At 50.4% G+C, this 60,948-nt stretch overlaps 1 protein-coding gene and 1 non-coding gene across 2 annotated transcripts; one reads left to right on the forward strand and one right to left on the reverse strand.

Annotated features, from left to right (window-relative positions):
• Positions 1-21,183: 21,183 nt before the first annotated feature.
• Positions 21,184-50,400, reverse strand: TMPRSS13 (transmembrane serine protease 13). The gene is made up of 13 exons (XM_004452916.5): positions 50,256-50,400; positions 39,131-39,383; positions 37,849-37,950; positions 35,322-35,444; positions 34,273-34,402; positions 32,109-32,201; positions 31,192-31,235; positions 29,385-29,547; positions 28,340-28,512; positions 25,102-25,200; positions 23,510-23,652; positions 23,242-23,394; positions 21,184-22,647 (listed from the first exon to the last, which is right to left on the reverse strand). The coding sequence occupies exons 1-13, from the start codon at positions 50,274-50,276 to the stop codon at positions 22,621-22,623; spliced, it is 1,524 nt and encodes a 507-aa protein (XP_004452973.1). The 5' UTR covers positions 50,277-50,400; the 3' UTR covers positions 21,184-22,620.
• A 1,589-nt stretch (positions 50,401-51,989) lies between these two features.
• Positions 51,990-52,122, forward strand: LOC111762847 (small nucleolar RNA SNORA70). The gene has a single exon (XR_002795859.1). It is a non-coding gene; the product is annotated as a small nucleolar RNA SNORA70 (small nucleolar RNA).
• Positions 52,123-60,948: the final 8,826 nt, after the last annotated feature.

Raw genomic sequence — 60,948 nt, forward strand, 5'->3', positions numbered from 1 at the left:
TAAAATCAATTTGGGTACCTTTATTTATTAACTAAGCAATTAAAACAATTTTATTAGTAATAACTTTGTGAAGTTTTCTGTTTTTTCCCCAGCAATTAAATAAATTTCACTTGTGATTTATGCATTAAATTCACTAGCAAGACAGTTTTGACATTTAAAGATTTATTTTTAGGTTACCTTTCACCATAATTCAATTTTTAACAAGTGAGCTCTAAATCTGATTTCCTAGGCATAAGCAAACTGACAAAGTTAAATGCAGATTTTAAAGCTGACCACAGAGTTAAATACAGATGAAAACAGAAGAGAAAATTTTATACCTTTAGCATTTCTAAGAACTCTTTGATTTTAATTGACGCCATATGAGCTCTTTTTATCTTGATCACTATTGACACTTTTTATATGCATAACTTTGTTGACATTAATGGGAGTTTGAGGTTTATTTTCTCTTTTCTTTAAGGAGACACGATATGAGGTTTCTGGGCCTCAGATCTATCTATTCTCTTTTTTACTGTTTTAACTGGAATTCAGGCTTTTATACAGAGGCTGCTTTGTGGCCATGTGGACCAGCAATAGGCAGAATTTCCTGATTCCTGAGAAGAGACTCTTACAGGGAGTTTGCTGGTGTGCCAGAAGCCATGCTTATATTTTAGGAAAAATGAAGAAGCACTTTTTTAGTCGACTGACCTGGCATCCCAGAGTCCCAGCCTGACCAAAGTTCACCATTTTACATAATTTAATATTACCATCCGGAGGTATGAAAATATATACTGGCACTGAACAAACAGACAAACACAAAAAGAGTTACGGCACACAGACAGAAACATAAAGTTCATTAATTTGACTCATAATTCTTACTCCTTTGGTATGGTTGTTTCCAAGCTTTCCATTATTTCATGTTCTTTATTTTTATTGCTTTTTAGCTTTTTGACTGAAGCTAAGGGGACTCACCCAGCATAATTCACAACCTTTGGGGAAATGTTGTGTTTTCAGACACGTAAGCTATGGGAGGGGGCTTATCTTTCTTTCATGCATATTAGGGGGAACTGAGTTACAGCTTGTTAATTATTGCAAACTTAGTGAGGGGGAGCCTCTAACAGGACTCTTTGCCTCCCCTTGCTGTCTACAAAACAAGCTCAATTGCAATCCAGCATTAAAATTTAAAGACCTATTTCTGGCCAAACTTCTCTCTCACTCAATTCATATTCAGACCAAGCTTCACAAAAACCAATCCATTTTTCTGTAACCAAGATCTTCCAAAGTTAGACCAATTCTTCAGGATGCATTTCAGTGGGAAGCACTGGGATACCAATGAGGGAGCGGGACTTTAACCCATGAAACCTCTCTCACTACTGCCAAACCTTTACTGCTTTAGCAAAGCTGAACCAAAAGTTAATTTGCAGTTAGCCAAAGACAAACAGCAGGCCAGTATAAACCCCCAACTCGGAGAAAGCGCCCTGGAGGGTGTCTTCACTGCCCTTGACCAGATGGGGTCACCATGGAACTGTGGATTAGGACCCTGCTCTTGCCCCACAGAAGTATGTCTCTGTGTCTCACTAGGTCTCCATAGTCACATGCACACAGCCACCCACTTTTCTTTTCAGACCTGGAGGAGACGGCTTCCCCCTGAAGTTCCTGGGAGCACTAGGGTCCTCTCGGGAGATGATCAGGCCCCCCTTCTAATGTTTACAGTTAGGGGCTTCCTACACCAGGCCCCCGGGGGTCTTCCTGGTCTGGCATGTGGAGTTCTTCTGTTTCGTACTCAGGGCATCTCTTAAACACTTCGGTGCCACCAGTTTCTTCTGGGAGGGCTCCAGCAGAGTTCACAACTTACTTCTGGATTAAAGGGGTCCAGCGGCACCCTAGGCTGGGGTTTGCCTGGGCCCTCCTAGCTTCCTCAGAGGCATCCAAGATGAGCAACCAAATGTTACCATCTCTGGTCTTCACAGTGATTCCGGACGAGCCCCCAGAAATGTTGTGGCAGCAGAGAGAAGTCAGTGATCATGGTATTGAAGGCCAGGTGCAAGACATCTCTGAGAAGGAAAATTTATTATGATCAGCTGGGCTCTACAGACTTCTGTCCAAAAAACCGAGCCCTGAGCAAGATTTCCAGGTCCTTTTTATACAGAGGACTTAGGAGCAGGGGTCAAGCAGTGCTTTTGGTGTGAAAAAGACTTTATTAGTTTCTTGGGGGTTAGGGGTTTGTTTGGATATCAGATAAACTTGAGTTAACATACCACCCACATTCTGTCTGGATGTAAGCTCGAATACACATTCAGTCTACATCCTTCCTGAATACACAAAGCCTCTAGAGTCCATATCACTTAACTGGCTTTCTAGAAACTAGGCAAACTTGGATACAGAATGAGGTAAGTTTGAATACACGCACATACATGTACAGGCCATATTAACCTTGCACAGTTCCCAGTTTACCAGTGACTCTCCTTACGGTGACCTTATCTCGTAGCAAACCATTATAATGACAGAGACCAGCACAGGGGGATATACCTACTGCTCTGCTCTAGTATCTTTCACAGGTCACAAGGTGTTCCAGAAGGGACAAGAGAGTCATGGCCCCCCCCCCCCCTGTGTCTCAAGGCTCCTGACCAACACAATTTAATTTATTGAGCTGGCTCAGGTTGTGAAGCAAGAGAAGGAAATGTAAGTCTCTGGTCCTGAGAGGCTTCAAGGAAGTAATGCAAATGTGGCAGGCACTTTAGCCTGAGTATTCATGCTAAGCATTAGCACAGTTGGGGGCTGCAGTGACGTGCTAACTGGTTCCCACATGTCATCTCATTTAAAGCCCGGTGATGTGCAAACTATGATTATCCCCATTTTAGAGATAAGGAAACTGCCTGAAAGGACTCAAGCAACTTTCCCAGAGTAGCTCAGTTGATAGTGGCAGGGGCACAACTCGAATCTGGGTGCAAAGCAGGAACTCGCTTGGGATCTTCTTTGGGGAAGACACAGTCTTGGTCTACGGCCTTCAGGCTTTCTGGCTTCTGGACAATTCTTCTAGTGCAAGACCCTGCTCCCTGGGACACCCACAATTCATGATGCTGGTGTTACTGGATTTTATTTAGGTTCTTGGCTACGCTGCAGAAATGAATTGCAAGAACACCCCAGTTGAGTTAGGCCAGTAATTTATTCAGGTAGGGAGGGACAAAAAATGGGAGAAAATAACAGATCAGGGGCCCCAGGTAGGGAGGAAGGGTGTGAAAAGTGATAAGGTGGGCTGATTTACAGACTGCAGTTCCCCATTATAGGTTATAAATCCCCAGGCTTGCTTACGTGGTCACGTGGCAGAGGAAAATGGCAGAGCGCAGAGGGCAGGACCGGGTCCTGAGGCAAGAGAGCAGAGTGCAAGCGTGTGCCTAGGCTCTGTGCCTGGCTTTTAAACTGTTAGTTATTCCACCCCTTTGCTAATGGCAGGGGAGGGGTTCCAGCTGTTTGCTGTTTTGATTGATTACCCCCCCCCATCAATTCCCCATGAGGGCCCAAGGATAAAGTCCTCGGGAATATCCTGGCTTCCAGAAGAAGTCTTTGTTCTGAATAGCAGACTCTTGGGGGAGGGTCTTCCAGCAGCTGTCCTGGGGGTTATTGATGACAATGGACTCTCTGCTGGGTTCCAGATCCATCTATTGATTTCCTGTCTTACTAGCCTGCTTCCCGGGGACACCCGCCCATAGCTGCCAGCCCCCACCAAGCCCTGCCCCACGTACGACTGAGGTCCTGGCTCCCACCAACCCCCCCACCCTGTCTCACACCACACCCTCAGAGCTACAAGCCGGGGAAAGGCAGGAAATTGTTAGCTTTGTCCCAACAATCTGTTTACAGGAAGCACAGAGAAGTGTTTTTCCCGCTCTGAATAGGCCATTTCTCTCCTGTCATCTGCGCTGATGAGATTAGATTTGTTTGTGATAAAAGGGAGATATTTTGTTGTTGCTCTACTCTGGTAAGAAGTAGGGTCTCAGCTGAGACACATCTGGCTACCACCATTATCATTGTGAGGTAACATTTGCCAACTGCCCCTGGACTCCAGTGCTCTGAGAGGACAAGATCACGGCAGAGGGGGTAGGCTTCCTGCTGTTAGGATGCTGGGGTGCAAATGTCCACCTGCCAGTCAAATATGCCCACCCCTCACACCCAGGCATTCAGAGGCATCCTCCAGGCCAGCAGCTCTTGGGCATTAGCACGCCTCGGAATCACCGGCAGGGGGGTTGGGGCCATCAGCCATGCTTCCCCCCATCCCAGGCAGAATGACTGAAGGGTTTCTAACAAGAATTTATCAATGATAAGCTGAGACACTCCAAATTTTGTTAAAGTTTATTTGGACAAATTGGGTGACTCCAGACCAAAAGTGGTAAGAAACTTCTCGAAGGGATGGAAAGGGGAAGCACATGTAGGGCAAAGGCAGAAGCAAGCGAGGATCTGCTCTGATTGGCTGACATTAAGTAACCATTACATGGGGGGAGGGGGGTTAGACAGTGAAGAGCAATTCATTTAGTATGGTATGCTTTTCCCTTCTAACAGGTTGTCTCTACCAGTTTGATTTATCACCAGCTATTGCTTAGCTGTAATTCTGTAGGGTATGTTCCATTGTCCCATTTTCTCAGAAAGCCCCTGCAGGTCAATTGTTTTTCATTTCTAGAAGATCCTTTCTTAGAAAGGGGACCCTTGAGGCAACACCCAATGTAGGAGGCCATTTGATTTTACTTAACAAATTAGAGAACTCTGAATGTGTCACGCCCAGGAAGTTAAGAAAATGCAAATTCCCAATCACTTTTCCTCTCACCCACTGAGCTCTTCATTAAACTGCAATTAAAGTAACATCCTTCTGCAACAAGACCCAGCTGTCACAGCTTAAAGCTGACTAGGCCGAGGCCTCTTCAGACAATAGCATGCTTCCCTTACCTGGAGGGTGGGCAGCTGGGTAAGGTGAAGGTACAGCTCCAACAGAATTTCCAGGAAGTACCCATTTAAAATCAAGATCTGCAGATTTCCCCTTTGGTCTTGTGTGCTCTAATGTGGCAGTCCTCAAAGCGTGGTCTGAGGACCCCTAGGGTGCCTGAAGCGTTTACAGGGAGTGAGCAAAGTCAAAACTATTTTCATAATACTATGCTGTGATTTGCCTCTGCGGCTGTGTTGTCACTGAAACTGATTGATGGCACAAAAGCAATAGTGGGACCCTCTCCTCTCACAGAAAAAGAGCTTGAGGACATGCAGAAATGGCCTGGGGGAAAGCGTTCTAGGGTACAGGACACCAGGGGAAGGCTGACCACCGCCCAGAAGAGGGAAAGGCACAGGAAAGCAACCTGGACGTCAAGACGCTGGGGAGACTGCAGCGATAGGTGCAGCTACGAGCAGAGAGGTCTCTGGCCAGGGGCCTGGTGCTGCGGACAAAGGGGACTGCAGGGATCCACCTCTCCAGGAAACAGGAGTGATAGGGACCTAGCCTAAGGCTGACTCAGCTTCTGACCCGCGCATTTGGTCTGCCGTGTCCCACATGCCCTTCCAGGCCAGGTGGTCTGTACCATTGTTTGCCTTGGGAGCTGGCAAGGGACTGAGGAGATCCCACCCTCTCAAATGCCCTCTCTACTGACCACGACTCTTTGTTGAGGACACAAAGCAGAGTGGAACTATTTCCTCCCTGGAAAAATAGAGGGGGCTGCCAGCAAAGGTTTGAGAACTGTCTCTGAGAAAGTTTGAAGTGCGAGGCTCTGAGTAGCCTCGAGGCAGGATCCTCTGTCACATTGATCTAGCCCTCAGTTGCAACAAACAAAACTCGTACCGACTTTGAACTGAGAAGCCTGTTGAAGAGCACCATCTGCTGACTGATGCAGGAAGTGCACGTAAGGGAATTAAAAGTAAGTGAGGCTTTTTCTTGTCTTTACAGCCTCCTTCCCCAAGGCCCTTGGAAGCAGGTCAGCAACCCATTACTGGGTTCAGGGCCCAGATTTGAGCAATGAACAGGGTCAATCTTGAAGATGTAGAACAAGTTGAACCAAGAATCAAAGAACAGCAATAATACAGTCTCCCATCCCTACAAAAGTGAGAAAAATTGAGTAACAGAGTCCACTCGCCATCATAATCAGCTGCTAGACACCAGCAAAATTTACAAGCCATACTAAGAAAGTGGAAGAAATGGCCTAAGTAAAGGAATGCATCAAGGACCCAGATGAGACACAGGATTTGAGACAACTAATCAATGTGATTCATATAAATATCCAAAATCAAATCAATGAATTGAAAGACCATATAGCTAAAGAGATAAAGAACACCAAGAAGACAATGAACAAGCACAGAGAAGGATTTGAAAACCTGAGTTGAAAAGTAACAGAGCTCATGGTAATGAAAGACACAATAGGTGAGACAAAATCACATTAGAGGCACATAACAGCAGATTCAAAATAATAGAAGAAAGAATAAGTGATACAGAAGAAAGAATAGCTAAAATAGAAGAGAGCAAAGAATGGAAAAAATTGAGCAGGATCTCAGAGAGTTGAATGATAACAATATGTGTATCATGGGAGTTCCAGAGAGAGAAGAGAAGGTAAAAGGGGGCAGAAATATTATTTGATGAAAGAATAGCTGAAAACTTCCCAACACTCAGGAAAGAAATGAACTTATATGTCCAAGAAGCACAGGGTACCCCAATCAGATTAAATCTGAATAGACCTATTCCAAGACACATACTACTCAGCATGTCAAATGTCAAAGATAAAGAGAAAATTCTGAGAGCAGCAAGAGAGAAAAAAAAATCACAAACAAGGGAAACCGAGCAAAACTTAGTGCAGATTTCTCATCAGAACCCTTTGAAGCAAGAAGACATTACGTTACTGAAACAGAAAAATTTCCAGCCAAGAATTCTTTATCTGGAAAAACTGATTTTCAAATATGAAGGTGAGTTTAAAATATTCACGAACAGACAGAAATTAAGAGGCCATAAAAAAGAATCTGCCTTTGCAGGAAATATTAAAGGGAGTTTTACAGTCTGAAGAAAAAAGACAGGAGAGAGAAGCTTGGAGGAGAGTGTAGAAGCCAAGATTAGCAGAAAGGAAAACCAAAAGAGTAAAAAGACAAATGAAAATAAGATATGACAAATGAAAATCAAAGAATAAAATGGTGGAAGTAAATAATGCATTTACAGTAATATCATTGAATGTGAATGGATTAAACTCCCCAATCAAAAGATACAGGCTGACAGAATGGATAAAAAAACATGAGCTACCCACCTGTGCCTACAAGAGATCTAACTTAGACCCAGGGATACAAACTGGCTGAAAGTGAAAGGTACGGAAAAACTACTCCACACAAACAGTAACCAAAAAAGAGCAGAGGTATCTATACTAATATTGGACAAAATAGACTTTAAATGCAGAAGCATTATAAGAGATACAGAAGGCCATTACATATTAAGAAAAGGCACAGTCTCCCAGGAAGATATAACAGTCATAAATATCTATGTACCTAACCAGGGTGCCCCAAAATACACAAGGCAAACTCTGGCAAAACTGAAGGGAGAAACAGGTGTCTCTACAATAATTGTTGGGAGACTTCAACACACCACTCACAGCATTAGATAGAAAAACTAGACAGAAGATCAACAAGGAAACAGAGAACTTAAACAATATGATAAATAAGTTAGACTTAACAGACATATACAGAACGCTGCACCCAAACTCAGAGGGTTATACATTCTTCTCAAGTGCTCATGGATCACAAGGCAGGTCTCAATAAATATAAAAAGATGGAAATTATACAAAGCACCTTCTCAGATCATAGTGTAAAGAAACTGGAAAACAATAATAGACAGGTAAGGGGGAAATTTGCAAATGTGTGGAAGTTGAACAATATACTCCTAAGCAATCAGCAGGCCAAAGAAGAAATTGTAAGTGAAATCAGTAAATATATGGAAACAAATGGAAGCAAGAACTCAACATATCAAAACTTACTGGATACAGTGAAGGCAATGCTGAGAAGGAAATTTATAGCCATAAATGCCTATATTAAAAAAAAAGACAAAACTAAAATCAAAGATCTAACTGAACTGGAAAAACTAGAAAAACATCAAATCATTCCCACAGCAAGCAGAAGGAAAGAAATAATAAAGATTAAAGCAGAAATAAGTGAAATTGAGAACTAAAAAACAATAGAGAAAATCAACAAAATCAAAAGCTGGTTCTTTAGAGGATCAATAAAATTGACAAACCCTTCGCTAGACTAACAAAGATAAAAAGAGAGAAGGTGCAAGTATAGAGAATCAGTAACAAAAGAGGGGAAGTTAACAACTAATCTCACAGAAATAAAAAAGATCAGGATATTGTGAGAAACTGTATGCCAAGTGTATTAGTCAGCCAAAGGGGTGCTGATGCAAAATTCCAGAAACTGGTTGGTTTTTATATAGGGCATTTATTTGGGGTAGGAGCTTACAGATACCAGGCCATAAAGTATAAGTTTACTTCCCTCACCCAAGTCTATTTTCACGTGTTGGAACAAGACGGCTGCCAACGTCTGTGAGGGTTCAGGCTTCCTTGGTCCCTCCCTTCCAGGGTCTTTCTCTCTGGGTTCAGGGTTCCTCTCTTCCCAGGGCTTGCTTCTGCCTGGGCTCAGGTCCTCTCTTCCTGGGGCTGGTTTCTCTTTCCTCTGTGAGCTTACTTCCTGGGCCTCCAGCTTAAGGCTTCAGCATCAAACTCCAATATCAAAACTCCAACATCAAAAAACTCTCAACTCTGTCCTTTGCCATGCCTTTTATCTGTGAGTTCCCACCCACCAAGGGGTAGGGACTCAATGCCCTGATGACGTGGCCCAATCAAAGCCCTAATCATAACTTAATCATGCCCAGGTACAGAGCAAATACCAACATAATCCAATATCTATTTTTGGAATTCATAACCATATCAAACTGCTACACCAAGAAACTAGACAACCTAGATGAAATGCACAAATTCCTAGAAATGCACAACCTACACTGAGGCTACAAGAAATACAAGGACTTTACAAACCAATCACATTTAAAGAGATTGAATCTGTCATCAAAAATCTCCCAACAAAGAAAAATCCTGTACCAGATAGCTTTGCAGGTGAATTCTACCAAGCATTTTGAGAAGAATTAAGACCAATCCTGTAAACTCTTCTAAAACATTGAAGAGTAGGGAAAATTATGCAACACATTTTATGTAGTCAACATCATCCTAACACCAAAGACAGATAAAGACACTACAAGAAAAGAAAATCTCTCTAATGAACATAGATGCAAAAAATCTCAACAAATTACTTACAAATAGAATCCAACAGCACATCAAAAGAATTATACACCATGACCAAGTGGGATTTATTCCTGGTATGCAAGGGTGGTTCAACATAAGAAAGTCAATCAGTGTAATATACCACATTAACAAATTGAAGGGGAAAAACCACATGATCATCTTGATTGATGCAGAAAAGGCATTCAACAAAATCCAGCATCCTTTCTTGATAAAAACACTTAGAAAGATAAGAATAGAAGGAAAATTCCTCAGTATGATAAAGGGTACATATGAAAAACCCACAGCCAACATCATACTCAATTGGGAAAGGTTGAAAGCGTTCTCTCTAAGATCAGGAACAAGACAAGGATGCCTACTGTCACCACGGTTATTCAGCATTGTGCTACAAGTTCTAACTAGAGCAATTAGACAAAAAATAAATACAAGACATCCAAAAAGGAAAAGAGGAAGTAAAACTCTCACTGTTAGCAGAATACATGATCTTATATTTAGAAAATACTGAAATGTCTATGAAAAAACTACTTGAACTAATAAACAAGTTCAGCAAAGTAGCAGGATAAAAGATCAACTTGAAAAAACCAATAATGTTTCTTCACACTAGTATTTAGCAATCTGAAGAGGAAATCGGTGGGAGGAGGAAATCCATTTACAATAGCAACAAAAAGACTCAAATACTCAGGAATCAATTTAAACGAGGAAGTACAAGACCTACTAGAAGCATCTTAAAGGTGTTGGGGTAGGTGGTGGTTTCTTGGACCTTACACCCCAAGCACACATAACAAAAGAAAAGAAAGAAAGATAAATGGGACCTCCTCAAAATTAAATATTTTTGCGGAGTGGATGTGGCTCAAGCAGTTGGGTGCCCGCCTTCCACAAGGAAGGTCCTGGATTCATTTTCTGGTGTCTCCTAAAGAAAATAAAAACAAGCAAAAAGCAATGAGCAGACAATGAGCAAAAACAACAAGCAGACAATAAACAAAGAGACGAGGGAGCCAACTCGGGGGAGCCAATGTGGCTCAGTGGTTGAGCTCCAGTCTCCCACATACAAGGTCCCAGGTTCAATCCCCAGTCCTGGTACCTCAACAATAACAAAAAATTGAACACTTTTGCACCTTGAAGGACTTTTTCAAAGGGTGAAAAAGCAGTCCACTCAACGGGAAAAAATATTTGGAAATCCCATATCCAATAAAGATTTAATATCCATGGTATATAAAGAGATGCTACAACTCAAAACTAAAAATGACCGGATTAAAAAATGGGCAAACACTTGAATAGATACTTATCCAAAGAAGAGAGACAAATGGAAAAAAAAAAAAAAACATGAAAAAATGTTCATTATCATTACAGATTAGAGAAGTGCAAATCAGAGCTACAATGAGATAATTTCACACCTATTTAGAATGGCCACTATTAAAAAGACAGAAAACTACAAGTGTTGGAGAGAATGTGGAGAGACAGGAACTTTTATTCACTGTTGGTGGAAATGTAGAATGGTACGGCTACTATGGAGGACTGCTTGGCAATTCATAAAGAAGTTGAATATAGATTTGCCATGTGACCTGGCAAAACCACTACTAGGTACATACCCAGAAGAACTGAGAGCAGTGACACGACCAGACATCTGCACACCAATGTTCATAGGTGGTTATTCATGACTGCCGAAAGATGGAAACAATCTGTCTTTTGATTAACGGTGTTTTAAGAGGTGATGAATTTGTTGTCAGTTTGTTTGTCAGCTCTCGTTTGCCCAGATGGATAAATAAACTGTGGTGTAAACACACAATGGAATATTATGTATTTGTAAGAAAAAAATGAAGTTGTAAAATATATGACAACATGGATGAACCTGGAGGACATTATGTTGCGTGAAGCAAGCCAGACACAAAAGGACAAACATGGTATAATTGTGCTACTATGAACTAAATGTATTGTGTAATCTCTTAGCGTTAATAACTTGACTATGGGTCCCCAGAAAAAAGAATGAGTTTAGAGAATGGAAAGCTGAGGGCTAACTAGTGCAGAATTGGTAAAAAAGGATATGTGCTAATCTTTGGAAATGAATAGAAAAGGTGAAGGCAAAACACAATGTTTGTGACTAGCAGTGCTATTATGTGGGTATGACAGTGGTTGAAAAGGAATGTCTAAGGTCATGTAAATTACTAAAAGGAAAGCAAAAAATGGAAGATGGGACAGTATAACATAGTAAAGCCTCATGTGAAATATGACTATGGGTAATATTGCATATATAAAATCATTTCTCTTTGAAACTGCACAAATGTATATTAATTTTTAAAAAAATATTTATTTCTCCCCCTCACATACACTAGTTGTTTTGTGCTCTCTGTCTGCTCTCTGTGTCCATTCGCTGTGTGTTCTTCTGTGCCTGCTTATCTTCTCTTTAGGCGGCACTGGGAACCAATCCTGGGACCTTCCAGAGTGGGAGAGAGATGCTCAATCTCTTGCACCACCTCAGCTCCCTGGTCTGCTGCGTCTCTAATTGTCTCTCCTCTGTGTCTCTTTTGGTTGCGTCATCTTGCTGAGCCAGCTCTCCGTGCAGGCCAGTTACTGCATGGGCCAGCTTGCTGCATGGGCCAGCTTGCCTTCACCAGGAGGCCCCGGGAATCTAACCCTGGACCTCCCATATGGTAGATGAGAGCTCAATTGCTTGAGTCACATCCACTTCCCTGTACGTTAATGTTATAAGATGTTAATATCAGACAAAAAAATTATGCTAAGTGAAAGAAATCAGGCACAAAGTACTACATATTGTATGATTCCATTTATACAATACATAAATATAAATCCTTTTTTTAAATTTCTCTCCCCTCCCCCCCCCAGTTGTCTGCTCTGTGTCCACCCACTGTGCGCTCCTCTGTGACCACGTCTATCCTTATCAGCGTCACCGGGAATCTGTGTTTCTTTTTGTTGCATCATCTTGCTGTGTCAGCTCTCCGTGTGTGCGGCACCATTCCTGGGCAGGCTGTGCTTTCTTTCGCGCTGGGTGCCTCTCCTTACTGGGTGCACTCCTTGAGCGTGGGACTCCCCTACGCGGGGGACACCCCTGCATGGCACAGCACTCCTTGCACGCATCAGCACTGTGCATGGGCCAGCTCCACACGGGTCAAGGAGGCCCGGGGTTTGAACTATGGACCTCCCATGTGGTAGACTGACGCCCTATCCACTGGGTCAAGTTTGCTTCCCTAAATCGATTTATAAAGATGAAATTAAATTAGTGGTTATGCAGGCCTGGGGAAGGATAGAGGGATTGAGAGGTGACTGCTAAGGGGTGGGGAATTTTTCTTTTTGGAATAATGAAATTGTTCTAAAAATTTTTGTGGTAATGAATGCACAACATTACGACTATACTTGTATTAGTCAGCCAAAGGGGTGTTGATGAAAAATACCAAAAATCGGTTGGTTTTTATAAAGGGTATTTATTTGGGGTAGAAGCTTACAGTTTACAGGCCATAAAACATAAGTTACTTCCCTCACCAAAGGGAAGGAAGATGGCTGCCGATGTCTGCCAGGGTCCAGGCTTCCTGGGTTCCTCTCTTCCCAGCTCTTTTTCTCTCTGGGCTCAGCTGCTGTGCTCTCTCCACAAGGCCAGCTGTAGACTGTCAGGGCTTCTGCCATGTCTAAGGATCCATCTGTATTCCTCTATGTTTTTCTCCTCTGTGTTCACTTCCTAGACTCCAACTCAAAGCTCCAATCTCCCTTCTCTGTGGTGCGGTTTCTCTGTGAGTCCCCGCCCTCTATGTCCTACTGTTGTGGCCCAATCAAAACCTTAAGTCACTATTTAACCAAGTAAAAGCAAAACCTCTGAATCTAATACACTCTAATACACCTGGAGGGAAAGACCAGTGTACAAACATAATCCAATACTTCTTTTTGGAATTCATCAATTATATTAAACTGCTACAATACTAAAAGCCATTGATTATGCATTTTGGATATACTGTATGGTATGTGAGTATATCTCAATAAAACTGCTTTAAAATGAATAAATAAATGAATAAACAAATAAATATAAGCAAGAATAGCCAGAAAGAGCAGCTGTGTAGAGGAAGCTTGAGAGGTGATGAATATTTTGTCAGTTTGTCTGTTTTTTGTTTATTATTATTACTATTATTGAAATAATGAAAATGTTCTAATACTGATTAACATGATGAATGTACAACTATGTGATTATGCCAAATGCCATGGATTGTACACTTTGAAAAAAAAAGAGAAAATTCTTTTCTTCTTGTGGGAGTTGTCAACATTTGGGAGTTTGTGTGTTTTACTTTGTTTAAATTACTTTTGCATCTTCTGCAATGTAACTGGGCCACCCCTTCTGGATTAAAAAATCTAAACTGAAAATAAAAGCAATGGTGGGTAAACTGATAGCATGTTACACAAATCCAGGCGGTGACACCAAATGAAGTAGCAGTCATGGCGCTCTTCCCCACCACACGTGCAGGAAAAATAACACCAGTTGCTCTTAAGAGCACCCTGGATACGGTAGTAAAGTCATGTTTTATTAAATTTGATCCTGAATACGTGCCTTTTTAATACTCTGCATGACACATGCAAAGTAAGTAGAAAGTACTTCTGTTGCATACTGAAGTACTGCGGCTGTCTGAAGAAAAAGCACTTTTTATAATATTCTGAGCTGCTAGCTAAAAGAGCTGCTTTCTTCATAGAATACCATTTTTACTTTAAAGAAGATTGACAGACAAATTATGGTCATTTAGTCTTGGTAGTTGACAATCTATCATGTCATTAGGGTATTGCAAATTAAAACAGTAATGAGATACCACTACACACCTATTAGATGCCAAAATCCAAAACAATGGCACCCAAATGCTGGCAAGGCTGTGGAGCAACAGGAACTCTCATTCACTGCTGATGGGAATGCAAAACGGTCCAGCCACTTTGGGACAGCTTAACAGTTTCTTACAGAGGGAAACATAGTCTTACCATGTGACAACACTCACACTCCTAGATATTTATCCAAATGAGTTGAAAATTTACATACACACACACAAAAAACCTGCATATGAAATCAGCTTCATCATAATTGCCAAAGGTTGAACACAACTAAGATGTCCTTTAATAGGTGAATGGAGAAACAAGCCATGACATATCCACACGTGGAACATTCGGCTATAAAAAGAAATGAGTTATCGAGATATGAAAAGACATGGAGAAACTTAAATACATATTGCGCATTTACAAGTGAAAAGTGCCAGTAGAAAAGGTTACAGACTATGATTCCACCTACATGATGTTCTGGAAAAGGCAAAACTACAGCAACGGTAAAAAGATCAGTGATTGCCAGAGCCTTAGGGGCAGGGCAGAGGGGATGGATAGGTAGAGCACAGGGGAATGTTAGGACAGAAAAATTATTCTGTATGATATTGAATGGTGGATACATGACATGATGCATTTCTCAAAACTCGTAGAACTGTACAACATAAAGAAGGAACCCTAATGTCATCAACGGACTTTAGTTAATTATAATGTACCCGCATTGGATCATCAGTTGTAACCCATGCTCCACACTAATGCAAGATGTTAGTAATGGGGAAACGTGGTGGGGGGAGAGGGGAAAGGGTAGTGGCGGCTATGTGGGAACTCTCTGCATTTTCTGTTCAATTTTTCTGTAAAACTGAAACTGCTCTAAAAAAAATCAAGGCTTTAACAAATACTTTTATGAATGAAATGGGCTTGTCATCTCAAGGAAAACAACTAAAAATATATGTTGCCAGTGATAAAATTTAAACTTTCAATTCAAAATTAGCACTTTGGAAAAATTGCATCCCTCATCATGAGTTTGACAACCCTGACAGACTTTTCTGGTGAGATCAGTGGTGATATTACCATAAGCAATTTCTTTTTTACTATTGTACATGGTAGCTAGTTTTATGTGTCCGCTGGCTCCACTGTAACATCAGCTATTTAATCAAACACTAATCGAGATGTCACTGTGAAGGCATTTTGCAGATGTGATTAATTATGTTGACATTAAGAAGAGGAGATCATACTGGGGAGTGTGGTGGGACTCATCCAGTAAGTGCAATGGCCCTAAGAACAAAGACAGAGATTTTCTAGAGAAAAAGAAAGTCTGCCTCAAAACTGCAGCATTGACTCCCACCTGAGTTTCTTGCCTGCCAGTCTGCCCTATACAAATTTTGTGGTTACCCTGTGCACGTAAAAGTTAAATTTTCACTATACTGTAGGTATTATGTGTGCAATAGTACTACTATGTCTAAAAAGACAACGTACATACCTTAATTAAAATGTGACAGAGATACAAAGTGAGCACATGCTGTTGGAAAAATGGCACTGATAGACTTGCTCGACACAGGGTAGCACAAACCTTCAGTTTGTAAAACACTCAGCATCTGCTAAGCACAATAAAGCAAAGGCAATAAATAAGGTATACCTGTATATATTTGTTTTTTATAGTGTATGTATATATATTTACATATATAAGGATATGCATACACATTCATATACATATACATATACATACACTTATTTACACATACATGTGTTTCTGTTTCTCTGGAGAACCCTGACTAATACATTGTATAATGAAATGTCAACATTTGGAAGACATTCATAACTCAGAGAACCAATGTATTCCAAATGACCAATGATGTTACAAAATTAGCCCATGGGAGAAAGAAACATTCAGAGTACAACACAGACTGAGAGATTTTAAAGTAACAGTACAAACAGTTCATTTATAGGGTTTCAGATTCCACATTGCAACTAAACTTTAAGAAACTACCACTTATCAAATTTGAGTAAAGTATCGAAGAAAAGTAGTCACAATTATCTGAAAAGACTAGTAAAAATACTCTTTCCGTTTCCTACTATAAATCTGTGTGAGACCAGATTATCTTCATATACTTCAACCAAATCATCATGAGACAAAACACGAAGCAAATATGAGAATCCAGCTATCTTTTATTAAACCAGACATTAAAGAGATTTGAAAAGTTTAAAATAATGCCACTGTTCTCTTTTTTTTTTTTTTCTTGTTTTTTGTTTTTGGAAAACAGTCATTAATAATAAAAGTTTGTTTATGTTAACATGTAATGAAATATTTAGCTATAAGTACAGGATCTACTTGCAGAAAACAACAAAACCTAAATGAAATAAGTCCAAGAAGATCTAGATAAATGAAGACACATAGCATGTTCATAGATTGGAAGACTCAATATAATTTAGCATGCCAGTGCTCCTCAGATTGACTCACAGATTTAATGCAACCCCAGTCAAAATTCCAACAGGATTTTTTGAAGAAAAAATCTATTTGAAGAAATAGACAAGCTGATTCTAAAACTTATATAGAAATATAAAGAAATGAGAATAACCAAAACTATTTTGAAAAAGAACAAATTTTGAGGATTCATTCTACTTGATTTTAAGATACACTATAAAGCTACAGTGATTAAGGCAGAGTGGTGCTGGATAAAGAATAGGCAAATAGATCAATGGAACAGTGTAGAAATATATGTCCCACAAATAGGCTCAATTGATTTTTCACAAAATGCAAAGGCAACTGGATGGGAAAAGTACAGTCTTCAAAAAATTGGTGCTGGAACAACTGGACATACATTTGCCAAAAAAAAGAATTTCACTCTATACCTCAACAGTATCCAAAGATTAGCTCAAAATTGATCAGAGACTTAAATGTAAAATATAAATAATAAAACTCTTAAGAGAAAACATCAGAGAAATTTTTGATGAGCTTGGATTTGGCAGAGAATTCTTAGATATGACACCAAAAACCTGATCAAAAAGAAAAAAAAAAGATAAATTGGATGCCACCAAATTAAAAACTTTTGCTCTGCAAGGACACAATTAAGAGAAGGAAAAAGCAAGGCACACTGGGATAAAATATTGCAAATAATATATCCAAAAAAAGGACTTGTATCAAGAATATATAAAGAGCTCTCAAAACTCGACCATAAGAGCCAAATGATTTGAACAGTCATTCCACCAAAGATAAACAGATTGGCAAATAAATACATGAGATGTTCAACATTCTTAGTCATTAGGGAAATGCAAATTAAAACTGCATTGAAATATTATTACACATCTATTTGTATGGCTACAATAAAAAATACTGAGAATGCCAAGTGCTGACGAGGCACTGGAGCAACTGGAACTCTCATATTGCTGGTAGGAATGCAAAATGGTACACCCACTCTGAAAACAGTCTGGCGGTTTTGTTGTTTGTTTGTTTTATAAAGTTGAACTTATAATTATCATATGTCCCAACAACCCCACCTATTTATCCTGGAGAAATGAAACTACGTTCATGTGGAAAGCTGTACACAAATATTGAAATCTATTCTCAATTTGATTTCAAAGCAGGGAGTGCTCAGCAGGTAGCGTGCCCAGAGTCCCAGGAAGATGAGGACAAAGAAGTGTGCGCCAGGTTTGGCTGCGTGGTGCTTGGTCACTGATGGCCTTGGTGAGGACAGTTCACTGGCTGGGCAGGGCAGGAGGCAGATGGCAGGTTGAGGAGCACCTGCTGGTGAAGGATGCCCGTCGTCTCCCACCCCTACTGTCAGCTCCATTGACAGAGCAGTGAGATGTCCCAGGGCAGGGGGCTAACTCCTCCTAGGAGAGAACTCTTCCAGAGACGGGCTGCCATCCTGGCCCCTCCAGTTACAAGAGAAAGCAGGCTGAGAGCCACTCCGTGGAGATCCACAGCTTAGAAAACACAGCAGGGGACACCCAGCTGCCCCAGGTGGTAGCTCCCATGGAAGGTCAACCATGGCTGAAAGACTCGGAGGAAAGTTTGTGCAGAGAAATGGCAAATGTCCTAGAACCTGAAGATTTCTCCAAATCTCCCTGCCCTATTCCAATTTGTCTAGTGAAAGAGTGTGAAGATGAAGGGTCTTTTGCAGCAAATAATTCTCCATTTGTGGAGGGGTGACAGTAACCAAATACTGTGTCTTGCATTTGACACGCATCATCTCATCTAACCTCACAACGGCATGTGGGATTAGATACACTCACTTTATATATGAGGAAATGAAGCAGTTGGCTTCCCTAAGGTCACATAGCTAAGTAAATAAGAGGTAGAGCTGGAATTCATACCTCCAGGTACTTTGATTCCAACTCCAAAGCTCTCTCCCCTACAGTACAGTGTAATTAGATGGACTTACTCGAAGCAGACTCCCAGACCCCTCCTTGTATGTAAAGCAAAGAACCTCTTCTGGGACTCAGGGCTGGGATCAGATGAGATTCCCTGTTATGTCCACATCCCACAGCCTGCTGGAAGGAGCTGAGCCGTGGAGGGCCAAAGGCCAGGACTTGGCCTCACCTTTCTTGGAGGACTTATGAGACTAAGCCTCTTGCCTCGATGGTCCAGGGAGCTTAGCCCCAGGGCACGGTCCTGCCTGACCTCTGGACTGTCCCATTGTAAGACTGGTATGGCATTTGTTTCCTGCAGTGGGGGAAGTTTTTCCAAGGGCCAGGAAGCATGGGTCAGTGCAGAGGAGGTGGGGAATGAGTGGCATGTGCCTCTCAGAGCCACCACCCACGTCGAGGAGCCATGGGGATGTCTTGGGTGACAGCTTGTCATGGCAGGAGAGAGACTCCCAGAAACCATCCACTTGGAAGGGGGGTGGGTCAGGTGTGGGGGGCCTCCTGCCACGATCATGTAACACCCCCGAGGGGTGTGCCCAGCCGCCTCTGGGGAGTTGTCCCACCCTGCACCTCCTACACCGGGGGTGGAGAATGGAAAGATGCACAGAGCCAGGGGGTGGGCCCTATGTGGTCACGGCTTGGAGGACTCACCTGACTGCAGAGCAGTATTGTGAGCTTTGCAGGCAAGAGCGTTAACCCCTGGAGCCAAAGTCCAGCTCCGTCACTTTGCAGCTCAGGGAAGCTATTTCACTTCTCTTGGTCTATGTTTCTTCCAGTGCCCACTTTACAGTGTTGTCGTGCTTGCAGGAGATAATACACATCTGGAGTTGCGCACAGCATCTGGCCCAGAGCAAACATTTGGCAAGGGCTGGCTATCACCATCATCATCACTAGAAGCTCTCCACAATCACCTCCCTACATCCTTTCCAATTGCCTCAGGACACTGGCAAAGCAATTATGGGAACCAGTGGCCCTTGGGACTCTAGCCAGGCCCCGGAGGCACCTGGCTCCTTCTCCAGAAAGCCTTCATCTGCCCCCACCCCCAACAAATTCAAGTCACCCTCCCTTCCTTCCCTAGGGAAGTCCCATAGAAATTCAGCCGTCAACAGAATTGACAAAGCCAGAACGTGTGGCTGGTACAAAGTCACCAACAGCCACCCCCCTAAACACACACACACACAGCTCCCTAGAGACCCTGCACCAGTCTGGGAAGGCCCACCACCCTCTTTCCATGAGTTTCGTAGCATCTATAGGTGATGTTCTGGGCCAAAGGAACGTGTTTTTCTTTCCTCTGCAGATCTTGCTTTTTCTCTACCCTATTTGCCCACGGCCACCAAGTCCCCAGCACACACACCCCCACCCCTGCCTATCAGCATATGCCCCAGGAAGCCTGAGAGAGGAGAGCAAGGGTCTGGTTTCTAGGACCAAGAAGGGGAAATGGCCGTGCTCTCAGTCCCGGAGCTCCTGAGCAGATGACCAGCCTCCCCTGGTGGGCAGGGATGGCCAGTTGTCCTCCAAAACGGGTTCTCTTCCTTGTACGGTGTAGTTTTCAGGGGAACCGGCCCAGGACCACATTTCCTGGCCCCACTTCCTCTAGGTGGCGCCATGTGCTAGTTTTCATCTATAATATGTGAGCGGAAATGATGTGGACTTCCCGACCAGAGCTCCTAAGACGTGGGTGGGCCTCCTGTCTGTTTCCTTCTCTCCTTGCCCTGGCTGGAAGCAGATGACAAGTCACAAGACGGAGAGAGCCTCAGTCCCTAAGAAATCATTTGGAAGAAAGTCTTCTGCTGATCAGAGCTTCTCGTAGGACTACTATGTAAAGGAGAATTAAAATTCTAATGAGTTAAGCCACTGAAATTGTAGCTTTTAGTTAAATTGTGGGGTGTATTTATTACTGCAGTTAAGTGTTGTCCCAACTACTAACACAGTAAACTCCGCCCCTGCCCCCTGCCGAGGAAGGCCTGCCCTTGGCATTGTTGGAGAGACTAAAGCAGACACACTCAGGGTATCCGAAGGCTGGACACTGGGGGCAAGCCTGGAGAACTCTGTGCTTGCGGCCAGGGCATGAGCACGTTGGGGGGCTGCTAGGCTGAACCCAGGGCCGAGGTCCACACAGTCAGTGCAAGTAAAGCACGTGCAGAGCAAGGATGCGGCTCCTTCGGAAGAGACAGGCTGGACCAACCACCCACTTCTCCTGGAAACAGCTGAGTCAGCCCTGGGGCTTCCTTGGAACCAAGTCTCTTGCTGAGCTAGCAAAGGCTGAGAAAGAGGAGAGAGGGAGAAGGTCAGGCACTGGAGGGCCCTTCCCCGCCCCTCGTCTGCTTCCTGAAGCCTCTTCTCTTCTGGAAGACTCCTTTTGAGCCCCACCTCCTCTCCAAGCCTTCCTTGTCCCCCTCTAGGGGCGGCTGGTGGCTTTTCATCCGTGTGCCAAGCAGTGCTCACACTCAGTCCAACCTCCAGCACGCCCGGTCACGACTGTCTGCTGGCTTGCCTGGCCCTACACTTGGCCATGAGTTCCTCGAGAACAAGATTTTAGTCCCCCCGCCCACACCCCCGGCCCTACCCCACATACCCAGAGCAGGCCCAGAGAGGCTGGTGAGTGAACAAATACACCAACACGAGCTTAGGTGAGCAGAACCCAAAACGGAGGAGCCAAAACCAGGAAAGCAAACTGAGGACTTGTGGGCGTCTGGGGGAGCATCTTGACTTCCTCCCAAGGGTACCAGTAAAACATCCCAGGGCAAACGCTGTAGGTCGCACAACTTTTATTGCTGAAGACCGTTGCTGGGGGCTGTGGTGAACAGGAATTTCACGGCCCCTGAGCCTTGCTAACATTTCCCCATGTGACCGGCCCTGGCCAGCTCTGTCCAGCTCCTGGCCAACCCCGGCAGGGCCTCGGGGACAGCCTCTCCCAGCAGCTGCCTGCAGCTGGGCTGGCCCGAGGTGGATCTGCTCGGGGCCTGGTGTGGGGACAGAGCACCCGAAAGGGCCCAGTCAAGCCCAGGGAAGGTCAGGAGAGCAGGACTGGGGCAGCGACGGGCGCCCCAGGCAGGGCCACCTCGGATACTCAAGAGGGGGCTGCGTGGAGGGCATGCACAGCTTTTCTCCATGGAAGTTTCTGTGTCAGCGCTTTGCTTAAGAAACAACCAAGAAACTGAAAGGTGGAGGAAGCCGAGAGGGAAAGCCGAGGTCCCAGGAGCCAGGAAAATGCCCGGGGTCTGGGGCGTGCCTGCACACCTGGGTTTCCCACGGCTCCTGGGAGCCCGGGTGGAGCAGCGCCCACTTCCTCACCCCTGCTCCAGCCCTCGGGTGCGGTGCGGCGGCAGCGTGCGGCTCCCCTGGCACCGGATTCGCCTGCCAGCCCAAATGGGGACTTGCCTCCCTGAGGACCTCACAGGGGACCCAGGGCCTGAACTGACTTGGGAAATGCCTAGTCCCTCCTGCCCAGAGTCAGGGGCAGTCCTCAAGACTCCGGAACAGCATCAGCTCCCCTCAGTGGCACCCCTGGAGTTCTCCCAAGGCTCCTGGGATTTGGGGAAGATCTTTAAAAATACATCTCTTTCCATTTCTTCATATAAAAAAATAAAATACATTCCGACCCCCCAGCTTGTGGTCAAACAAGTACCCTATTCACAGCTGCCAGCGGGGCCAGCCGCAGCACAGCCCCTCTCCAGCCAGCCGTGGCGCCAGCGGGGGCTCAGAGGGTGCAGGGTGCTTTGATTCCCATGGGAGCCCCTTCCCACTAAGGTCCGTCCAGGCACCGGGAAACTGGTTCTTCACCAAAACCACTCGTGACCCTCTGCTGCGGGGCCGGCGGCCCATTCTGAGCCGGTCTCCAGGCCACAATGCGAAGAGCAAGATCCGCAGCGTCAGCTTCCAGGCCCTTCCTGGGCTCCGCCTCCTCCATCGTCCACAGACGCCCCTGGTGGGACATCCACAGCGCCCAAGTGGCTACCTCCAGCTGATCCCCAGACTGGCGTTTCAAGAAGAGCTGCTCTCTTGGTCGCTGAAGGACTCAGGAGAGCAAACACGCATGCACGCACGTACACACACACACACACACACTCAGGGGCAGCAGGCGGCGAGGAGCCAGCAGCAGGGGTGCGTGGGGGCCTGCACCCCGAGGATGCTGCCCACGGCCCCATCTTTACAGTCGTCGCAGCAGCCAGGGCTGTGAGATGGCGCAGGGCAGGGCTCAGGACTTCCGGAAGCGCACCTCACTCTGAGGAAGAGGAGAGGGGAGCAGGGTCAGGCTGGGCCAGGCGGGGAGCGTGGAAGTCAGCCCGCGGGCAGGTTCCGGGAGTCCCACTGATTCCTGGGGCGACCTTCCCCACCCGCCCCCCCTCTGGCCTGGCCGCTGTCCCACCCTTGACCCTGGCCGGGGAGGGCGGGCCGGGCACTTGTTTTCCAGCTGGAGGCAGCAGGCCCAGGGGAGGGACGGCCGGCCTGGGATCTTGGACATTCGGGAGCGGAGCCCCTGTCTCTCCCAGCGGACGAATGTCCTGCCAAGGATGGGGGCCTCCCGCCACACCCCACCCTCAATGGTGACCTCACAGCTGGGCCATCACAGGGGACACTGGGGCCGAGCTCTGCTCCGAGGGAGGCCAATGAGGGACAGAAGCTTGGGAGCTGGACGGCCCCAGGCCCAGGACAGACTCCCTGCCTGTCCTGGCCGGCACCCTCTGGCACCCCCGAAGTCCAGGAGCTGGGGGGACCTCTGCTGAGGCCCCGGGGAGAGGCTGGCCCCAGGCCCCTCGCAGGGACCCCGCCTCAGGGAGTTCCCAGCCTGCTCGGTGGGCGCGTCTGGGGCTCTCACCTCCATTTTGCTGTAAATCCAGGGCAGGACTTCTGTCACCTTGGTGTACACCCCGGGCTTGTTCCTCTGGCCACAGCCTGTGCCCCAGCTGGTGACACCGGTCAGGTACCAGTGGCCGTTCTGCTCACACACAAGCGGCCCCCCGCTGTCTCCCTGTAGGCGAGGGGGAGCCCATCAGCAGGGCGGGTGACATGGGCCTGGGGGGGCGTGGGGGCCACCCGCCCTCTCTGCAACCCCAACACCCCGCCCTGCCCAGAAGCGGCCTCACCTGGCAGGAGTCTCTGCCGCCCTGGAGGTCCCCCGCACACATCATCCGGGGGGTGAGGTAACTGTCGTAGACCAGGTAGTCGTTGCACTTCTTGAAGTCGATGAGGCGGACCTGCACCTCCCGGAGAAAAGGCGACGTCTTCTCTTCAGGGGCGCGGGGGTAGAGGAAGGGGAGGTGAGAAGAGCGTGAGGCTCCAGGCAGCCCCCCAGCCGCCCGCCCCAGGAGCCGGGCTCCTGCCACCGGGATTGGAGGGCATCACGCCCAAACCCGGCCCCATGACATACGGGCATGTGCCCCTCGCACCCAACACAAACTCACGACACATACAATACACGCACATGCCCCGACAACTCGCAGGCCTGGCGGGCACCTTGCGCTCTGCACAGCGCTTTCCTAGGTACGAATGATTTACCAAATATTCTGCCTCGTTAGTTTGCGGCAACCATGTGCCCTAAGAAGGGAGTTATTATTAACCGGTTTGCAGACGAGGGCTAAGGCTGAAGGAGAGACTTGTCCCTGTCACTGTGCAAGTCAGTGTGGGGCCAAGATCAGAAAGGGGCGCCTCCCAGACACGTGCTCACCCTCCTCGCTGAGCACAGCAGCCTGGAAAGAGCAGCTAAGCCAGCCAGGCCACCTCGTTCTCCTGCTGAATGAGCTCAGAGGACAGCGACAACCAAAGACAAGGCCATCCTGTGACCGTGATGAAGCCAGGCAGGAAAGATCACCGTGCAAACCACAAAAATACCAAACACCCCCCTCTCCTGGCCAATATGAGTGACTGCTGCTTTTTTACCAAAGGCAGCTTCAGCCTTGGCCTAGTCTTCCCTCCTTCTAGATAAGACTATTAAGACTTAAACATATATTGCCGGGACAGATGCAGGACATTGTATATCCCGCCGTAACCCACTGAATGGACTGGGGGAGAGCGTGAACTACAATGTAAACTGTAATCCATGCGGTGCAGCAGCCCTCCAAATGAATTCACCAAATGCAGTGAATGTGCCACAAAGATGAAAGAGGTTGTTGATGTGGGAGGAGTGGGGTGGGGTGTGGGGTATATGGGAACCTCTTATATTTTTTAATGTAACATTTTTTGTCATCTATGTATTTTTTTAAAAGACAATTAAAAGTCATTTTTTAAATGGTAAAAAAACAAAACAAAACTCAATCATAGAGTTACCCCTGCTTCCTGACAGCAGACAGTCCAGAGGAGAGCCCCACTTCCCTGAATCCTCTCCCAAATGACACACATCCTAAGAGAAGTCCTTTCTAACACCTTTATTGAGCTGCTTCCCTTGGTTCTCCTTGGTGTGTGTTCTCCCTCACTGCGGTGAGAGTAAACCCAGCTGGTCCACAGCAGGTGCTTCCTGTGGTCCCGGCTGGAGGGCACTGCCACACCTCTGCCTTGCCACGTGCACAGGTGTCTGTACACAAACACCCACTCACCCAGGTCCGTGGATCCATATTCTCAGGCCCTTTTACCGAGGCCCTCATCACCGCTCCCTCATATACTCCGTACATCCACACGCGTCTATGCACAGGCAGGCGTGCGCTCCTGCACACACGCACACCCTAGCGTCTCTGCCCCTCACCATCTGTCTCCTTGGTCTTGCCGAAGCCTGTGATCCAGCAGGTTTCGTTGAGGCTGAAGGTCTGGCCATGCATGGGAAGGCAGACAGGGTGGATGTGGGCTGCAACAAGACCTCAGGACATCAGTGAAGAGCAAGGCTGGAGCTCTGGCGGGTGGGGGTGCAGGAGCAGGAGTACCGATGCCCTGGGAACCCCCTCCTCACCCCCAGAGTGGTTCTGAAACCTCCAGGGTCATGGTACTGACCAGGCAAGAAGCTCAATCGTTTTATCTTGTGCCCATAATCTCCAAGATGCTGCCAGAGTTCTCAGAGCCACTCTGTTCATGCGGGCAGGTGCATATGCCTTGCCAAGCCGGTACTAAGTGACTTAAAGGTCTTCCCACCAAGAGCGACTCCCCTGGTTGAGCCCTTCACGTGCCTTTCCATCAGAGCAAGGGGCAGCAGCAGGCTAAATCGCAGATATCCTGGCCGTGGCATCTCGGCGGTGTGTCCAGCCTGGTCTGGGACAGCACTCGCTGGCTGGCCAGGGCTCAGGGCACCCCCTCCAAATGATCACCTGGCCCATGGTGCTACAACCTCTCCAAGCAGGAAGAGCACAGACCTTCAGGTAGCTGCTACCTTGCTGCCACACTCAGGACGCCTGAGAAGGAGCTGTAGAGTATTACTTTGTTAGCTCCCAAGCTCCCTCTGAGGACATTTGGCCACTGAATTTCAATTCACAGGAAGAAAAAATTAGTCAATAAGCAGAAAGCTTGCAGTGCTCTTGGTTGGTACGTTCACTGCAGCATCCTGCCCCTAAAAGAGTTCTTGGGAAGCAGATTTGGCTCAACAGATAGAGCATCCGCCTACCACATGGGAGGTCCAGGGTTCAAACCCAGGGCCTCCTGACCCAGGTGGTGAGCTGGCCCACGTGCAGTGCTGATGCACGCAAGGAGTGCCCTGCCACGCAGGCGTGTCTCCCGCATAGGGGAGCCCCACGCACAAGGAGTGTGCCCCATAAGGAGAGCCACCCAGGGCGAAAAAAGTGCAGCCTGCCCAGGAGTGGCGTTGCACACAAGGAGAGCTGACACAGCAAGATGACGCAACAAAATGAGACACAGATTGCTGGTGCCGCTGACAAGAATGCAAGCGGACACAGAACACACAGCGAATGGACACAGAGAGCAGACAATGGGGGAGGAGGGGGGAGGAGGGGCAGGAGGGGGAGAGGAGGGGGGAAAGGGGAGAGAAATAAATAATAAATCTTTAAAAAAATAAATAAAAGTGTTCCTGATAGATATGAAAGTGCTTAATAATCATTTTCTGAGTGAATGAATGAAAGTTAAATTCTTCTCTCAAAAAATGGGCTTTAAGCTTTGGTGCCTACCCCATTTTATCTGCTGGAGAGGAAATAAAAAAATAAATGAAGGGGGAGCATTAATCTTCAACAGAAAATGCCAAGCATGATTTATTAAACTATCTTATGCCCACTTTTTGGGGATGCAGAGTCTTGAAAACATGTAATACTGTTATATATTCCACTAATAAAATTGTTCTTCGTTTTTTATGAGGGAATTAAATTTATTAATGAGTTTTCACAATTGTGTTCAGAAATCACCTTGCTTTAAGTTACACCCTGCAGAGTGAATTTAGGAAAACCCGCCCTGATTTCTAAACCAAAAATCAACACTCCAGGCTGCAGACGTCGCGGGGTCCAGGAAAACCTCAGCACAATTCTCAGACCAGTGGCCTGTCCCCAGCGCCGGGGCCTATCAGTGTCTGGGAGGGCCTGCCTAGTCTGAAAGGTTTATTCAGTATTATAACAGCTTTTATTCTGGAATTCCAAACAGTATTCCAGGGGAGGAGGGTGGGATGTGAAAGCTGACTGCTCAGCCAAGTGGAATCCGGCTTGTCCCTGTTCTAGTCCTGCAGACCGGCGACCTCGCTGTCCCACGCTAGCAGTGTACGAGGGGCAGGGCAGGGGGCGGCGGGACGCCCCTCGCAGCCCCAGGCTTCCCAGCCGGGGCGGGGACGAGAGGCCGGGCCTCCGGCAGGGGGCGTGCCTGCTGGGGGTGTGGCCCAATCTAACCCCGCCCACCCAACCGCGCCCGAGATTCCTCCTCCCCACGTGGTTCTGATGACCTAATGCCCTGGCTCAGGAAGCCGCCCCCGCAGTTAGGGTGCCGGGAAGCTCCCGCTCGCAGCCTCTGAGCGTGAGAACAGCTGGATTAACCAGAGTCCTCCAAGACTTCCGGAAATCCCAGCCTTCGAGCCAAGCACCGCTCCTGCCTTTCCCTCCGGGCCCGCGGGGTTCCTGCCGGAGGATGTTCAACCCTTCTTCAGGGTCCCTCTTGCTCCCCATCACCCGACTTTGCCAGTCCTTCCGGGACCCACCCTAGCCGTCCTTCCCCTAGCCTGCCAAACCTGATTAGCCATCCCCACTCTGCCACCGTGGCTCCCCCAGCATCGCTGTCCTCTACCGTACGTAAACGTCTCTTTTTGGGGGTGGCTCCTATTTTGTTCTATTTGCCAATGCACCTGCTGAGCCCACCACACAGTAGAAACACAGTAAATATACAAGTGAATAAATGAGTGCGTGGATGGATGGAACCTTCTTCCATATCCCCAGCCCATGGCGATCTCCTGAGAACTTAGCATTGTCTCCCTCTAGCCTCATTGGGTGGTTCGCCCCAGTCTCCTGGCAATCAGCTGCCCCAATGTGCATTCATCTCAAGTGCAGTGTAAGCAACTTGCCAGCCGAGCGGGAAGAACACTGCTTGGGAGTCAGATCAATCTAGAGTTGCCACTTATTACTCGGTTGCCTCAGGTAATTCTCTCTCTACGCTTCCATTTCCTCATATGGAAAATGAAGCCCGTATGTAATAACCAGCTCCACAGAGCTGATCTGCAAGAGCAAATGAAATCAGGAAAATAAAATGCTTACCATTAAAATGTAGGCATTTCCTGCCCCTGTTAATTAATTCAGTCTGTTTCTCTGGGTTGAGAATAGTACCCTAGCCTTGGCTCTGCTACCAATTTGCTATGTGTCATTTGGGGCAAACTTATTTCCACTTCTGGGCCTCGGTTTCCCCAACTGCCAAGAGGAAGGCTGGGCTTAAATGAACTTTAAGAACTTTGATTTCTGCCATCTGATTTCTGGGCTCTGGGACTGCAAGACGAGTCAGCAGGTGCTACCAAGTACGGGCAACCAGAGGGCAGCCGAGGGAGTCGGGTGGGGCACAGGGGGTGCGGATTCACTCACCCGACAGGGTCAGGGGCTTGGAGAGCCGCATGAGGGCAATGTCATAGTCATCTTGCTCGTCCGTGTAGTTGCCATTGATGATGATCTGGGAGATGGAGGCTGCCTCGGGCAGCTGGTGCAGGTTGTTGGTGCCTGCATAGACTTTCCAGCCCTCCAGGATCTTCTCCTGGGTCCTGAAAGAGCCACAAGAGGTCATGGTCACCAGTGACCTAACTGGCAGAGTCCACTGGCGGCATCTGCTATACACAGGCAACCGCAGCCAGGGCCACAGCCCAGAGGCAGGGGCATGGATGACATGACCTCTGGCCCAGGAGTCCAGAACCATCCCCCACCCCCTCAAAAACATTCTAAACTGGCCGCTCTACACCCCACAAAAATAAAGGCAGGCACTGAGACCCCTGTGCAGCATTCACCCCACTATCTCATCTTCACCTCTCTACCCACAAGGATCAAACAAGGTGGGCAGGGCAGATGGCCGTATTATTCTCACTAGAAACACGAATTTAGACAGGAGAGAGCCATTTGCTGAAGACTCATTACTAGGGAAGCCAGCACCCCTAAGCCTTGCCCAGAGTCCTTTCCCTGAGCTGTGTCCTTTGCCCTCCTAAGGGTCACGCTTGTTGGTGACTGTGAAAAACCGACAGCTTTGCTCTTCTGCATTCCCTCGATCCTGGCCCAGCGTTCTTGTTTCCTGGGGCTCCTCTCCCGTAAGTTCTGTTGCAGGATATGGCAACAACCCAAAGGCCCTTTCTTTCACCCTGTTCTTTGGGGCAGCCTCCCAAGTCCTTCCTTCTTGTTTACGTGGCTCTCTCTGGCATTCTCTCATCCTTGGGCCAAGTTCAGAACAAGTACCCCCAACTCACACCCCCAGGATCAACCGCCATCTGTGAATCATACCCCTTGAGTGATTGCCCAAGCCACACCCCCACCTCCTGGCCAGTGGGGGCCAGGCTCACACCCCAAGCTCTCCACGGAGCAGTCGGTCTGCTCCCAGCCCCTCCTGGCCATCCCTGGTCCAGGCCTGGCTCGCCCCTCAGGCACTTACACAAAGAAGCAGTGGGCAGCGGTGAGCACCCACTGGGCGTCAATCAGCGTGCCCCCACAAATGTGGGTCGTGCCATAGTGGAGACTAACTTGCCAGGGCCACTTGTTCTCCGGGGACAGCATTCCACCCACGATCCGGCCAGTCATCGCCCTCAGCCCACAATCTGGGGGGTGGGGGGGAGCAGAAGAAACAAACCTTGAACCTGCTTCTCTCAGCGCCTCTGCGCCACTCCCCTGTCCTGTCCTGAAGGGCACCCACCCGCGGAGGCTGCTTTGCTCACTTAATCTGATGCAGCTGCACTGCCGTTGCCTGCCAAAGCCAAGCTGACACATCATGGGTTAGTTTTCCAGGGTCATCAGCGGGAATTTTGACTCTAGGCAGGCTCCTCTTTCCTCCCACTCATTTGTTCTTCCATCAATTCAACAAATATTTACTAAGCATCAGAGGCTTTAGATATGGTGCTAGGAATTGGGGTTACAATGATGGAAGTTGGAAACAACGCAAGAGTCCATCAACAAATGAATGGATAAACTGAAGGGGTACATACATACATGGAATATTATCACCATAAAAAGGAATTAAGTTCTGATCCATGCTACAACATGGATGGACCTTGAAAACATTATGCTCAGTGAAATAAGCCAGATGTGTAAGGACAGATATTGTGTGACTCCACTTACATGAAATATCTAGAACAACCAAATTCATTGAGACAGAAAGTAGATTAGGGGTGACCGACCAGGGGCTGGGGGAAAAGAAGGAATGGAGAGGTGTGGTTTAATAGGCAGAGAGTTTCTGTTTGGGGTGATGAAACCGTTTTGGAAATGGCTGGTGGTAATGGTAGCATAACCTTGTAAATGTAATTAATGCCACTGAATTGTACTCTTAAAAATGGTTAAAATGGCAAGTTTTATGTTATATATACATAATAAAATTTTTTTTAAACTATAAATACACTTCCATAGTTCCCAGGTTGGGGTTGTGTTAAGATGGTTCCCAGTGGATGGTTTACGGCTGCTGGGAACCCTTCACCCCCAGGGAATATTTGCAGTCATGTTCTGGGGTGCCTTCTCCGGTGGTCACGGGTGAGGAGGCAGCCCTTGGAGTTTGTTCAGACGTGCTTCCTTTTCTCTTAGAATGGGGGAGAGTGAGGACGTGGCAGTGGGCTGAGGGGGTGGGCACTCCATCCCATTCAGTGGCTAGCACCCTAGTAATTGCTGAGAACCAAGCACTCAGGAATGCTTAACAGCAAGGGTGCAGGGGTCAGGGCCAAGGTCAAATACCAGCTCCTCGCCTACTAGCTCCTCACCTACTACTTGACCTTCAGCAAGTTCAGCAGTTCAGTTCTCCTTATCTGTAAGTGGACAGTAATGACCCTGCCTCGTAGTGTTGTTGGGAATTCAGGGCCTTCATGTTTTAAGGAGATGGGCACAATGTTTTGCACATAGAACAGGCTCAATAAATGTGGCTTCTAGACACAGAGCTCAATGTAGCTCCATGGCTGTTGATACAGGAGCTTCAGGCTGGCCCAGAACCTGCCTTCCCAGTCCCCCGTCCCCTGCTCAGAATCCAGGAAACTCCAGTGGCTTCTCTGGAACGAAGAAGGTTGCTGGGCTTAACTTCTACCATTAGGAGAGAAAGGGACATGCTACCAGGACCTTCCCAGTGCATAACAGGGACCCCAGAGAAGCCCCTCTGCCTGGCTGGGAACTCCAGAGCCAGCCATCTCCCCCAGAAGGACGCCCCCCTTCTCCCTGCTGACTCCCAGGCCACAGAGGATGATCCAAGAAAAAGAGCTTCTTCTTACGGGAACATTGGAGAGAGACATACTTCTGGGAGGGGCATTGAGACCTGCGGGAGGAGACACAAAGGTGGGAAGAGAGTGTACATAAGCCATCTCCTCCAGGAAGTCTTCCCCAATTGACTCCGACACAGCCCTTATTCCATTTCAGAAGAAGATGGAGAGTCTTACCTTTACCCTCCCAGTGGCTAGGTCCTATAGTGCTTTCTCCAGGCTCAGTGCAAACCATGCCCACTTTCTCCCCAGTTTTCTTACACATGATTCATGTCCCTTGAACCCATAATTGCTTTAGCCCAATAGCTTTCTACAACTAAACAGGTAGTGTGCAAAAACCACCCAGCACAAAGCAGCGCCCAGGATGCCGCTCATTGGCTTCCCTTTTCATCCCTCCACCTGGGGCCTTGTTTCTTCTCTCCCTTCCCCAGTGTACTTGGTGCAAAAACCACACACACACCCCCCAGACCCCCACAGTGGGTCCAGGGACAAGGGAGAGGCTGCAGCCCACAGATCACAGAAAGAGGGTGATTCTCCCAAACAGGCCCCCTGCTCCCGACACTCCCCCAGGGGCATTCTGAACCCCAGGGATGCTTCTCCCTCCCCACCCCGAACCCCCTCCCTGCAGGAGCTTTCAGTCCAAATGCCTGGCTGGCTGGTGGCCCCAAGGTTTATGGTTGTCCCTGATTCACTCTCATCCAAGTCGAGTGGTGGCAGCACCTAATCGCTAAGCCGTCTCTGCACCAAGTCCCAAGTAATAGCTTTCAAATCAGGAGCCGGTGGGGCCCTTGAGGATGGTTTCGAGGTGGCCCTGAACATTTGTGAGGCTGGGGCACAGAAGGCCAGAGGAGAGGGGGTCCCCCCCGCAGCCCCCTCTGGCCCCCTCGTTCCCCAGCTCGCCCACAGGCGGCCTGGCCTGCCCACCATACCTGTGGAGGCTCTCCTGGAGGGTGGAGTTGTATTCAGAGACGGAGAAGCTGCTGGCAAAGCCCCGGTGAGGCACCTTGCTTGTCCGGTAAGCACTGCAAGGAGGAGTGGGGAAGAAGAACGGCCCCTGGAGGCAGAGTCCGACCCGTCCCCCGTTAGAGTCCCCGCCACCCCCGTGGCGGCAGCTGGCCAGCTCTCCCGAGCAGCACACCAGGCCCCCCACCCACCCGCTCTGCCACTGCCTCCCCCCACACTAGCCCAGTGGTTCTCAAAGCACAGTCCCTGGCCTCACTTCGCTTGGGAATTTGTTAGAAATGTCACCTCTCAGGCCCTACCCTAGAAACTCTGGGGTGGAGCCCTGAAATTTGGGCTTTAACTGGCTCTCCAGGTCATTCTGATCCAGGGACCCCCGACAGCATCAGCATCCCCCCAGGCCTGCTGATTCAGAATCTGCATTTCAAAGATTCCCCAGGTTACTGTTTGCCCAGTAAAGTCTGAAATCCCTCGCACTAACCTACTGGGTCTCAGCGTGCCTAAGAATCACCTTGGGTCCTGATTCCGGAGACTCGGATTCAGTGGGTGACTGGTGTAGACGACGCATGGCCCACGCAGTGCGTGGACCCTGGGGTAGCCCTTGCAGCAGACCACACCCTTGACCGTGCTCTTCCTCCACCTACAGGGCTTCCCCCTCCATCCTCTGCTCTCGGGACAGGCTCCGTCACCAGTGGACGCACGCAGGGCAAGGGTGGGATGGATGGAAAACACCCGTAGCTCTTCACACATATCCTTATCGCTACACCACACGCCGTGTTGTAATTGTCCCACCCACACCACACTAGAGGTTCAAGGGGCAGGGATTTCCCCTTATTCCTCTGTGTCCCGGTGCCACATATGACCCGGCACATACTAAAAGCTCCGTGAATGCTCTCTGAACACATGACACCATCTCTGAAGGCCCGGGAGTTCGGACTTGCATAAAATCACGTAACTCGCCGATACGTGGCACGGCCAGGACCAGATGTCCGTGGTCCTCCGGCTGGCTCACCCTCACCCCCTTTCACGGATTTGGACTCTGAGGCCAAGGTTGGGAGCAGAGACCTGGTTCTAAGCCCCTGCTTTTCAGGTGCTTCTGCTGCAGAGGGCACAGTGAGAGCCTAAAGCCTTCTCCCCGCAACCTCACACGCAAGGTGGACTTGAACTCCGATCAGCTTGGAACTACAGCCCGAGAGGAAGGATGGAGATGACTGCCCCGCCTTCAGGTGAGAGACTCCCTCAAGGGCAAGGTCACCGTTCTCCCCCACCCCCTCTCCACCCGACCCTCCAGCAGGGGCTTCTTTGAAAGTGGCCATGGTGGCTGTTGGGGGTAGGGAGTAGGAGGAAGAGATGTGATGTGGGGGCGTTTTCAGGACTTGGAGTTGTCCTGGGTGGTGCTGCAGGAACAGTTACTCGACATTGTATGTCCTCCCATGGCGCACTGGGTGGACTGTGGGAGAGTGTGGGCGATGGTGTGGACCATTGACCATGAGGTGCAGCAGTGCTCAGAGATGTATTCACCAAGTGCAATAAATGTCTCATGATGATGGAGGAGGTTGTTGTTATGGGGGGAGGAGTGGGGTGAGGGGGTTGGGGGGTATATAGGGACCTCATGTTTTTTGAATGTAACATTAAAAAAATAGATAAAGACAAAAAATAAAATAAAACTTTCATAGCCAAAGATTCTAATGACTTCTCCCGGCCACCCCTGCCCCACCTCGTTTTCATTTGATCAGTTGCAGCCCAAGCTGCTCCTGCTACAGCTCAAGGCCCACAGAAGGACTTGGCAGACTTGAGCTTCTTATGTCCTGAGTGTAAGAGGACAAGACCTTCCCAGTGACCAACCCACCTCCAGGGCCACTGGGACCATTAAATGGGATAATGGGCACGAAGATACTTGGATGCAAAGAACTACACAGAAGTCTCATATTCTTACAGCTCCTCTGTAAATAATTACTGCGGCCTCATGGAAACAGCTTGCCCGAGGCTTGTTGGATCCCAGGGCCACTGCCTCTTTGCATAACTCGAGTGTCCTGAGCTAGTGACCTCTGCCCTAACCGCAAGGGCAGAGTGCCCCCTGCACAGAGCCTGAACCTCCCTGAGGCTGGGAGCTGGGGAGTGGGGGGCCCTTACCTCTCAAAGCCCAGTTGCTGGCAGGTCTTCTCTGAGTGGGAGTCACTCCAGCTGTCACTGCAGATGGGAAGCCACTGATGGGAAGATCCAGAGTAGACTTTCAGCAGAGACTTGTCCCAATCGAATCTCACTGCAGGACAGGAAAAGTGCAGAGCAGGTCCTCAGCACCCAGGAAGCTTCAAGCTCTTGACTCTGAGCACCCAGGAAGCTTCAAGCCCTTGAATCTGAGTAAGCCTCCAAGAAGCTCGCAGCCCCAGTCTATCCTGAGGCTCTTCACCGAGGCCTTGAGGATCGACCTTGGCAGTGACAGTCAACCGGTGTCCAGGTGCCCAAGACACTCAGTAAGGGCAGAGCCAAGGCAAGGGGTTGGAGCAGGGCAGGAGCCATCACCCTGGGCCAGGAGCACATCACCCAAATGAGAAGGCGACCGGGAAGAACACGGCGTGTGATCCATTTGCTCATGGGACAGTCTCAGTCGCCAGTGGACGCACCCAGGGGCAAGGGCAGTGAGCGCAGAGGGCGGGGTGTATGGAACAAGGCGCGCAGGGGCCTGCACACACAGCCACGCATCAGGGCTGTTCACAGGCAAGCACGGGTCTGAACTGTTGAAGAGGAAAGCTCAGAGGGGGCTTGGGTGATCGTCTAGGCCAGCAGTTGAGGAAACTGGAGGGGTGGCGGGGCAGAGGCCACCTGCTGGGTGAAGGGGAGGGCCAGGGCAGCTCTGCTTTCAGCGGCCTGATATTTGGGAGTTGCCAGATTTTACTGGAGAACCATTACTTTGGCCCAAGGCATTTATTTTGTAAATTAGGACACTGAAACGCAGAGAAGGTACACAGGACTCAAGTCACACAGGACTCAGTCAAAGCTGAATATCCAGCCAAGTCTACTATGACTTAGCTTCTCTAATTCCTTGTCCACTGCCTCCCACTTGAGCTGAATCACAGTTTGCACTGGTTTGCAGTCACCAGAGTACATGCACTCCACTGGTACAAACATGTGCACACACGCAAACACACACACACACACACACACACGCCCTGCCTCCTTACCGCAGCCCAGCTCGTCGCTCTTCAACTTGCAGTCCACCACCCCGTCACAACGAACAGCGTCCCTGGGGCAGCTCTCCACCGGCTCCTTGTACTTGATCCCTGTGTGCCCCCGCCAGAAGAGGACTGGAAAAAAGGAAGCAGGCTGCTGCGTCATGGCCAGCCCCAGAGGGACAAGACACTAAGCAGCCCGGAGCCCTGGGGGATCTGAGACACCGACCTGAAATCCCTCTTGGACTCTGGGGCTCTGGTCCCCCATCTGTATGGAGAGAAAGGCTGCTCAGGAATGCTCTGGAATGCTCCAGAAAGCTCCTGCCAGCAGGGCAGCACCAGGCACGCTCCAGCAGCCAGTCACCCAGGGAGAGACCGGGACAGAGAGAGATGTGCAGGGGGCACAATTTTGGGACTGCCTTACTCAGCATGCTGGGTGGTGGCCAGAGAAGCCACTTCCTCCAGTAGCCCAGAGCCCCCTTCTCCAAATCCCTCTGGCATTCCCTCTTTCCTGTCCTCCAAGGGTGCAGCAGGGGGCTGTCTGTCTTCGCAGGCACGCACACGCAGCCACCAGCTGTCCTGCTCTTTCAAAGGCTTCCATCCTTCCGGCCTCAGCAGCTCGGGGATTTTCCCCCTCCTCCCTCGCCCCTAACGCCCACTTCTTCCCCACTGCTTATCTCTTTGCCTTCTAATGTCTTCCCACTCAATGAACAACTTGAAGTGGTTGATTCCCAAATGTACAAAGTGGGTCTAAAAGTAAACAACCTCACAAACCATAGGGGGAAATCCTCTTCCTGACTTCCTTGTTCTCTAACACGGACCTATTTCCAGAGGGGTCTCTGCTGTCCTCACTGCCTGCAAATCTCCCCCCGGGGTGCCCAGTTCTGCCTCGTCACCCGGCCTCGCGTCCTCAACTGAGTCCTCCTCGGCCCCGACCCCTCTCTCACCCAAGGTGAAGGTTGGGGATCCCATGGTGGGACTGCTCCTTCCGAGTCCAGGCACACATCCCCCCAATCTCTCGGATTTACCCCTCCTCTCCCTGCCTGGCCTTCCTCCTCTCCTAAGCCCCCCGATGCTGCAGAGCCTGCACACCAAGGGGCAGCCCCAACACAGATGGGGAGAGCCCTGGGCCTGGGGTCCTGAGCCCACCGTGGAGGCACCTCCCTGACGGAACTGCCGGGGCCTCCGGGCGGTGTGGTGCGCCCACGCTGGAAGCTGTACTTTGGGGTGCAGTGAGCCCACCCTGGCATCCACGCTCCTCTCCCCCACCCCCCTGGGTTATTTCACACCAATCTCAGGGGCGCTGACAGAGGGTTCCCCGGGAGTGTGTGGCCCCATGGTGAGGGGGCGACAGGGAGCAGGAGCTCCACGTGAAAGCACGTGGCAGGCGTGGGGCTAAGGCTTTCACACGCATTGTGACAGTGAGGCAGGTGGGGAGGGGGCTCAGAAAGTCACTTAAGGAGCTGAGGTCCCACAGCTGCTATGCGGCCGAGCCGGGATCCTGCCACAGGTCGGTGTGCTCCTAAAGCCATACCCTTAGGCATGGCCTCTTCCCACCCAGTCCTCTTCCTCAAACAGCCCTGCCTGCTGCAGGTGTCCAGGTACTTGTCCACCTGCTGTACAGCACATGGAGCTGCTCCTTTTACAGAATCCTCACCCCTCGGCCTGGCGTTTACAGCTCTCTACAGTGTGGCCTGGCCGATGACCCTCGTGTTCCCAGAGCCATGCTCTCCTGGTTAAGTGGCTTCCTTCCCGCTGCCCCGTGCCAACCTTGCCCACCTGGCCGCTCACATTTCCAGTAGCTGCTCTTCCCACTCAGGTGTCCTGTGCAGGTCACCACTGCTCTTTCACCTTCCAGGCCCCCTGAGCCCCGACCCGACAGCTCTCGCCTCTTCCCAACATGCGCGCTCGGATACATTTGGCCTTAATTATTGCCAGCTATGCCCCCAGACGGCTGGGATCTCCCGGAGGCCAGGGGCAGTATGACGCATGCGTCACTTTTGTTCCCTCCAAAAATTTCCCACGGGGCTGGCTTACAGTGGGCTCCCAGCAGAGAGCCCTGGGGCACGTCCTGGGCAACTTTTCCAAAGGGTGGGGGTCAAGAGGCACTGAAACCCTAAACACTGTGTCACATTGACTGAGTATGACAGAGAGATTTGTTTTCCAACCGGTGCTACTTACTGCTCATTTTTAACAACTAGCAGTTTTAGAGTGGGATTTTGAGTCGGGCATGGTGCCATAGTTCATTTATTCTTTATAACCCAGTGATGTCAGCATGAGATTTTTTTATTGGGCACATGGTAAGTTGAATGGATGAATGAACTGAGAGTCCCATTTAAAGAGGCAGATCCTGAGTTCAGAGTGGTTCCATACCATGCCCAAGTGAGTTGCTCAGTAAGTAGCACCGAAGGACCCCAGCCCAGATTGCTGGGAGTTGGCACACTCTCAGCCCTCTCCTGTCTCCCTGCTGCATGCCCACCCCTTCCCACTCCAGCCCGCCATGGCCAGCATCCGCCCCCTGTCCCCCCGTGAAACTCACAGAGCAAGATGAGTGCCACCACGAGGCCGATGAGGAGCAGGATGCACCCGATGAGCGGCAGCCGCTTCCTGCTCTCCTGCAAGAGCTTGGGCAGGCTGAGACCTAGGATGGGGCAGCAGCAGGGGACAGTGAGAAGGGACAAGGACACGAGGCTGGCCCTGTGGACCTCTCCACCCCAGGCTGTGGTGCTACCAACAGCTCCCTTTTATTTTATTTTTAAAAATTTATTTATTTTTATTGTCTTTTTTTTAAGATACACAGATCACACAAAATGTTACATTAAGAAATATATAAGAGTTTCCCATATACTCCCCACTCCCACCCCCCACTCCTCCCACCTCAACAACCTCTTTCATCAGTGTGGCATGGTCATTGCATTTGGTGAATACATTTTGGAGCACTGCTGCACCGCATGGATTATAGTTGACATTGTAGTTTACACTCTCCCCCAGTCCACTCAGTGGCTTATGAGCTCCCTTTTATTGAGCGCTCTGCATGTGCTATCTTACTCACTCACCGCAACCTTGTGCGCTGAGTATTATCATACCCATTTTATAGAGGAGGAAACTGAGGTTTATGAAAGTTAAATAATATGCCCGTTACCCAGCCAGCGAGTGGCAGAGCAGGGAGTCAAATGCATGTGGGTCTGATTCCAAAGCCCACCAGACCAAAGAGTCTTGGGAAGACAAAAATGGTCACAAGACTGGCTGGGGAAGGGGCCCCAAATCTGGAGGCTCCTCCAAAGTCAGATAAAGCCCAGGGCCCCAGTGTGGTGGGGGGGCCTTCTGAGGGCCGGGACAAGAAGGCGGCAGCGTCAGGACGGGCAGAGGCGGGCCCCGAGGGCCATCTCGTTCCCAGTAGCTGAGCCGGACAGAACTGGTCAGCAGCTCTCCCTTCCCTCCTCCGCCCGCAGACGGACCTGCTGATCATGACCTTGCTCCATATCAGACTCCACATCCCTGGCAGACCAAGGAAAGAACCCAGGTCTCTAACCGAGAGCCCGTGCCCTTGAAATCTGACCCTGAGAGTGCATCCTCCAAAGTTACACACAGCTTCTCGGTTCTGATTTCTTAGTCCCCTTTTGCCCCCAACCTTCCACTGTCTTTGGGTTCATGTAATGGGCTCTTTCTGCTTCCACCACCCCAGACCTCTCACTGCGCTGCCCTGCCCACCCCACATCATTAGGCAAGGGGTATGAGGGTCAGAGAGGGCTACCTCTGCTCTCTCCTCCTTGCCCATGAGTGCTTCTCCATCCTTCTGGCCTCCCCAGCCTCCCTCTTACCGAGGCTCTCCCCAGAGGCCCTGGTGGCTGGCGATGACCTGGTGGCTGGCGATGACCTGGAAGGAGATGCCCGGACGGGTACCGTGCCCACTGGAGTTGCTCTCACCAGATACACTCTGGTTGGAGAGGATGTCGTAGAGGCCGACCTGGCGGATGAGGACCTGCCGGACGAGGACCTGCCGGACGAGGACCTAGAAGGCGATGCCCGGGCCGGGGCTGCCCGGGCTGGGGACGCTGTGGCCGGGGAAGCATTCTGAAAGCAGAGCAAAGGGCATCTCTCAGGCCGCTCGCCTGCCAGCCCGCCCCAGCCGTCAGCCCTGCGGAGCCGGGAGGCAAAGGCTCTGGGGCAAGCGGCTGGGGCTGAAGCAAAAACCCTGGAGAAGGAAACGTCAGGGAAGGAGAATGTCTACCGAGAGGATGAAAGTCCAGGGGGCCCGCTCTTCCCAGCTTCCCAGCAGTCTCTCCACTCACAAGAACCGGCAGAGGGGTGGCCAGCTCCGGAGGGCCATGGACCATCTGCTCGGGCTGGCAGCACCTGCTTTGGCTACACTTTATCTCAGGAGAGTCAAAAGAAGGGGCTGCTGGGCTGGACCCTGGCTCTGAGACCTCACCTCCAGCAAGTGTGGTCTCTGCAGCCACCCCTTCCACCCTCTTCACTTTCACACCCCCACACTACCCACCCTTTTTTCCCCCATGAATGTGTGTTAGATTATAAAATATTGTTCTTACTATGATCTATAGTAAAAAAAAAAAAAAGTGTGGAAAGCATTGCCTAAGAAAATTTGCCTTATGTCCCACTATTCTCAGTATCACTAGAATTCTTTCTCTCTCTCTCACACACACACACACACACATCAACATATACATATCCAGGCAAGACATAGGAGGAAAAAGTTTATAGGCTGCAATGTGATTCCGTCACTCTTGGACAAGATCCCTAAGCTTATCTGGCTGTAGGTTGAGGAACGTGTTCGTTTCAAGTGATTTAATTTACACTCACAGAGGACTTAGCCTGCGCTAAGTGCTGTATCCACATTTAATATTTCCATTTGGCCCAGTGCTGGGAAGGGTGGAACAGAGCTGATGTAACTTGATCGAGTTCTCATGGCTGAAAGTAGCAGAGCCAGGATTTGACCAGAAAGTCAGGCTCCGGCGTCCAGGCTCTGAACCAATAGGCTTTGCCGCCTCCCTGGGGAGGGTACACGAGATGGCTCTGTGGTGGCCATCGCGGGTGATCGCGGGTGATCAATGACGCCAGTCCCCTTCCTTCTCCGGAGAGCCTGGAGCTCTTGGGGTGGGAGTGGGGGAGAGGGGGTGAAAGCAAGCCTGGGTGACGGAGCCAGAAGACCCCAGACCTCTGAGCACTCCTGTTCCCCACTCACCTTCCACGCTTAAAAGCATCCAACATAATTATCCAAATACTTAATAAAAAGTCTTATCTGAACATCCAGCCCATTTAAGCACAATCATCCCTAACAAATAGAGTTTTGGGGTTTGGGTTTGTTTTTTTTTTCACTTTTTTTTAAGTCCCTCTTCTGGCAGTGGGCCCCATTTTCCCATTTTCCTGGGGGCTGTGGGATGGATTCGAGGGGAACTTGGCTGCTGACCACACTTGCTTGCCAGAGGCAGGGACCCGGAGAGGCTGCAGCAGGGAGTTCCGGGCTTGGTTAGTGGATGGGGCAGGTGCGCCCGTGTCCCCGTGCCCCAGCCGGTCGAGCAGGGACCGCCGGGGGTGTTTTGGGGCCTACGGGCAGCTGCTGCCCCTGCTGACCCAGCAGAGCTTAAGCTAAGGGCCCCCACCAGCTTTCCATCTCGTCCCCACTGGCTGCAGACCAGATTTCCAGAAAATGAAGGGAAATTTGCCCCCTGGATATTTAAAGTGAAGCGGGACGGGCTTGGCTGAAATAGAGGATGCGTGGGTCCACCACCCTGGCTTTGGAGTCGGAGGGGACTGGGCCCAGGCTTGGAGTCATCACTGCGTAGGCCTGGGAAATCCACTTCTTTCCTGAACCTTCTTCATAATCTGTAAAATGGGACTAATAGGCCCCCTTTGCCCTGGTGCACAGGGCGCCAGCTGTGCTGACATTCAGCCGCCACGGCCGTGCCCGAGGAGTCGGAAGGTACAGAAGCTCATCTTAGGGAGTAAAGAGGGGGCTGGACAAAAGCCAGGCTAAGGTCCTTCAGCGAGGGACCAGCCCAAACCTGAACAGGAGCCCCTGCTGCCCCCAGCCGTGGCCTGAGCCTGGGCTCCCGCCCTGGACCCTGGCCTCGTGGCACCACCACCGGCTTGCCAGGTCTCCCTCCCCACCATGCTCACACCGGAAGTCTTCTCTAACTTCTTCAGGGGGAATCACCCTAATTGAAAACAGTAGCTCAGTTATGGGCAGCACTTTAGAGATTACAATAAACTTGCCCACCTATGGCTCTCTGTGCTCCTTGCTACGTCCCTAAGAGATTGCTGTTCTTACTGGCCCAATGATGAGAAGCCAAGCTCAGAGCTCAGATTGCCCAGACTCGCATCGTCAGGATTCTATCCCAATCCTCTCTGCGACTGAGCTTCAGCTCTTTCAAGTCAGAAGCAAGAGACTCTGGGTACAGCTAAGTTCGTTTTTGACATAGACGAGAACTGGGACCTGGGGCCTTGCAGGGTTGGGGCACCACTGGCTCCCCCAGGAGTGGGGCCCGTGAGTTTCCGTGGGGATCTTGGTCCTGTGGTACTTCTGGGTGTGAGTCTGGGGTTGAGCCTGTGGCCTGCTAGGGCCAGGCGGGGCCTTGGGGATTGGAGCAGGAGTGTCACAGCCATCGAGTGCTTTGGGCTAAGGAGGCCACACTCTGAACTCTGGCTCTGCCACTAAACCAGCTGTGTGACCCTGGGCAAGCAACGTAACCTCTCAGTTTTCCTATCTATAAGGTAGGATGGAAAACCCTGCTTCAAAGTACTGTTGTGACAGTTCAATGACACATAAAGTACCTGGCACAAAGGACCGTGACTGTTGATGTTTTTTTTAAGCCCAATGGTCTTGAAATAGAAAGATCTGGAAAACGGACTTTGGCCCAGTGGTTAGGGCATCCGTCTACCACATGGGAGGTCCGCGGTTCAAACCCTGGGCCTCCTTGACCCGTGTGGAGCTGGCCCATGAGCAGTGCTGATGCGCGCAAGGAGTGCCCTGCCACATAGGGGTGTCCCTGCGTAGGGGAGCCCCATGCGCAAGGAGCACGCCCCGTAAGGAGAGCCGCCCAGCGCGAAGGAGGGAGCAGCTTGCCAAGGAATGGCACCGCCCACACTTCCCGTGCCGCTGACGACAACAGAAGCGGACAAAGAAACAAGACGCAGCAAAAAGACACAGAAAACAGACAACTGGGGAAGGTGAGGGGAATTAAATAAATAAAAAATCTTTAGCAAAAAAAAAAAAGAAAGATCTGTGTTGCAGTGTGGCTGCATCCTTTCTTCCCTGGCCTTCCCTGGGCAGGTAACTCAACACTTGGGCATCTGTTTCCATATGTGTGGAATGGGGCTAACCGTACCTCCTTTCCCAGGTAAACAGGCAACATACGTCAAGCGCAGGCCCCTTCACTTGATTCCACTTCATCCTCACCACACCCCTTTGCAGTTAGCACGATCAGCCCCAGTTTACAGATATCGTAACGGAGGTCCAGGCAGGCTAAGAACCACGTCCAAATTCCCACGTCGGGCAAGTGACAGAGCTCGGATGCTAACCTGACCTGCTCGGAGCCAACAGCCTTGACGACAGGAGCTTGGCTGTCCACAGCAACTTCTTTCCTTTCTTTGGGGCTTACAATTTGCACAGAGCTCTCACACCCATTATTTCATTTGATTTTCACACGATTTCGGGTTAGGAAGCAGGATGAGAAATTTTTATGGCTAATTTATTCATGAGAAAACTGGGGCGCAGAGGGTCGGATCAGCAGGCCCCGAACCGTGTAGGCTGAACTGGTGGCCTCGCAGGGCCTCTGGGTCCTCTAAGTCCCAGCCAAGCGCTCTCAGGCTGTCTTCAGCTGAACGGGACCCTTGAGCCTGCCCCTGTTGCCGCATCGTGATGGGCAGGAAGCAGAGGGAGGAGGCTGAAGGCAAGAGGGCAGAGGCCCAGAGGAAACGGTGGGACGATTTGGGGGACTCGGGAAGGGGGGCTGTGATGGAGGAGCAGTGGGAGGGAGTTAGGCCAGAGAGGAAACGGGCTGTTGGCAGGAAGCCAGGGGATGGCCAGAAAGGTCGTGGCCATGGCAGGGGGTGGGGGGAGCCCCCAGATCCTCCTCTTCCCTCTCCCGGGTGTTTACCAGCAGGAGGGTCCACCACGCCCACCCACGGCCTCTCTGGCAGGAAGTGGGGGTAGGGGGGCCCCCAGGAGAATCCCCTGGCGTCCGTAGACCTGCCTGAGTCCCTCTTCTCTGGCTCTGGAGGGAGGTGGGACTAAAAATTGGCCAGCATGGCTGTGCCCTGGTGCCGTACCCAGGCGGGGGTGGACAGCCCCCAGCCCAGACACTTGGGGAACGCTGGCTCTGAGCCCCAGTAGCCCAACAGGAAGTCTTCCAAGCACCAGGAATGATGGAGTGGGGGTGGGGGGCAGGGGCACGTCCAGAAGGAGCTGGAGGCCTTGAATCCGCGGGGTGTCCACGCAGAGGGGGCAGCCTCTTGGGTCACGGCTGGAGGGAAGCAGGTGGAGAGCAGCCAGTCCCTCGGGCCAGGGCAAGAGAGTCCTGGGATCCCAGCCCCTAATGACAACTGCTCGTGTGGAACCGTGAGTCCCAGCAAGGTCACAAGATGGAAGGATAGCCCCAAGACCAGAGGAAAGTGCCTCCAAAGGAGGGGCATCTGGCCCACCCACCCACTCCAAGCCTCAACCCCAACCATCTCAGGAGGCTCAGGAGAGTTCTCACTCTCAGGGACCACCAGAATAGAAGATTCCACAGCCATTCTTCTTTGCCTATTTCACAGTCTGCCTCCCCACCCTGCTGGAAGTTCTTTCCCATGTCTAACCTGCTCCAGCACTAACTCATTTCCTTTCTTCAGTTCTTGGAGAGCAACTGCTGCAATTCCAGCCTCCCAAACAGAGGCCTGGCCTCAGCCTCAGAGCAGCTGCCCTGGGCAGATGAGGCTGGTGTCCGGGACCTGAAGGGGTAAGGGTGGTAAAGAAGACCTCTGGCCCAAGGTCCTGAGACATAAGGGGCAGAGCCAGGGCCAGAGCCCAGGCCTCACAAGACCCAGGCTGGAACTCGGTCGACCCCTCCTGGGCCAGGTCCCAGCCTCTCCACAGCCTGCCTGCAGCACAGGGGTGGAGCCAGGGGCCAGGGGCAGCTGGATGGGGCGAAGCCAGGGGCCAGGAACCACTTCCCTGGCCGAGCCTTGCCCAGCATTCTTTCCTAGGACGTACACCTGTGAGTCAGGGAACAGGCCACACCAGGCTGTCACTGCTCCCTCCAGCTATGCCTCTGAGCTCCCGGGTCCCCCTGCGGGCTTGTCCCGGCCCCTCCAGATGTCCTGGGGCAGGAGGCGCCAGGACCAGGAGGTGGGGTCGGGGTCCCCAGGGAAAGGCAAGGGGGAATGGCCAAGGACAGAACTGAGGACACTTCCCTGACGGGGTCAATAAGAACCACCAATCCCATTTTACAGACAAGGAAAGGGAGGCCCAAAACAGTTGCATGAAAAATAAATAAATAAATAAAAATGAAAAAAACATTTGCATGCTTTGCCCTCGGGTCCATTTATAGGATAACAGGGACTAAAACCCGCGGCGCCCAGCTCCCCGTCCAGTGCTCCCTACGTCACCGACTCTGCCCCTGGTGGGGGTGGGAGGAAGTTAAACAGCCCCTGAGTGTGCGCTCTTGGCCTCTGCTGGGTCTCCGGGGGGCTTTGGATTTCCCGGGGCAGGAGGAACTTCTGCCTGTGCTAACTGACATCGTAGCTAGCTCCAGGGGCTCCGGGGACCGCAGGGAGAAGGGGGACCCTCTGTCTGCGCTGCGGGCGTCACAGCCAGCCCCTGGGCAGCTTCCGTCGCAGGGCCCGTGGCTGCCACGTGGACTGAGCCCCAGGCTCTGCCACTGTCCTCCAGCCACAGGCGGCAGCCTGAGCTCTGGGACGTATGCCCCGGGTGGGCAGCAAGAGGGACCCTGCGAAAAGCTAAACCCAAAAAGTGCCTGCCAGCAGCGGCAGTGACCGCTCCTCACAGCCGCAGGGCCTGACCGGCGGGGGCCCTTCCCGGCCAGCTAAGGTGCCCGGGCCTCCCTCTGTAGGTCAGGGTCATCCTTCGCCAAGCCGCCACCCCCCGGGCAGCCTGGGCCCATCACAGGAAGTCAGAGCTGGAAGGACCCAGCGGGCCCAGAGGGACCATGTGCCCTGGCCGGGGTCACACAGCCAGCTGGGGCAGCGGCAGGCCTGGACCCCCGCTCTTCTGGCTCCCTCCCTGGGCTGCTGCCGAGCCCGGCGCCCTTACCCAGGGCCTCACCACCTCCACCCAGAAAGGGCCCTTCCCTGGACCTGGGCCCTGCGGCGGCGCGGCTCTCCCAGCGACTGAGGACCGGCACATTTAACGGGGCCGGCAACGGCAGGACCACAACTGGCGGCTCAGCGCTCTGGCATAGGCGGAGAAGTGTCCCCAGGCCCCGCCGGGGGCACAAGGGGCCCCAGGAAAGATCAGCGCTGCCTTTGCCAAGACCTCAAAACCTCCGTGCTGTTGGGGAGCCCTTGGGCTGCAGTGGGAGGCGGGAGGGGGGCCTGGGCTGGGCTGAGCTGGGGGGCATTGCGGCTTCTTTCCCACCCCCATCGCCCAGAGAAATACCACACAGGATCCCCAGAAGCCGGGCCAATTCCCCAATGCCCGCTCCGACGACCACTAGCACGGCCCCCCAGCCCCTCCTTCGCCCCCCAGGGCTGGCCTGTAACCTCGGGACCACCCAGCCTGCGATTCCCACTGCCTTTCCAGGTGAAGCCGGCCCGGGGGCCTCCTGGGCCCCGGGCATGAAGGCGCAGGCAAGCTTGCTTCTGCCCCCAACCCGCCTGAGACCGGGAAGGACCAGCCCTCCCTGGGGCTCAGCAGCTCACCCTAGAACCCGAAGGGGCTGCACAATCAAACGGCGCCTGGGAGACCAGCTCGAGGGCTGGCCGTGGTGGACTTAGAGCCCTTTGCCCCATTTCCAGCAGAGCAGATCCACTTTTTAGGTTTTGTGTGTTTTTGTTCTCCCCCTCCCACCTCACTGTTTTGCTGTGTCCATTCACTGCATCATCTTCTGTATCCATTTGTCTCTTTTGTCTTCTCTTCTCGTCTTTCTCCTCTAGGATTCACCGGGATTCAGTCCTGGGGACCTCCGATGTGGGGAGAGGTTCCCTGTCAATTGTGCCACCTCAGTTCCTGGTCTCTGCTGTGCTTCACCCTGACTCTCCCCTTCACCTCTCTTTGGTTGCTCATCATCTTGCTGCGGCACTCACTTGTGTGGGCACTGGCTCACCACGTGGGCACTGGCTCACCACGTGGGCACTCACGTGGGCACTCAGCTTGCCACGCGGGCACTCACATGAGCACTTGGCTCGCCACACGGGTACCTGAGTGGGCACTCAGCTTACCCCATGGGCACTCAGCTTGGCTTACAGGCACCCACATGGGCAGTCGGCTTGCCGCGCAGGCGCTCAGCTCACTGTGTGGGCACTTGGCTCACCACGCAGGCACTGGCTCGCTGTGCAGGCGCACTTTCTCTTCTTTTTCACCAGGAGGACCCAGGGACCAAACCCAAGTCCTCCCATAGGGTAGGCAGAAGCCTTATCACTTGAGCCACATCCACATCCTCACTTTTCAGTTTTACACACTGGGCTCCACATAAGATTTCATTTGAACAAAAGGGGCCACTGCTAAAAAGAACTCGAAAATTACTGCTCTGGATGAACACTCAAGTTCCTTCTGCTTTACAAAGCCTCCTCTGCACATAAAGATGTCTATGGGATGCCAGTGAGACCAGAATTTCAAAAACCTGCTTTTGGTTTATTCGTTCATTCACTCATTCATTTGCTCATTCATTCATTCATCAATTCATTTAAAAAAACATTGAGTGCCCACCATTGCCATGAACTTGCCGCCTCAGTTTCCCCAACATCTATGCTTTTCCTCTGTGCTCTCTGCTGCGGAGGTGACAGTTCAGGACTGATATGTCCTGGGGCCTTGCTGGACAGTCTCGGTTTTGCAGCCCTCTCTGAGGAGCCAGCGTCCACCTGGTGCTGCCCACAAAGCCTCTGCACGGCTGCTGCTGGCTGTCCCATGCCCCCTCCCCCTGCCGCCACCAGCCTGCCGCCTGGCTGGGCACAGTCCACCCCCGTTGTTGCTGCAGCAAGAGGAAGCTGTTTTGCCAAAACAAGACTTAGGCTAAGTGGCCATTGTCACATCAGTTGGCCTGCCTGCCTGGCACCCAGTCTGGAGCCTGACACACATACTCCCACGCACGTGAGCTCACGCTTGCCAAGTCACAGCGGACAACTTAGGGGAAGGCAGGCGGGGTGGGCTGGGTGGAAGCTGTTCAACCCCAAGGCCGACAGGAAACACGCAGGTCTCGGGGGGCTGCGTGCCTGCAGGGCAGGGGGCACATGCCAGGGCTTCTGGGGGCACCTTCACTCTGGGGACCAGGGAGCACACAGTGACCCGAGGCCCCTGCTGTGCCATCACGGGAACCTGCCCAGCCCCCTCTGGGGAGGTGGGTCTCCTGGACCCTAGCCTTTCTCACTAGTGCACAGCTTCCACTGGGGGAGCCGATTCAGAACCTGATCCACCTCAGGACCACCTGCTGTAACAAAGGACCGTTGCTTTTCCAATGCCTCTACTTCAGTCTTCCTTTAAGAAACACTGCACTACTCTAAAGCATTAAAAATGTGACTCGTTTTGGAAAACAAACTCCAAGTTCATACTATTTTCCAAGAACAGATGCACAAGCTCAATGCCGTGCACCTGTATTCCTATTCTGTATAATTTCAGAGGCTGTCCAGGAGCCAGAAAGGGGAGTCCAGGAGCACTTTCTAATCCTCTTCTTGGAAGGTGGGGAAAGTGAGGCATGAGCGATGAAAACATTTACCCAAAATTTTAGAGGAGCCAGAACTAGACCCTAGAGAGAGTGACGATAATGATGACCGTGATAATGAAAATAACAATAATAAACCTTGACACTCTGGGACTGTATCTGTACACTGTATATCTATATCTATCGAGCCAGCTGCTGGTCTAAAAGAGCCTCGCCATGTGAAAGACACTATTCTGAGGCTCCTTGATTGAGTACTATTATCATTCCACTTTACAGAAGAAGAAACTAAGGGACAAAAAGGTTGAATGACTTGCCAAAATCACAGCTGACTGGAACTTGGTCAGTTCTCTGTCCCCCATAGCAGCAGCCTCTCTTTTGAACACGGGGACCCTGAGAGCATTCTCCACCCTTTCTAAGACTCCCCTGAACACCCGACCAGCGCCACAGGAGCCTCATCAGTTTTAAGCCCATGGGCCATCATCTTCTTTGCTTCTTGGTGGATTCAAGGGACAAGAAGCACAATGGTTCTCTCTGCAGTAAAGCCGGTAGGGAGAAGGCATGATCTTAGATGACCAGTTTCTCCCAGCTCTTCTACCCAGTTTAATCAGTCTTTAAAAACTTGCTGCAGATAAGATTAAGAGCCCTGACTGCAGCCTTCCCTGCTCTCACCTCCCGCTCGCTATCTAGCAGGGAGGAAATTCGAGAACCTTAAAGAAAGATGCGGTGGTTCCTTTTATTCCAAGATAAGTTAGAGCAGTCTCTCTTCCAGGAGGAACACGGCACCTACCATTGCATTTGACCTTAATGCATCATTCCCTCATCAGTGAGCAGCCTGCCCTGCACGACACACCCCTCCAGTGGCCTTCCCTGCTCATCCCTGACCCTGGAGTCATGAGCTTCCCAGGCCGGCATCAGCCCTACCGCCCTGCCCCAGGGACCCGCCCCACCACCCACCTCCAACTTGAGCTCAGCCCCTTTCGGGATAACTCAGCCCCTTCTCACCTTTTGGACTTAGGGGCAATCAAATTTAGACTCCCTGCAAGTTAGCCAGGAGCATGCCCATCCCTGTGGCTGTGGATCCCCCTTCCTCATGCCCCAGACAAAACTCTATTCCGCCTTTTGCATCACCCTCACTGCCCACCAGAGGCTCCAGTGAGCCCCGAGACCAGAGCAAAGATCAGGAGAAGTCTGGAAAAGAAGACTCAGGAGAGGGCTGAAAGAACGGACGGTGGTAAATTTCGCAGAAACCTTTCTGTGGTTCAGAATGGACCACAAGCCAGCGATAAGCCAGAGTCCAGAACAAGCTGAATCTCGCATGCAGCACTGGCCCATCCTTCCCAGAATCCCACACTCTGTCCTATCAGTAAAGAACAAAAGAATTTGGAGAGGAGCAGAAAATAAGACCTAAGGAGAAGTTAGGGAGCAGGAGGGATTTCCCTGAAGAAAAGAAAGCTGAGGCACAGGTGAACAAAATCCCCGGAAGCCTGCACGTGAAGGCTCTTCCACAGAGGATAGTCTAGCTCTCTACCACCATCAGAAGCAGAAGAGGAAAGGGACCTGAGTTGTAGCAGAAGGAATTGTGGCTAGACATCAGGTAGCACTTCCCAAGTATGAAAGTTATTAAGCCCCCAAATAAGTGACCGAAGGAGGTTGAAACATCCCCTTTACAATGTTACAATCCTTAAGGCACATAGAAAGCCTCGTGCTCCTGGGATGGTTTAGGAGTCCAGTGAGGGGCTTGACAGATGCCCCTGAAGCCCCCCTTAGAAGCTAAGACCCCACGGCTCTCCTTTCACCAGCAAAGTTGGCGTCTAACATGACAGACTTCCCGGGCTGAGCGCGCTCGGGCCACAGAGCTTAGCAGGAACCCAGGATTCACCCACACAGCCCTGGGGGGCTCACTGTCCAGACCCCAAGTCCCATCAGCTTCTCCCCCCAGGGGCTCCTCCTGGCGAGAAAAGGCCAAGACATCTAGATCCCTCCAGCTTCAACGAGAAAAGGCACCTTCGAAAACCTTCCCCCCAACCCGAGGCCGGCGGGCGGCGGCGCCCCACTCGTCTCCCAGCTCCCTGCCGCCGGGAGGACGTGGCCGCAGGCCCGCGGGCAGACTCACCGGGCGGCGGGGTGCTTCCATGGTCACCCGAGATGAGGCTGCCGGGCTCAACTGACGTCCAGGACCAGACCCATGTTGGGCCCTGGCTTCCCAGGCGTGGGGGGGGAAGGGGCCAGAGGGCCGCGGGCCGGCCCCCTCCAGATGGGGCGGGGCAGCCGGCTGGGAGGTGTGGGGTAAGCGCAGGAATAAACAACGAGCCAGAACTAGCCCGACCTGTCCCTCCGCCCCTCCTCCAAGGCATCCCTGTTACTCAGAGAATACCCAATGCCAGGGGTGTGAAACTGCCTTTCCTCCAGCACCTGCCCCATGGGGGGGCCGCGGGGACCCAGGGTTCAGGACTTCCTCTTTCGGGGGGCCTCTGAGAGAAGAGGCGGAGACCCCGCCAGCACGGCCTTTGCTCTGTCACCCTGCGCCCCTTACACAGCTGCTCCCAAGTCCTCTGAGGCAGGAGGCTGTCCTGTCCAGGACGTCCAAGCCAGGGACCGCGGCCACCCAGGGCAGGGCAGTGAGAACCTTCGTCTCGAGGACCACGTGCCCAGACCCCGAGCCAAGACCCATGGTCCTGCGGATTCGCACCCCGAACTCTTCATTTCTACAAAAACTCATAATTAAAGAAATTAAAATCAAGTGACCTCTCATCACGTGCATAATGAATTGCCTTGATTGAAAATAATAAAATGCTATGAAACGGCACCTCCGAGCCGATTAGAATAAAACTTCCATATCTGAATGGAAACTGTTCCCAAGAAATGTCGGGCTGACTCAGGATCTCATACCCTTCCTTGGGTCTGAGACTCAGAATCAAAAGAAAGAGAGGAGGAGCTACCAAGAAAGCAGCTACCAAACCCAGCAGAGCCGTACAAAGAGCTGCAAAAGCAGGAGCTGTGGGAAGAACTCCCCTGAGTGAGCATTTGGGGGGGGGGGGTGGAAGGGCTAAGATCCTAGAACTGCAGGATTTTTCAAGTTTAAGGGAAGCACAGAGATCATCTAGCTGATGAATCTTCAGTTGCTTGGGGACACTGAGGGCCAGAGAGGTTGAGGAATCCCCTCAAAGTCTCATGTAACAAACAACAATGACAACAATACTAAGAAGGTGCTAGGTAGGCCACTGCATGCTTGACATGCATAAGGCATTTAGTCCTTGCAATGATCCCATTGATCCGTACTTCACTCATTCACTCAAAAAATATTTATTGAATGCCTCTTAGGTGCCTGACCCTATTCTAGCGCCAGTAATACAGTGAAATAAATAGCCAAGAGTTCCCGCCCCACGGCACTAGCATGCGGGGAGCAGGGAACAGACAAGAAAATTAATTATGTAATGTACTAGAAGGTGAGAAGTGCTATAGAGAAAAATAAAGCAGAGAAAGAGCTCAAGAGCACTGGGGAAGCAGAGTGACAGTCTGAAATAGGGAAGGTCTTATGGAGGTGGTATTTGGACAAAGACTTGAAATGATGGCCATTCTCCCCATTTACAGGCGAGAAAACGGAAAACTTGCTGCAGAGGAAAATTTCATGAGAGAAAGCTCATCCAGAGGCAGAATGGCTGGCTGGGCTTCTGGAGACTTCCCTAATCTTGACTCACTTCCAGGGGCCAAGTTGACCAGAGCTCAGAGCTCAGCCCCAGGCCACATCTCCTTCCAACAAGCCCTTGACTCAGCGGGGGGTAGGCATTAATTGCATTCACAATGTTGTGTGGTTAAGACAATATTTTTAAATATCAAATTAATGCACCTACAGCCAAGTAAGCCAACCATCCTCCTTGCCCCTGGGGCGCCGGGGCACAGTGGCTGCAGACAGCAGCCTCCTGGGTCGTGGACGCAGCCTGTTGCTCGGCGGGTTGCCCTCAGGGGCCTTGGAGGCAGCCCTTCCCTGCTGAGAGTCCCTCTGACCTGCTGCCGTCCCCAGGCTGGGCTCCAGGCAGGCCCCAGGGTCCAGTAGCCAGGGTCCACCTCGGCCCATCCGCACTCAGCTTCAGAACAAGAAGCACGTGACGAGAGGCGCGCAGGGCCAAGCTCAAGCCGCCAGAAGAACCATGCTTCAGGAAGTGGGACTTCACCGAGCTTCACGCTGATGAACCTGGGGACATGGTGCCTGAGAAGCGTCTCATCCCGGATGGCTGTGGGGTCAATACGTCCCCAGTGTGGCCCTGGGACAAGGGGCAGGCCCCGCACTACTGAAGGCTCTGCCAGCCCTGCCCTCACCTGAACTGCACCCAGCAAGAAGCTACTTCCTGGCCATTCAAAATAAAATTAATGTAAAATGTCCATGAGGAACAAAATATGAAAACTGTAAATAAAGGTAGGACCAGTTTCCATGCAGATTCTGCCTTCCTTTCTACGACTTTCAGGTTGGCAAGGCGCCCTTTTCCTCATGATCGTCCCTGCCGTTTCCTGCAGGCTGCCACCTTACAGCCTTGCAAGGAAAGAGAAGCAGGAGGGCCAAGCAACAGCGAGTTCCCTCCCCGGGCAGTGACACCCCCCCCCCCCGCCATAGAGCAGACCCCAGACCTGCAGAGCCACTGGCTTCCCTGTGGACATGCACTTGAACTCTTCCTTTTGTGTGAAGTATTAATAGTCCATTCGGAATCTTCCATGAATCTGCACCAGCCACCAATTCTTCGTGGTGGCTGTACAGGAATCGTCAGGATTAGGCACACTGGTGCGTGCCTACCCCCAGCCCAGACCCAGGTATCTGCTGCCAGTCTGCCCCAAGATTTTTAAAAACTGGCAACGCACCAATAATAAGTACGGGGTGAAATGAGCTCTGACAAATGTATGTACCATGTAACCACCATGACAATCAATATACAGGACACGCCCATCCCCTCAAAATGTTCCCTCCAGCCAGCGTTTTGCAGCCAATTCCCCACCCTCACCCAGCACCAGGCAGCCACTGATCTGCTCTCTGTCACTAGAGGCTCGGTTTCCCTTTTCTAGAACCTTCTAAAAGCTACCCTAAGATTCTGTGCTGATCTTCTCGCACACACTGGCAGGGCTGTTGCCCCGGGCCTCACAGCGGGCGCTGTCACAGAGTGCTCCTGGGTAAGGGAAGGGAAGGCAGGGAGGTAATTATGGTTTCTACACAGCGCACAGACCTGAAAGGAGTCCCCAGTCTCCGGGTGGCCTCTCGGCCCACCCCGGGCAGAGCTTGCAGGGGACTCTGCATGGGGAGCAACCAGCAGAGACGGGGCTCTCCTCTGGTAACGGGCTGAGGGCAGAAAGAAGGGACAGGCAGGCCAGGGAGGGAAAGCCAGAAAATAAACGTGGCCTGGAAATACGGGGCTGGCCAGGGGCACTGCCGAGCCGCAGCAGGTCTGGACCTCCGAGAATCCAGACTCCTAAACAGGGGCCCACGGTGTCCTTAGTTGCACCAGTTGACCGTCCCTTGGCGTCTTGTTCTGCACCCAGAGGGGGCAATGTACTGAGGTACACACTTAAAACGTTACAAATGGGAAATTTTTTGATCTATTTATATGTCACCACAATTTAAAAAAATACACACACAAATCTATGATGAATGGGATAAACCAGGTAAGAAGCTCTGGCAACTTCTGTGCTCCATGTTCCCCACCCACTGACCGGTGGACAGTGGCCGTGGGCCCTGGACTGCCAGGCTCAGGCCTCTCGTGGACCCTCTGTGACGCCCCCACCTGGTAATTGCCCCCCCCCATTCCAAATGGCTCCAGGGAGGGGAAACTACACCACCCCACGTAGGTACCTATTTCCAAAAGAGGATTTGACGCAGCTGCTCTTCCTCGTGATTCACCCAGCTAACTTCCTCTGTAGTTTCGAGCTCCCCTCCAGGGCAACGCCGCAAAAGCCGAACCCCCTTCCCCGTGACAGCCTGCTCAGGCGGGCGGCAGCAGCTGGACGACCCTCTGAGCCTGCGCTTTTCCCACCTGATCACACCCTGGCCCTTCACTTGCTCCTGGTGTGTGGTGGCTTCGAGGCCCCTCTCCTCTGGATTTCTCCAGGACAAGGCCCACAGGCACTTAGGCCCTCCTGAAGTGGGGCCCAGAGCCAGGGAGCCCACACAGCCACGTGTGCCTGAGCTCCTTTGACTCAGATAGAACCAAGCAGTTGTCAGCTGGAAAGACCCCGCGGGCTGCTGCTAAGTTTCCCACAGAAATGAAGCCGCTGTGGAGACCAACGATGCCGACAGGGCCGAAGCCCAGCAGAGGCCAACGTAACCTGCACACAGCGCGTCAAATGACCACTGGAGAGGCGAGGGCCCCTGGGCAGCTGTGCCCACAGGATCCAGGATCACACAGGAACGTCAGCTCTCCTCTGAGAGCCATCTGAGGAGGCTTCCTAGAGGAAGGGAGATTCCAGAAGCTGCAAGAAAGGCAGGAAGCCAGGCTGGCACTCCATGGTACTTGGCCAACCCAGAAAGAACATTCCAGAGCTGGGAGTGTTGAGTGGTTTTTATTCATTTATTTTTATTTATTTTTTATTTTTTATTTTCTCTCTCCCCTCCCCCCCCCCGCCCCAGCCCCCAGTTGTCTGTTCTCTGTGTCTATTTGCTGCATCGCCTTTGTCCGCTTCTGTTGTTGTCAGTGGCACGGGAATCTGTGTTTCTTCTTGTTGCGTCATCTTGTTGTGTCAGCTCTCCGTGTGGGCGGCGCCATTCCTGGGCAGGCTGAAATTTCTTTCACGCTGGGCAGCTCTCCTTACAGGGAGCACTCCTTGCGCATGGGGCTCCCCTACACAGGGGACACCCCTGCGTGGCAGGGCACTCCTTGCACGCATCAGCACTGAGCATGGGCTAGCTCCACACGGGTCAAGGAGGCCCGGGGTTTGAACCACGGACCTCCCATGTGGTAGACGGACGCCCTAACCACTGGGCCAAGTCTGCTTCCCTGAGTGGTTTTTTAAAACAGACTTTGAGGTCAAACTCTTTTTGAATCACAGTCTTTCTACCTACCACCTCTCTGTCCTTGGGCAAGTTACTGACCATCTCTGAACTTCTGTTTCCTCATCCATAAAATGGGGATAATGGTTCCTCCTGCATAGAGCATTTGTGTCTATTCAGTGAAATCCTTCATATTAATAGAAAGCATGTGGCCCACGACCTGGTACAGAGTACTTGCCGAGAAATTGTTACCATTATGACATGACTGTAATTTTAAATTTTGGAGTGGTTTGAACCACTGACAGTGCTTTGAGCAGGTGTGGAGAGTACTAAGGTAGGTGCTTTGAATCCAAAGCCCAAGGAGAAAGGTCCTTATAGCTGATGGTTTGGAGAAGAAAGTCCTGGGTTGGGGTTTGGGCCCAGGTCTTTGCTGCAGTTCCATTACATCGTAGCACTGCAACTTCTTCTCAGGTGGTCCCCAGCCTCAGCTTTTCGACTCTAAAACATTAGTTGATAAAGGTAATCAGATGGTCTAGAGCCCCTTGCCAAAGAGCTGTGGAGCAGAGGCTCCAAGAGGGGGAAACAAAGTCACAGTTGGAGAAAGAAGAAAATGCTTCCAAGCATTGCCCAGAGAGACAGGAACAGAGAGTTGGTAGCCAGGAAGAAAGCAAACACAGGTGCAGTGTGCTAAGTAAATAAAAATAATGAAGAGAATCCATATATATACATGAATAAAAATAAATGAACACCAGAAAATAATTAGTTCATATTTGCAAAGCACTTGCACATATATTATTATCTCACTTTGTCCTCAAAACACATTTGCATGTAGTTATTTTTTTTTTAAGATTTATTTTTTATCTATTTCTCTTCCCTTCCCACCCCCCGTTGTCTGCTCTCTGTGTCCATTCGCAGTGTGTTCTTCTGTGTCCACTTGTATTCTTGTCAGCAGCACCGGGAATCTGTGTCTCTTTTTGCTGTGTCATCTTGCTGCATCACCTCTCCGTGTGTGCGGGGCCACTCCTGGGCAGGCTGTGCTTTTCTCATGTGAGGTGGCTCTCCTTACAGGGCACACTCCTTGAGTGTGGGGCTCCCCTACATGGGTGACACCCCCACGTGGCATGGCGCTTCTTGCGTGCATCAGCACTGCGCGTGGGCCAGCTCACCACACAGGCCAGGAGGCCCTGGGTTTGAACCCTGGACCTCCCATGTGGTAGGCAGACGTTCTATCCATTGAGCCAAATCTGCTTCCTTGCATGTAGTTATTATTACTCTCCATTTGGCGACAAGAAAGCAAAGACTCGGGAAACGGACTTGGCCCAGTGGTTAGGGCGTCTGCCTACCACATGGGAGGTCCGCGGTTCAAACCCCGGGCCTCCTTGACCCGTGTGGAGCTGGCCCATGCGCAGTGCTGATGCGCGCAAGGAGTGCCCTGCCACGCAGGGGTGTCCCCTGCGTAGGGGAGCCCCACGCACAAGGAGTGCGCCCGTAAGGAGAGCCGCCCAGCACGAAAGAAAGTGCAGCCTGCCCAGGAATGGCGCCGCCCACACTTCCCATGCCGCTGACAACAACAGCAGTTGTAATGGAGGTAAAATGGCAATTTTTAAAATCTGTTTATTTCTGTATTTTTACATTTAATTCTTTATCTTAAATGCCAATATATTGTTTTCACAATATTAAATTTAAATTTTTATTTGGACACTTTTGTTGGGCCCTCTTTCTATATTCCTTACAATTCAAGCTATTAAATAAATGCTTTATTTTGATACACTTCTTTCCCTAGGTGTGTTTTTTTTCCACCTGCTTCAGGTGTGTTTTTATCAGAGCAGGTAAGTGCAAAGTCACTGAATGTGAACCCCCTGCAGGTGCCCAGATTAATCAAGTTGGGTTTTGCTGTCACCAAAACACAATCATTTACATTGTTTGCTCAGTGAAAGGGAAATATTATGCATTTTTAATTTTTTGCCTTTCAGATGTGACTATTTGAAAAAATATATACAAAGTCCTATAGACTTTAAATCTGGGTAACAGGAGAAACTTTAGATTTCAGCATGCAGCTAATACATTTCGCTTGCAGTTTATTCAGAGTTTGGAAAGCAAACGTGAGTTTTTCTGCTTTTTCAGCTCACCAAAGACTTCTCAATTTAGAACAAATTAATCTAAAGGAATGTGAATTTTTTTCTCTGCACGTGGACAAGCTAAATGAACTCTGAGGTTGTTTCTCCCTTTTTTCCACCAGGGGATTAAAGTTAAGTTTATTGAGGTAGAATTTACAAATAGTCAAATTCACACTTTTTAAAGTATATTGTTTGGTGAGCTGGGACAACTGTATATGATCTTGTAACCACTACCTTATCAAGATATGATCTATTTTCATCATCCCCAAAGTTTCCTCCTGCTCCTTTGTAATCATTCCCAGACCCTCACCATCACAGATCTGATTTCTGTTCCTATAGTTTTTTCTTCTCTAGATTGTCATAAATGGAACCATACAATACATTGTCTTTTGAGTCTGACTTAATGCATTTGAGATTCATCTATGTTGCTGCATGTATTGGTAGTTTGATCTTTTTTTTGCTGAGTAGTATTTCATTGTATGGCTGAACCACACTTTGATTATCTATTCACCAATTAACGGAATTTTTGTTGTTGTTGCTATTATGAATAAAACTGTTATAAGCATCCCACCAGATCTTTTGGTGGGTCTGATATCACTTCTTTTATTTTTTATTTATTTCTCTCCTTTTCCCTCTCCCACTGCAGTTGTCTACTCCCCGTGTCCATTCATTGTGTGTTCTTCTGTGTCCACATGGATTCTTGTCAGCGGCACCAGGAATCTGTGTTTCTTTTTGTTGTGTCATCTTGCTCTGCCAGGTCTCCGAGTGTGTGGTGCCGTTCCTGGGCAGGTTGCACGTTTTACATGCAGGGCAGCTCTCCTTTAGGGGCATACTCCTTGCACATGGGGCTTCCCTACGCAGGGGACATCCCTGCATGGCATGGTTCTCCTTGCACACACCAGCACTGCACATGGGTCAGGAGGCCCTGGGTTTGAACCCTGGACCTCCCATGTGGTAGGCGGACACTCTATCAGTTGAGCCACATCCACTTCCCTGATATCACTTCTTAACCTAAGCCTTGCTCTCGTTGTCTGGAGGAGCCCCTGTATCCATTGACTTAATTCAGTCTAACTCTAACTGGGTAGAGAAGTGTGGCAGTTTGAGATTAGTCATGAATCCCAAAGAGAGAAAGATTATATTTGTAAACTAATCTAGTCTTCTGGATATGATATCCTTTGATTACATTGGATTCAGTTGAGGGGTCTTTGATTAAATTACTTGTTTGGTTTTTTTAAAGATTTATTTATTTCCCTTCCCTTTCCCCCCACTCCTAGTTGTCTGCTCTCTGTGTCCATTCGCTGTGTGTTCTTCTGTGACTGCTTCTATCCTTATCAGCAGCACTGGGAATCTGTTTTTCTTTTTTTGTGTGTCATCTTGTTGTGTCAGCTCTCCATGTGTGCAGCACCATCCTTGGGCAGGCTGCACTTTATTTTGCGCTGGGAGGCTCTCCATACAGGGTGCCCTCCTTGCGTGTGGGGCTCCCCTACGTGGGGGACACCCCTGCATGGCAGGGCACTCCTTGCGCGCATCAGCACTGCGCGTGGGCCAGCTCCACACGGGTCAAGGAGGCCCGGGGTTTGAACTGCAGACCTCTCATGTGGTAGACGGACTCCCTAACCAGTGGGCCAAATCTGCTTCCCTAAATTACTTGTTAAAATTAGGGTTTTGAATTCAATCACATTAGTAAGGCATGACTCAGGTTGTGTCCCTGCCCCTTGGTGGGCCTGTATAAATGGACACTCACTCAAGAAGACACTGGGAAGAGAGAGAGCTCTGTCATTTTTTATCCTGGGCCCTGGGAGGAGAGATGAGCCACTTGCCTGATAGTTTACAGCTGAGATTGGGAAGAGCGTCAAGACTGATAAAGGAAGTCCTGAGAGACGAGCCCTGTGCCGGCCTCCAGCTGAAACTGGGAAGCTGCTTGGCCCACAGAGCCTTGAGAGGAAGACAAAGCCCAGGAAAGAGAGACCAGGCAAAGATCAGCAACCATCTTGCCTCAACACGTGGCAACTGACTTTGGTGAGAAAGCAACCTTGAGTTGGACTTTTTAGGGCCTTGTAATTAAGTTTTTACCCAAAATAAATACCCTTCATAAAAGCCAAGAGATTTTTGGTACTTTGCATTAGTACCCCTTTGACAGACCAATACAAGAAGTTTATACACATTGAGTCAGACCCACAGGCAAACTGCGCCAGCAGAGGTACCAAGGGCATTTCGCCATAGATCTTCAGCATGATGTTAAGACTTTGAACGTCACATTTGCAAAGCACTTCTCTTTGCTTGACCCTTTGGATAGCCCTACAGGTGAGCAGGACAGGTAATAATCCCTCTAAAGCCCAGAGAGTCCTAACCCCCTGCTCAAAGACCCCGGGCTGGTGGCTTGGCTGAGTCTGGCTGCAGCTGAAGTGCCCCCAAGTCTGTGCACTTCACAACATCAATGGGACATTCCAAGCAGCTTCCAAGTCCATAGTAACTAGGATGGGTATAGAATGCATGAAGATATGTGCACCTCTCTTGAACCTGTTTCTATTTCCAACTTGTAGCACCTCTCAGGGACAATGTGTCATGACCTTGGTCCCACCCTGGCTTGGTAACTTCCAGAAGTAGAGACATGGCCAATCCCTTCACTTAGTTCTTCCAACTGTGATCCAGCAGAGATAATGTCTGCTCTGCCTGCCCATTAGAGATCCAATGGTATCATGGGGTGGCTCTTGGGACATTGCCATTATTACTGTACATTTGAAACTCTGTGCCAACAGGTCTTCCTACTATTTGTCTTCAGTTAATGCTTTTGAGCTCTATGGTTTGCCCTCTTGTGACAGGTCAGGATTCAGTTCAGCCTTTGAGGTTTTATAGATTTCTGTTGTTTTCCTTCTCAGCCTTAGTTTCCCCTCTCTGAGGGGTCCTGGTGTTTTCTCGTAGTCCTTGATGGTGCTACGTCCCTGTAATCCCCCTTAGTCATGGGAGCACTAAGTGAAGGGCATTACACAGGGGAGGACAAGGTTTCTAGTTGATTCCAACATCCTGCCTGAAACACCCAAATTCCATTGGCCTTTTGGGCTGTGGCTGCCCTTTGGACCAACCCACAAGAAGGCTGCACCCCAAACTGTCCAATCACCCCTTGATCCCTTTCTTGAGTCAAAATAAATCACTCAGGGACCATCACCCTAAGTCTTGCTCACGGATCATTTTGCTGGGATGAGCTTGCTTCCATTTCACCAGATCAAAACCCAATCACTCAGGGAAGCAGATGTGACTCAGGCAAATGGGCTCCCATCTACCATATGCGAGATCTAGGGTTCCATTCCCAGGGCTTCCTGGTGAAGGCGAGCTGGCCCTAGCAGAGAGCTGGTACAGCAAGATGATGCAACAAAAAAGAGACACAGAGGAGAGACAATAAGAGACACTGCAGGCCAGGGAACTGAGGTGGGGAAAGAGATTGAGTACCTCTCTTCCACTCTGGAAGGTCTCAGGATCGGTTCCCGGTGCTGCCTAAAGAGAAGACAAGCAGACACAGAAGAACACACAGCAAATGGACACAGAGAGCAGATAACGGGGGCAGGTGGGGGAAATAAATAGATCCTTTTAAAAAACAAAACCCACTCAGGCCCCTGGAATCTTGCTTAATTTTTATGTGTTCAGTAAATAAATATTTACTGTGTGTCTATTGCATGCCAGGTACTCCTCGGGCTACCTGAAGTTGAGCAGGTGTGTCCGTCCTT

The sequence above is a fragment of the Dasypus novemcinctus genome, chromosome 27 (genome assembly GCF_030445035.2).
Source record: "Dasypus novemcinctus isolate mDasNov1 chromosome 27, mDasNov1.1.hap2, whole genome shotgun sequence".
Lineage (NCBI taxonomy): Eukaryota > Metazoa > Chordata > Mammalia > Cingulata > Dasypodidae > Dasypus > Dasypus novemcinctus.

What these genes read in the sequence shown, in the direction of transcription:
- TMPRSS13 (XM_004452916.5), bottom strand. Translation starts at nt 50,276, where the DNA reads ATGGAAGCACCCCGCCGCCCG. An exon ending in CAAGACCAAGGAGACAGATG is followed by an intron (nt 23,653 to 25,101) that starts GTGAGGGGCAGA and finishes GCGCCCCTGAAG; the next exon opens with AGAAGACGTCGCCTTTTCTC. An exon ending in GGATTTACAGCAAAATGGAG is followed by an intron (nt 22,648 to 23,241) that starts GTGAGAGCCCCA and finishes CCTCTTCCTCAG; the next exon opens with AGTGAGGTGCGCTTCCGGAA.